Source organism: Hyperoodon ampullatus (assembly GCF_949752795.1).
Source record: "Hyperoodon ampullatus genome assembly, chromosome: 2".
NCBI lineage: Eukaryota > Metazoa > Chordata > Mammalia > Artiodactyla > Ziphiidae > Hyperoodon > Hyperoodon ampullatus.
The window spans coordinates 77,159,910-77,220,839 of record NC_136915.1 but is presented as its reverse complement, the minus strand read 5'-3'; the positions used below and the strand labels follow the sequence as shown (position 1 = coordinate 77,220,839).

The following is a 60,930-nucleotide window of genomic DNA, read 5'->3' as shown; positions in this document are numbered from 1 at the left end:
AACCTACCTAAGGAGGCAAAAGACCTGTACTCAGAAAACTATAAAACACTGATGAGAGAAATCAAAAATGACATAAACAGATGGAAAAATATACCATGTTCTTGGATTGGAAGAACCAACATTGTGAAAATGACTATACTACCCAAAGCAATCTACAGTTCAATGAAATCCTTATAAAATTACCAATGGCATTTTTCACAGAACTAGAACAAAAATTTTACAATTTGTATGGGAACACAAAAGACCCCGAATAGCCAAAGCAATCTTGAGAAAGAAAAACGGAGGCAGAGGAATCAGGCTCCTTGACTTCAAACTATACTACAAAGCTACAGTAATCAAGCCAGTATGGTACTGGCACAAAAACAGAAATATAGATCAATGGTACAGGATAGGAAGGCCCGAGGTAAACTCACACACCTATGGTCACCTAATCTATGACAAGGGAGGCAAGAATATACAATGGAGAAAAGACAGCCTCTTCGTTAAGTAGTCTTGGGAAAACTGTACAGCTACATGTAAAAGAATGAAATCAGAACACTCCCTAACACCATACACAAAAATAAACTCAAAATGGATTCAAGACCTAAATGTAAGGCCAGACACTATAAAACTCTTAGAGGAAAACATAGGAACAACACTCTTCGACATAAATCACAGCAAGATCTTTTTTGATACACATCCTAGAGTAATGGAAATAAAAACAAAAATAAACAAATGGGACCTAATGAAACTTCAAAGCTTTTGCACAACAAAGGAAACCATAAACAAGACTAAAAGACAGCCCTCAGAATGGGAGAAAATATTTGCAAATGAATCAACGGACAAAGGATTAATCTCCAAAATATATAAACAGCTGATGCAGCTCAATATTAAAGAAACAAACAACCCAATCCAAAAATGGGCAGAAGACGTAAGTAGACATTTCTCCAAAGAAGACATACAGATGGCCAAGAAGCACATGAAACACTGCTCAGCATCACTAATTATTAGAGAAATGCAAATCAAAACTACAATGAGGTATCACCTCACACCAGTTAGAATGGGCATCATCAGAAAATCTGCAAACAACAAATGCTGGAGAGGGTGTGGAGAAAAGGGAACCCTCTTGCACTATTGGTGGGAATGTAAATTGATACAGCCACTATGGAGAACAGTATGGAGGTTCCTTAAAAAACTAAAAATAGAATTACCATATGACCCAGCAATCCCACTACTGGGCATATACCCAGAGAAAACCATAATTCAAAAAGACACATGCACCCCAATGTTCATTGCAGCACTATTTACAATAGCCAGGTCATGGAAGCAACCTAAATACCCATTGACAGATGAATGGATAAAGAAGATGTGGTGCATGATTACAATGGAATATTACTCGGCCATAAAAAGGAGTGAAATTGAGTCATTTGTTGACATGTGGTTGGATCTAGAGACTGTCATACAGAGTGAAGTAAGTCAGAAAGAGAAAAACAAATATCGTATATTAACGCATGTATGTGGAGCCTAGAAAAATGGTACAGAGAACCGGTTTGCAGAGCAGAATTTGAGACAGAGATGTAGAGAACAAATGTATGGACACCAAGGGGGGAAAGCCGTGGGGGGATGGGGATGGTGGTGTGCTGAATGGTGCAATTTGGATTGACATGTATACACTGATGTGTATAAAATTGATGACTAATAAGAACCTGCTGTATGAGAAAATAAATAAAATTTAAAAATTAAAAAAATACTAATACTAAACTTTCTTTGGGTTATTTGTATGGAAATATGTTAATATAAATGTTTCAGACATTACATGAAATTCCTAAAAATCTTAAATGTTTTTAAATGTTTTGTCATTTACAGACAGTTCTGGGTGTACTCTGATGCTTTTGCAAAAATGTTCCTATAAAAGGGTTCATCTTCAAGGAATTCATGGAGAAGACCCTGACAAGTACAGGTTTCTAGTAACTGACTATACTGCTGAACTGAATGAATAAGCATTTTCAGAACTCTAATGGAAAACTGATGAATTCATAAAATTGCTAACAAAAGATAAAAATGAAAAAAAAATAATTGCATGGGACTGAGTGAACTGATGAGGATGATTATAATTTTTGTGACTTTCTGTTTGAATAAAAAAAAATAGAACTACCATATGACCCAGCAATCCCACTACTGGGCATATACCCTGAGAAAACCATAATTCAGAAAAGAGTCATGTACACCAATGTTCATTGCAGCACTATTTACAATAGCCAGGACATGGAAGCAACCTACGTGTCCATCGACAGATGAATGGATAAAGAATATGTGGCACATACATACAATGGAATATTACTCAGCCATAAAACGGAATGAAATGGTGTCATTTGCAGAGACTTTGATGGACCTAGAACTATCATACAGAGTGAGGTAAGTCAGAAAGAGAAAAACAAATACTATATATTAAATGCATATTTGTAGAATCTAGAACAATGGTATTGATGATCTTTTTGCAGAACAGAAATAGAGACTCAGACATAGAGAACAAACATATGGATACCAAGGGGGAAAGAGAGGGTTGGCATGAATTGGGAGATTGGAATTGACATACATACACTATTATGTATAAAATAGATAACTAATGAGAACTTGCTGTATAGCACAGGGAACTCTACTTGGTGCTCTGTGATGACCTAAATGGGAAGGAAATCCAAAAAAAGAGGGGATATATGTATACGTATGGTTGATTCACTTTGCTGTACAGCAGAAACTGACACAGCATTGTAAAGCAACTATACTCCAATTTAAAAACAGAGTTTTGAAAAGGCATATAATGTTTCAACTGCATGTTTAAGAACCTATTATTTGCTCTAGGAAGATGTTTTTGTTATTTGACCTAATCTAAAGGGATACCAATAATACTGATCCTCTATTAACTCACCTAACTCCTTATCTATCAGCAAACATCCTTGATTTCTACTTCACAAAGAAAGCAGAGGCTACTAGATGTGAACACCCTCAAACACTCTTTATACCTATAAATATATCTTTATCTGGACTGTCGCTTTCCTCAAGCCTCAGAGAACACTGATAATTACTTTTCTGAAGGCTGATCTCCATGCGTTTGTGCTATCCTCCAGTCTCCCCCAGTACCTTAATGATGCATTATTTGTCCTGTCTCTTTTATGTTTCTTACTCTCTACTGTCTTCCTGCTCCTCTCTACTCCCTCTCATCAGCATTTGAAAGTGACACAAATCTTTCTCATCCTAAAAAAGAAAACACAGTAACTTGAGTAGGAACAATTTGGTGTACTTAATCTTACTTGACCTCTTGATAATATTTGATGTTGCTATTAATTCATTCTTTTTTGAAATTGTCTCCTTTCTTGGTTTACATGACATACTCCTGTTTATATTTGCAAATATCTGGCTATTCCTTCTCAATCTGGTTCACAATGCCCCTTTCTTTATCCCTCACTTACATTTTGGTTTTTCTCAAGAGCTAGTTCTTGGCTCCTTATCTTTTCCCTCTGTGTGTTCAGCTGGTGATCTCACTCACACACATGGCTTCAGTTATTCTCTATATGCTGATGATGACCAACTTCACAGGTAGCCCAGACTTTTCAACAGCAACCATAGGTACAAGAAACAATGGAAAACTACTTTCAAAGTATTAAGAGAAAATTATTAAACCTAGTATTTAAAATTATCGCTTAAATATAAGGTGAAAAAAATAATGTCAGGACTACTAGGTCTCAGATCACCTGATACACACTGTAAAAATACTCTTGAAGGAAATTCTCCAGCAAGAAGCAAAATAAATAAAGTCAGTGAGAACTAAATGTGAGTAAATAATTTAGTAAAATTTCTTGTCTAAGCAAGCAATGAGCAACAACAACAGAAATCTATCAATTCATAGTTTAAATGCTAGGAAATACCAACATGAGGGAGGTTGGTATTGGGAGTCCAGAGAAACACAAGAGCCTGCTAAGGCATTTCTGTTGGAAGTAAAGGGGAGAGGGGACTATAAATATTGCTTTCCTATTACTGTAGGAAATAAATACATAAATAATAAATATAAAAATGGGTCTTAATTAGTTGAGATAACCACCAGAAGACTAAAATCATAATATGTGATTTTCAAGCCAGAAGAGTAAAATTCAGTTTATCTAATGGAAGTTAGTAAAGGAGGGGAAGAGAAGAAACAAAAACAATATGTAAAATAGAAAATATGAAGGAAGATGGTAGAAATAATTTCTAACAAATAAACCTATGTGAATTCATTAAACTCACTTTTGGTAAGACAGGGACTCTCTTAGATTTTGAAAAGATGTAATAATATGCTATTCATAGAGATACACTTAAAATGATAATGTTATAACCATTCCAAAATTATCTATGTGTAAAAGAAAATGTAAGAAAGGTAGGATATTTGTAACAGGTAATGAAAAAGACAAAATCAGTTGATCCTGAATGATTTTATTTTACATCATTATAACTTTGCGTGGTAGCTCACTAGCTCAGAGATTGCAATCTCTGTCCTAACAGAACCCCTTGTCTTTACCCTAATTCCTCCCAATATATTCTGCACTGATTTTTCTCAATAAAACATGATCTTGTCCTGCTGCAGCTTTTTTACTATCATTTCCCCATTGCCTGCAGGCTAAAGTCCAGGATCTTTAGCATTTTCTTCAAAACCTTCCTCTGAGGCTTAGCTACTTCCTCATTACCTTCCTAATCCTCAATTTCTTGCCCTCTCCTCTTCTGGCTTTGAATATACAGAAATGTATATTTTATTTTTTATGCTTTTATTTTATTCTTTATGCTCCCATAATTACATGATACCATATCACATCACATTAAATTACTTTGTCTCCCTGACTAAATTGTAAACCCCTGGGAGAGCAGGGACCATGAAGTTCCAGACTCCAGCAAGATGCCTGCCATACACTACAAGTTGTGCTCAATGAATAAATGAATCCGAGTCAACAAATATTATGTTCCAAGAGCTAGACAGTGTTAGACTCAGACCAATGGCAAGAAGAAAATTTAGGAATTAGGTTCTTTTATAAGCGTTACAATGAATGTTTCTTTTTCTTCAGCTCAAAAAAGATAATTAATTTCTGAAGTATTAATTATATTGTATGAATATTTTAAACAGCACTCTTTGGTTGCATGTGACAGAAAACCAACTCACATACGTTAGTTAAATATTTATTTATTTGTTTGTTTGTTTGAAGGATATTGCGCATAACTCACATAGCACTGCAAAGGTGAGGTAGCCCTAAGAGAACTCAGAACTAGCTCTACTGCAGATTATCCAGGAACCAATACAGAATCAGTTTTTCTGGCAACTTTGTATACCTAGATCAGATTCTGAAAATATCTAGAGGATGATTTCCTAAAGTCTGAGATGGTCCCAAGGCGAAAACACCCTGTTTGGCAGATGCATTAGGCTGCTATATAGGCTGTCTGGGGAGAACCAGTCTCAGCCAATCTGATATTCCTTGTTATTATTTGTATGGGTGTGTGGTAGCCTTGATTGTCTGGCATCAATCAGGAATTAATACTGTCATGGAACTTTCCAGATAACTGAAGCCTAACTCATTTAGTTTGAAAACTTAATTTTAACTCTTCATGCCTATCTTTCTAAAAGAGAATATATTAAATAGAATGTATTGAGGATAACTTGTGTAATGTAATGAGGCATGAGTGAATGCAGGTGGCAGGAGTCTTTATGAATGCCAGCCAGTGGGCACCAGCATCATATACTCCAATCTTTATCCAAAGGGAAACATTTTTATTAAGGCGCACAAATATTTTCACAGAAGGGAAGTGCCAGATTTAAATTTTTTTAGTAATCAATTCCAGATAAATTAATACAGTAATCAGTTATAGGGGAAGGGAGAGAAGAAAGCTCATATGCTTGTTGTCCTCCCTGAGTGTTTTTTGGGCTTGCTTCTCTGTGACATCTTCTATTTCATATTAGAATTCGTTTAATTGTACACTTGATATCATCATTCTGTAAATCAACTTTGAGCTCTTCTCTGGAGACCAATACAAGGTACTTGGAAATTTGCTAATCTCTGTAGAGGTGTGTGTATTGGCCCCTGAAGGCACTGCTGAGATGTTGTCCATATGCTGCAGAAATATATATTCTCCATTTTCCTCATTTCTGGCTCTTTTCTGCCTTCCCAGGGTCCATTCTTTGTTGCCATGTTTTTTTCTTTTGGCTGCCCTGTGTGCCATGTGGGATCTTAGTTCCCCGACCAGGAATTGAACCCACGTCCCCTGCAGTGGAAGTGTGAAGTCTTAACCACTGGATCAACAGGGAAGTCCCTTTGTTGCCATTTTGAGTTTCTGGCATCACCTTTCTTTTTTTGTTTCTTAACATGTTTTGGCATTTGTATTATGTAGATTTTTTTCTAATATGTAAAAATCTTTATTTCTGATTATAAATAAGTGTTTATTGTAAAAAGAAATTGGAAAACATTAAAGGTTTAAAGAAGGAAACTTTAATCACCTATTACTATATGTATATGTGTGTGTGTGTGTGTGTGTGTGTGTGTGTATAACCATGCTGTGTAGTCAATTTTTCAATTTTGTAAACATTTAAAAATGATAGGTATTATAAACATTCTACCACAAAACTGTTTTGGGGCGTCCCTGCTGTCGCAGTGGTTAAGAATCCTCCTGCCAATGCAGGGGACATGGGTTCCAGCCCCGGTCCAGGAAGATCCCACATGCCGCGAAGCAACTAAGCCCGTGTGCCACAATTACTGAGCCTGCGCTCTAGTGCCCATGAGCCACAACTACTGAAGCCTGCATGCCTAGAGCCCGTGCTCCGCAACAGAAGAAGTCACCACAGTGAGAAGCCCGTGCACCACAACGAAGACACAACACAGCCAAAAATAAATAAAAAAATAAAAATGTAAATATATATATATATATATATATATATAATTTTTAAAAAAACTGTTTTGGAATGAGAATGAAGATGGAGATGATGAGATAACTAATACTGACTTCTTGATTCTTCTGTTCCAGGCCCTCTTCTAACCACTCTTCTTATATTCATTCAGTTAATCTTCACATCAATCCTATGATGCCTTCATTTTATACTACAGGTAAAGTAGCTGTAGTACAGAGAGTAACTTGGCCAATGTTCCATAACTAGTGAGAGGATATGTATTTTTAAAGCCTTTTCTTATATGAAGAAATATTTCAGAAGCCCAAATGATTGATTAAATTTTCATCACACGAATACAACATAATTTACTATTATTGTTAGACATTGATATTATTTCCCATTTGGGTATCTTTCAGAGGATGCTGCTGTGAATAACTTGGTTGGCAATTTTATTTATTTCCTTATGATAGATACTGTTTGTAAACTGATGTGTTAAGGGGAGAAAATTTTTTTTGGCTCTTGACATTGCCAATTGCTTTCTAGAATGTCACTGCCCATTTATGAAATGGTATATGAGAGTTCATGAAATGGTATATGAGAGTATATACCTCATTACACTTTACAAATAATATACATATAAACACTATATATATATATTTTTTTATTTAGTAACAAGGATTTTATTGTTGTTGTTGTCATTGTTGTTGCCAGTCGACGGGGTTGCTCACAGCACTTCTCTACCCTCATTCTCAGATGAGGAAATTGAGTGAACCCTAGTGCTTACGATCTTCTGTTTGTTACCCTTGGTTACCTTTGTCATTGTTTATTATTCAGGACCACTGATTCACTACTACCAGGTATGCATATTTGATACCTGTTTCCACATAGATCCAATTCTATCCAGTAGTAAAACAGAGCAACAAAACTAACTAGACAACAAGGTCATGCTATGCTAGCAAATTTGATCCACATACTAACCAGCATTAAAACAAAAAACAAAACAAACAAGCAAGCTAGGCAATAAACTCTGTACTTTGGTAGCAAATTTGATTGACACTCAATTCCAAAGTTAATAGCCATGTTGAGAACAGTCCCTTCTAACAGTTTTGTGAGTCAGCAGGGTTTTCCCCTTATTTCCTGGTTCCTGGCCTTACTGTATGTATAGATAAGGAAGGTATATAGGACATTGAATTAAATATAAAATGTTTCCTGCATATGGAACGTTGGCTACATGATAAAAAAAATTAGGTCTAAAATGGGAGCCTTTAAAAATTATTTTCTGAAAAGTAAAAGGTAAGAAAAACTGGTTAATGTGGGATTTTAGTTATGTCTGATAAATGAAAATGCTATTAAAGTCCCCTGTACTATTATTCTAAAAATATTTATTGATTGCCTTGTCTGGATCACTTGGCTTAGTTCCACCTGCCTGCAAGTAGACCTCACTAATATAGTGGTGGATCTATATATTATAGAGAGATAGATGGTTCAAAGTAGCAAAACTTCCTGGGTTCACCACAGCTAACATCATACTCAATGGTGAAAAGTTGAAAGCATTTCCTCTAAGACCAAGAACAAGACAAGGATGCCCACTCTTGCCACTTTTATTCAACATAGTTTTGGAAGTTGTAGCCACAGCAATCAGAGAAGAAAAAGAAATAAAAGGAATCCAAATTGGAAAAGAAAAGTAAAACTGTCACTGTTTGCAGATGAAATGATGCTATATGTAGAAAACCCTAAAGACATTACCAGAAAACTACTAAAGCTCATCAGTGAATTTGGTAAAGTTTCTTGATACAAAATTAATATACAGAAATCTGTTGCATTTGTATACCCTAACAATGAAACATCAAAAAGAGAAATTCAGGAAACAACCCCATCTACCATTGCAGAACAGTATGGAGGTTCCTTAAAACACTGAAAATAGAGTTACCATATGATCCTGCAACCCCACTCCTGGGCATATATCTGGAGGAAAACATAATTCAAAAAGATATATGCACCTCCAATGTTCATAGCAACACTATTTACAATAGCCAAGACATGGAAGCCACCTGAATGTCCATAGAGAGATGAATGGATAAAGAAGTTGTGGTATATATGCGCAATGGAATATTACTCAGCCATAAAAAAGAATAAAATAATGCCATTTGGATGGACCTAGAGATTATCACATTAAGTGAAGTAAGTCAGAGAAAGACAAATATATGATATCACTTATAGGTGGAATCTAAAAAAGTGATATAAATGAACTTATTTACAAAACAGAAATAGACTCACAGACATAGAAAACAGATTTATGCATACCCAAGGGGATAGTGGGGATGGGGGGAAGATAAATTAGGAGTTTCAGATTAACATATACACACTAATATATAAAAAATAGATAAACAACAAGGACCAACTATATAGCACAGGGAGCTATATTCAATCTCTTGTAATAACCTATAGTGGAAAAGAATCTGAAAAAGAATAGATACATATTTTTATATATATATAAATATATATGTATTTAGTTATATATATTTCTGAATCACTTTGCTGTACACCCTCGAACTAACACAACATTGTAAATTAACTATACTTCAATAAAAAAGGTCACACGGTATTAAAGTAGTAAATGTGAATATGAATAAACTTTAGATTTTCCCTATTTTGTGGACAAAAAAAACACAGAAAAGAAACAACAACAACAGAAACCTTCCTGAGTTCAAAATTCTGACTCTATCACTAACCAGCTGTGTGACCTTACTAAATTTGTTGGCCCCTCTTTGCTTCAGCTTTCTCATTTGTAAAATGTAAATAATAATATTACCAACCTCAAAGGGGTTCTGTGAAATAAAAATAATATAGCAGAAATTCTCAGAGCAGTATCTGACACTTAGTAAGAGCTAAGTAAATGTTAGCTATTCTTATTATTAATATCAGATAATAATAAATATTATTGTTATTATTATTATTATATGTATTCTAATTATTACTGCAATGAAAAGTTGCTTGCAACTTCTCTCTTAATCAGGCTGTTTTTTGAATAGCACGAGTATAATTGCAGCTATGTTTCTAGAGCCAACCTGCCAAAGAATCAACTTGGAAATGCTTCTTGGCTATGGGAAAAAGAATACCTGAAAATGAGGCTTGTACACTACTGGCCCAGTTCATGTAGCTGGGCTTCTGTTCTCCAGATTGATCTCCAGATTTTGATTAACTCTGGTTTAAATACTGCTTAAGTCACTTACCAACTAAGATTGCAGGCAAATTACTTAACTCTGAGCCTTAGTTGCCCATCTGTACTGCCTTTCGATATGACATCCTTTCCCTTTAGAGGGCCCTGCTCTTGCCCTTTTCTGGCTGTGCCTTTCCTAGGGCTAGCTTCATGGGCATGAGACCTGTGTAGTCATATATGGCCCTGCACTCAGAAAAGTTCTATGCTTGATTTAATGCTCTGCTGTAGTTGTCTTAAAATTCTTAATTTTTGTCTTTGAACTTATGTTTTGTAAGTAGCATCTGATGGAACAGTGGATCATTCATTTAAGCAAAAGAGATACATGCAATATGTGTGTCCACAATTTCTTGCCACTCCATTTGTATATAGCATTCATGATGTCCATGAGCAAAAATTCAGGTGAGCTCACCAAGCGTTGGATTTCAGCAAGACTCAAAGCGAGTATAAGGTAAACACATTATGTCTATGACTAAGTAGATGGTGCCCTGACAGCCTGAAGAGGCTGTGCTTTCAGTTTAATCCAGAACTTTGAATGCAGAAAGAAGGCAGTGACATTCCAGGAAACACAAACAACCAAGAAACTGTAGCATATCCTTTCTTATTCATGTTATTTCCCTTTGTTAACCAACTACTTATATTGATAAATGATGACATAGAATGAAAGGGGAAAATAGAGCAACCCATAGTTCCTTTCCCTTTCAGTCCTTCCTTACTCACCAGTGAGCCAAAGGTAGAGAGCGTATGGCAAGCAAGATGTGAAATAAAAACACTTGAGTTAATTTTGTGCAGTGTTTTCACTATTTTGGCAAGAATGAAATACATATGTATGTATGAGTTATAAAATACAAATTGTGTATTCCACATACATGTTAAATGCTCTTATATGTGCATTTAGAACCAGCATTGCACAATATAAAGATGAATGGTAAAAGTCACATGAATACTTTACAATTGTAATTTTTACAACTTAGAACAGCTTTAAATAACGAATAAACTTACCATGACAAGCCAAGAAAGGTTATGGAAGAAAGGAAAAACTTTATATTTTAGTAGCTTTAATAGTAAAGTTTTACTGCTACTTAAACAAGGGGTCCTGCATTTCCATTTTGCACTTGGTCCTCCAAATTATGTAGCTCGTCCTTTCTGTGGAGTAAGGAGTCCACAGGGCCAAGAGATTGTGCCCATCCAGTGAGTAACCCCCTTCCCCCTCCCCTTCTAGAACACACTACACATGCCTGAAATCTGAAAATCCCTGAAAAATAACCGATCTTTCTTCCATGGTCTGCATGGGCCAGAACTAACTTGGGTGCCAGGATCAGTTTTCCCCAGGGCAGATTGCATCAAATGTGTGTGCATTTTCAGGCTTGAGAGAAGAACGAAGGACAGCTGGTGATGTGCTGTGTGGGTTGAGAGGGCCATACCCTTGTACGTGAGGTCCCTCAAGGTGAGGACTGGAGTTGGAGAGGGTAGGAAGAAAAAAGGGTTCTCTCCATGGCCCATCTGTTCCTGAGCTGCCATGTTCCAGCATGACATTGAGAGGGGTCTAAGAATTTTAAATTCGAATCTGGCCTTTCATGTCATAATGAAAGTGTATTTGTCAAGATAGGAGATAAACACATTTAATAGATTGTTAGCCTGATTTATATTTGCATATTTAGAGACTTGGTATGTGGATATCCATTTATACTTTTGCCTTAGGCTTCTCAAATATTGGGGAGGGGGTCTGGATGTAAATATGTAAAGCACTTAATGCCTGACATTTAGTAAAAACCCAGTAAATGGTGGCTATTATCATTATCAGATAATATAGCAAATAATGATGTTAATAATGTAGCATCATTCTCTTCTTGGAAAGGCCCTACTCACCTGTGCCTGCCCTTACAACTCTTCTTTACCACCCAGTAGGTGGAGTGATAGTGGTAGTGGTAGTATTCTGCTTTCCAACCCCTAGGTACTAAGGCCTTGCTCGAAATAGACTGGTTGCCTAGATCCTTAAAGTGCTGCCTCAGTTCCCACAGCCATGCCCTGTGAGTAGGATTAGCTGAGGCCCAGTGCCTACCTGAATCATGCATGAGCTTGTTATGCCCTCTGCAGTTTGAATTGCGCTGTCCATTCTGCAGCTCCTCATATGTTTTGTCTTTTTTCCTAATGAATTTGGAATTACTTTGAAATTTAGGAAAATATTTATCTCTGTGATAGTTAAGATAGGCTAAGAAGAACCACTTAACATTTCCCTTTTTGTACTGGATGCTGGGAACCAAGTAAAATAGATTTTTCTCAATTACTATAATTATGAATTGCTTAGGCTTTCTACTTCAATGATTTTCCTGTCCTCATTATTTAGTTCTTACCTGGATTGTCATCTTTGTTTCTGTGACATTTTATTATAAGCCTCCTTGAACACTGTTTTGTTGTTTAATCTTCTCTTTCTTTGTTTTAATGAATCATTCTAACAAACACGCTTTGGAAAGCATGTTATTTGGAAATATTTTGGCATTTCTTCAAAAGTCTAAAATGTAGAATTGTTTTGGGGCTGGTGGAATCCATTGACGTCATATGTCAGGTAGTTTTTTTTAGGCATAATTTTTATTTTTATTTTATTTTTTTTTTTTATTTTTTTTTTTTTTGCTGTATGCGGGCCTCTCACTGCTGTGGCTTCTCCCGTTGCGGAGCACAGGCTCCGGATGCGCAGTCTCAGCGGCCATGGCTCACGGGCCCAGCCTCTCCGCGGCATGTGGGATCCTCCCAGACCGGGGCACGAACCCGTGTCCTCTGCATCGGCAGGCGGACTCTCAACCACTGCGCCACCAGGGAAGCCCTAGGCATAATTTTTAAAAACATAGTGCTTATATTCTCTCTCTCTCTCTCATTCTTTTGCTGGTATTGATATCAACAGAATATCAATGAGTGAATGAAAAGAATTAGATCCCTAGAATCACCCCAGAGTGCATCTGGCAGTAGATTTTGCCCAACATGTAATATGTAGTAGTATTTGGAGAAACAGAGATTTGATTAAGGTCATTTTGCTTCTTTTCTTTTGCTTGGTTTTCCCTCTTTATTTTGTACTTATTGACAGACATCATGAAAGTGGAAGCATCACTTCCTCTGGCAGACACTACATGTGAATTAGCTACAAAACCATGGATTCTTAAAATAGATGCTTCCACTAAAATAGTGCCTACATACTGTGTATGTTAATTGTCTACTTGCTTGTTTACATGCTGACCAGCTATAAAATTCTTGAGAGCAAAAACCGTACCTGGCTTGCTTACCCATTTTATACTTGTCATCTAACAGAGTGCTTAGGATACAATGTAGGTACTTTAAAATATATGTTGAATGGATAAATGACAGTCTCAAGCACACAGACAATATGCTTAATGCAAAGCTAGGGATTTTCAGAGAAGGTGTGATGAGAAGATAATTCAATAAGGGAGTTGAAGGGGTTGTCAAGGGAGGACTTGAAGTGACACACCAAGATATTTAGGGGCTGAATAGAGAAGAAGATAATGGACTAGGTAAAAAGAGGCAATCAAAGGATGAGAGGTCATCATAAAATTATAAAGCCAGTTCCATGGGGTAGTAAGTAAACAACTCAGAGGATGTGTGACTAGACTAAGATATGAGATTTTAAGATTTCATAGGTAGAGCTGTTCTAGGTCATTACTATGTCTAGATTGTGTCCTTGGAAGTATTAGGTCAAACCATATGGAATTGCCAATATTCTCCCATTTTTTTTTATGATCTAGTCCAGTAGTTTGCTAACATTTAATGGAGATGGGGTGAAGATCAAGGAATTTTGAAGCTAATATATTGATTGACTTATTCATATAGACTCTGATACCAGGCAGAGTGATTTTAGGAGGTAAGGAGGAAAGAGTGTTGTAACTCAAGGGCCTGTCTTGGGTGAGATTGATAGATCACAGTGAAAACAAAGGATGAAGGATGGCATAGATCAATGATGAAGGATGGAGGCTTAAAAAATGATACAGTAGGAGTAATGGCCTAGTTTGGAAGTTGCAAAGGGGAGCTTGGAGAATACTTCTCTCAATCAACCCCTGATACTTGGGTATTGGGAGAAGGAGCAACCTCTTGTAGAGAAAAGGGAGTCCTCCAATAAGAGTTCAGGCTCAGTTAAGTAAAGGAGGCAGAGAAGACATTCACAGAGGAAGCAGGATAAAGCTGTGGTTCCAGAGGAGAAAGTCTAGGAAGGACACAGGCCTTTATTTGAAAATCCTAAGAGACCAATGCCTATAATATATTCATCACATTTACCCACCTACTTAATTCACCGATAAGAAACTAAAAAAAAAAAAAAAAAAACTAAGGTCATTGTAGGGTAATGATGGCATAAAGCAAGATTTTGGTTTATTTTTATCATGTATGACAATCCATATCCATTTTGCAACAAGCTGCTTTTTAATCCAGAACACATAGGAATGTTTTCCTCACTGTTCTCTATTTTGTCTTACCTACATGCTGACATTTACCTCTTTCCCTTGAAGTATCATCATACATTCCTATGCAGTTCCCCACTGTATCCCAAGGTGCATCCCATTAAATTCACCCAAATGGGAAATTACTGTCTCAACGAGTGACTTCTTAGAAATTTTCCAGGCTAAACTGATGGCAACCGTATTCTGTGGGGCTGAATTGGAGGCCTCCGACTCATTTGTCCACATGGGGCAGGTGAATGGCCCTCTAGTCAAGCATATGTCCTAGTTTCATTTCGTAACTTCAAGAGAAAGACTACAAGCTGATCCTCTGTCCATTTGGTTGACAAAGCACCTGGATGTGTCCTCAATAAACAATACTGAATTTTAGGATATCACTATCTTCCTTGCCTCAGAACTCTCTGCTGTTCTATTATAACAAACATACATAAGAAAAACTAGTCTTTCTTAGACTAAAGGACATACAATCCATTCATTTCAAATTTTGTCTTTGGAGCAAACTCAAGAGCTATTTGCTAGTTTTATATTGTTTGGGCCCCTGTATAATAGTCTTTACAATGCCAGAGTGTATTGTAACACCACAGTGAAGTGTAATTACACTGAAAGATGTGATCAGTGCTATATTAAACTTGTTGTGATTATTATATGGGTGTTCCTGAGGCTACTGTCCTTAACACCACAGTATCCTAATTTATTGAGGACCTGTAGATGAAACTTCACATGGGTCTCAACTAGAAAAAGCCATGCTCCTCCTGACCCTATGGTTTGTTTTTCACTTTAGACTCTGTAAATCTTTGATGTGTGACCTGCCGATAGCAATTGAACAGGACATTACATTTGGCCTTGGATATGCTGAAGCTTCCTCTAGTTTTTATTATATATTTACTTCACTCCATTTCTTTATTTTCTTAGTTTTTAAACACATTTATTGTATGTATCACTAAGGTGCCTCAAATCCTATTTTGAAATCTTTGAATCTTCCTTTAAGGAAAATCTATAAATAAAGAAATAAATTTGGAGTCTATGTAGAAACAGTCTTCTAGATATTTTGTATTCAGTCAGAGAGTCACCCACACTTTAAACTCATTATGCTAATGAACTGAGAACTTGAAACAACTTTCACAAGAGTACTTGCCCTTGGAGGCACTGGAATGTGTGATTAGTCCTTGATGGGAACTGCCGTACTGCTAAGTCTATATGTCCTTTTTCCTTTTTCTTCTCCTTCCCCTTTCATCTGTCATGACCATAGCCTCTTCCACTTTTATTTAGTCCTTCATGTACTCCTCAAAACCTCCCTCCTCCTGATACTTCTCAAGCATAACACTGATTTATCCTCAAATGTTCTTTATTACCTATAAGAAAAAGGCCAAATCTTGCTCATCTTTTTGTACTCAGGGTCTAGCATAAGCCTGGAATATAGTAGTCATCTAATGAACATTTACTGAATGAACCGAATTGCATTACATAAGGTAATGCATATAAGGCATTAGTAGAGCACTTGGCACAAAGTACAAAATAAATGTTTATTTCTCAATCACTTTCCTTCACACCTGGCCTGAACCTACTTTCCTACTTCATGTCCCACCACTGTGGCTTTAGGCATCATCAACTCTTGTAATTGCATGCATATTACATACATTTCTATGCCTATGGAGCCCTTACCATGCTGTTATTTCTTTCTACAATGCAATCTCTTTCTTAAATGCATCATCCTTGCCCAAATCTAGTGAAAAGAAAACATAATTCTGGTGATGTTGATCCAAATCTCCTCTATAACAAGCCATGCCTTTTATATTTAAATAGTTTGACCTGGTTGGGCCTTTCTGGCATCTTTCACATAGAATTACATGTTCTTTTATAACTGGCAAAGTTCCTTAAATCAAATTAAAACATACTTCCATTTATTGATGCAAGCACCCCTACTTTCTACTACTCAAAATCATTAATAAATGAGCAATAATTAAACTTTTGGATTTGACTAAGTAGTTTTTATACATATGTATCTGGTTGTTTAGCATTTTATTTCATTAAATTGCCTCATACAGGAAGTCTAAAATACATTTTATAAATTTTTATAATCAAAAAAAGATGGATGATTTGTTTATTTTGGGGAAAACTCAGCCCAAGGCTACTGATAGCTGTAATTCCCCTAGCCACTTCCACATAATTTTTAAAATGTGAATGCCAGGAATGGTGCTGTTGATATTAATATCAGGACAAGGAAGAGAAGGACTAGGTGTCTCTGGAGGAGTCTCTGGGGGAATAAACAAAGATACTTGTGCAATGTTAGAGATTTCTGACTTCAGGTTGACCTTATCAACAGCCTGTACAGCAATGAAGAGATCTGTGCCATTTGTAAAAGTGATGTTTTCTGGTTTAAACACAAAGACTTCCTCTGAGTTGGCCTCCTTTGGGATGAGGTCAGTGGTGTTCACTTGAAGTGAATCATTGAACTTGTCTCTGAGATCAAGAATATTTGTGCTTATTCCAATGATGTACTTGTGAGCTTAAAAAAGAAAGAGAGAAAAAGGATGTGACTTGTAATTCTCAAGCCTTAAAGAAGTTTTTAAAAATCTGTTAGAAACAATATCACCATCCCATAAAATACCAATAAATAAATGTAATTGATGGTCCATATTTATAAGCATTAGTATCTTCTTTTACATCCTTACTTTTATATCCCGACAGAGAGATAAATGTAAAACTGGATCAGGCTTGACTTAAATAAAGCTTAGGTCAGTATTTCTGGCCATAGCACCTGACTGAGAGAGGAGGTTAATTACTGCTTATTATTTTATTATTTGTGATTCTCAAACTTGACTGTACATACACATCATCCAGGGATCTTAAAATGCAGATTCTGTTTCAGTAGGTCTGGGGTGGGTCCCAAGGTTCCACATTTCTAACAAGCATTCATGTGATGCCCATGCTGCAGTCCACAGACCATACTTTGAGAGGAAAAATCTGGTAGAACCTGAGATTTCTTCCAAAGGACAGCTCTGCTCCATAGATATCTATGATCTTTTCCCCATTCTCTCCAGGAGTCATTACTAAAAATGAGGTTTATTAAAGCAGCAAGCAAGATTGGCAAGATTGCCAAGCAAACGGCTTGGCAAGATTTCAGAAAAAAACTGAGGATTGCCTGTTCCTGGTTGAAACATCTTACACCCCTTTGGGCCAGTTTTTCAGATTCTAAACTTCTCATGTTTAAAAATCTTAAGCTTTCATTTCAGAGGATGTTCAAGATCCCTCCACATGCATCACAACACGCCTGCCTGCCTCACGCCCTCTGCCCCTCTGCTTGGCTGCTAAACTCTTTTACAGGGCCCACACCGCATTCAGCTTACCTCTTCCATGATCATAATCATCCCCAGGAGCCGTCCAAGTCAGATTAATGAGACTGTACCCTTGGATTTTTGCCTTCAGGTCAGTGATTTTACAAGGTGGAAAGAGATCAGGTATGGGAGCGTTTGGAACATCGGAGGCCACAAATGAACCTCCTGAGGACGTTCTGCTGAAACACACTTGCTTGCCTTGAAGATCATCCTTATTAATTTCAGGTCTTGGTGGATTCCATTTTACTTGACCTGCATTTAAAAATTCCTCAGTGCAAGGTAAACAACACCATGAAATGGCTATACTTCCCTCTGTTTTTTATTGTATTACCCTCTTTCTACTCTTTCCTTCTTTCCTCCCACACACAAAACTTACTTTAACCATTTGTTGTAAAGCTCCCAAATCAGGTTGCATCAGATGGAAAAAAAGCAAAGAGAGAATCACAGTTCTTCTTTTTTTTTTTTTTTTTGGCTGCATTGGGTCTTCGTTGCTGTGCATGGGCTTTCTCTATTTGTGGTGAGCGGGGGCTACTCTTCATTCTGGCGCACGGGCTTCTCCTTGTGGTGGCTTCTCTTGTTGTGGAGTGTGGGCTCTAGGCACACGGGCTTCAGTAGCTGTGGCATGCAGGCTCAGTAGTTGTGGCTCACGGGTCTAGAGTGCAGGCTCAGTAGTTGTGACATACAGGCTTCATTGCTCTGTGGCATGTGGGATCTTCCCGGACCAGGGCTTGAACCCATGTCCCCTGCATTGGCAGGCGGATTCTCAACCACTGCGCCACCAGGGAAATCCCAGAATCACAGTTCTTTATCTCACATATATTTATTTCCTGGATATTTAGTGGAATAGCTTTCATAATTTATTTTTTGTAAATATACTTGTCCTGGAATGGTTTTTTTCCCCACCTTTTTGCTATCCTACTCCTAACCTGGCACAAGGTCAGTTTAAATACTACCTCTGCTTTAAACCTTCTCAGACTTCCTCAAGCAATATCTTCCACCTGGGGGTTTCATTGTCTTTCCTATTTATTTCTTAATCAATTATCTGGGCCTTCAAGAATTGCCTTGATTAATAATTCTGTGCATATTTCTCTTTTTTCTCCATGTTTGTGTTTTGTCTTTCTTATTAGATTGTAGTTTCTCACAAAATGTTTTATGTTAGGGGTTCTAAAATTGTGTGCTTTTGAAAGACTTGATTTTCTCAATGAATGCATGGAAATCTAGTTCATGTAGCAATCCCAATTTGCTTCACATTCTTGTTGAAAGGTTGTATAAAAGTCATCCTGAAATTCTAAAAATACCCTGGCCTGCTCAATCAGTGGAGTTCTCAGACTCTCTTTTCAATAAAAATATTCTGGAATACCTTAACATGGCATTACTCTGGTTTTACTTTCTCATAAACTCTTCTTCTTTAACCCTTATAATCTTTTGTCTGTACAGACAGATTGATCTTTATACCCATTAATCTGGTCTTGGGCAAAGATGAAACGAATACTTTAGCAGGTTCAAGATTAATTCAATTCACCAGTAGAGACTGTCTCTCTTGGTATCAAGGCTCATCAAGGTATAGGGGGAAGAGCATAGCTTCCCAGTGCCAAGTCAGGTGCTATCAGTATTAGTAATGTGGACCAATAACCTCTCTAGCCTGTTTCTCCATCTGTAAAATGGGATAATTAGGAGAATGAGCTATATTAATGTACGTGTAGCACTGAGCATAATGCTAGATACAGCAACTATACCAGTCTTCTCCTGACTTCTCTCCCTAACTCAACAAAAAGGGCAAGTGAGAATAAAATAAGCTGAAATATGTAAAAGAGCTTTGGAAGCAATGGTGTCTTTTAAAGCATTTTTTCCTATTATCACTTTTGCATGATGACACACCACATGTCCCAGAATCCTCCCTTTACTTATCACACACTCAAGTAAAGAGGACAGTGTGAAGCTTCTTAGAAGAGCTTCTCTTACTACACACCAGCACTAGGACAAGACCTGTCCAGGACAGAATGGAGATTGATGGAAAACAAGGCCTGGAACCTATCAGGACTCAGTCTTGGACCTGATTCCGGCTCTAGTCCAGGACAAGTGTTCATAACTAAGATTGGTGTGGGACCGTCTGTTCCTTGGAGCGTAATTTTTCCACTTGCTTACACGTGGGCTCAGTATGCTATCTGTTATTAGGTTCGTCTACTATTCTCCCTAGTCTGGATAGGAGAAGAGAGGAGGAAAAGGAGACAGTAGGCTTATGGTGATACTGATGCAGATAACAAGCCCCAAATTGTTATTTTTTGATTCTGTGGAAATGCCTATATCAGTAGAAAGAGCTTTATTATGAAATGTGTTAAGATTTATTTAAAATAATAACAAACATTTATTGAACACTTCTTATTTACCAGCAATAGCTTATTAGATGTATTTTCTTGTTTATTCCTCATAACCATCCCATGAGGTAGTTACCATTATTACCTATTTTACAAGTGAGGCAAATGAAGCACAAGAGATGACCTAAAATACTTTATTTGGTTGAAGCCTGGAATTTGAACCAGGGCGGTCAAAATCTACGTTCAGTCTAGTGGTTTTCAACTGGGGGCTATGTTATTACCTAGAGGACAGTGAATGATGTCTGGAGACATTTTTAATTGTCATGACTGTGGGGGCCACTTTTGGTATCTAGTGAATAGAGGCCGGAAATGCTGCTAAAAATCCTACAATGCACAGGACTGCCCTTCACAACAAAGAATTATGTGGCCAAAATGTCAATAGTTACCAAGGTTGAGAAACCCTGATTTAATTTTGTACCATTCTCTCCACAGGTTTAGTGGTTTTCACTTGATTCCAAGCCTTTTACTCAAGCCAAGGATGTTATTATAGATGACTTACCATTCTCGATCCAGCCAGGTATGTACATGGCTCCAGTCTGCTGGGTTATCCCCTTCTGAGTGGCTGTATTGACACCTCCCAGAGCCCACACTTTTACACTGTATCTACCATTTGTATCGTAAGCTGTAAAATACCTTGAATAGACACCATCATCCTTAGTAGCATCGGCACCTTGACAGGGAAATGAAGGAATTAATGAATATCCTAAAGGTAACTGGGCACTTGTATATTTCCAACTCATACGTGGATTAAATTTTTTTAAAGCAAAGATAATCCAGTGTTATCTCCAAGAGAGTTTAGGATTTGACTACGTTAAGGATGAGGTATACTTCTTTTCCGTGTGTGTGTGTGTGTGTGTAATTTCATATGTGTACATCTTGTCTTCCTGAATTGTTGTCTTTTTTTTGAATTCAGAGATCAATCATGTGCCTCTGTTACATCCAACATAGCACAAGGTAACTACTCAGTATGTATCTGTTGAACTGAATTCAATTACTATATGTTACTGGTGAGAAAAAAAAGTTATATGATTGTTTTTTTTAATTTATGGCTTTTCGCCAGAGTAGATTTAGGTGGGAAATTCATTTACAGAATTTGTTTTAATAAGGTTACTTGTTTCACAGTAGTCAAGTTCCTTCTAAAAATAAATGTAGAATTTTCTTTTTCTCTCCCTGTTTGACTTCTTAAATATAAAAATAATAGGTAGAATTTTCCCTTTGGGTGCAGGATAATATAGAATCTACATAGATATGGGGGTCACATATAACTATACTTTAATCCAACTCTGCTGCTTTTTAAATGTGAAAGCCTGTTTCTTCATCTGTAATGTAGGGATAATATCTCCAGAGTGTGTGGTGAAGATAAAAAATGAAGATCTATCTATCTATCTATCCATCTGTCTAATCTTCACACAAACTCCTAACACAAAATATCTATAATTTTCCTTCTTCATTTTTTGGGGGGTGTGGAATACCCACTGACAACTCCCTAGAGTCTGAGACTTCGGGACTTTACAAAAGCTAAAGGTAGTCCCTTCCTCATGTTTTCCAACAATTTGAAATATAGGAATTGTGGGGTGGCAGAAAGCTCCCCCAACCAGAATCCCAGTGCTGGACTTCCTGCTTCTAACTGTCCTCACCACAACATGCCCTCCTGCTGTTCCCTGCTTGCTTCTTGGAAAAGAAAGATATATTCTTCAGTTTCTTGGGTGGTTACCTGCTCCGTTGTCCAATAATTCCAAAGTAACTGTTTTTCCATTCACTGATTCTATCAGGGCTGTGACCTTGGCCCTGAGAATTGGCAAGGCTCCTTGGTGAATCTTTGCATAAACTACCATAGGGCTAGGGAATTTGCCTGTGTCTTTGTTCATTTTAGAGGTCACTGTAACTGGAGGCAAGGTACCACTTGATGCACGGGAGGTGACAGTCAAAGTCAGGGTTTGTGACCTTGCTTGTAGGCTGTATTTCCAAAAGCCGACCTAGGCAAAAATAAAATGGAGACATTTCCACTTAATAACTTTAAGTGACACAGACCTGACTTCAATGCCACCTATAGGAAGAGCCCGTCTAATACAAGTACATTACAAGTATATCTAAGAAGATTTTTGATACTCTCTTAGCCATGGGAAACTTTGGTATGTTTGGACTAACTACATGGTTCTATTGCCAAGAAAATCCTAGTTGGAAAAATGCGGTCTGAAAGTTGTGTCCTTACTATAGCCTTGGTTTCTCAAGAGCAGGATCAAATCGATAGATTCCTGAGGTAGAGGAAATAGTTTTCATGATGCCAAAGCCCTAGCTGCTGTGTAATTTGAAGGTTCTCCTTTTAGTACCTGGAGAAAATATCACCAACTTCCTTTTTCTTGACTTGCTGTCATACTGAGTGATTTCCACTGGATGGAGAGTTTTCCTTGTTCTCTCTTTCATTCAATACTGACTCTTTTTTTAGCACCCACCCTCATTTAAAAAGCTACAATTATTATGTAAAAATTTTATATTATCTTATCAAATTGTGAAAAGGAAAAAAAGATGAGTCCATACCTTGGCAATGCCTGGGATTTGGAGGTAGGCCATTTTGATGTGTGTGTCCACTAAAAAGCCATCTTGTTTCTTACCACTGGGATCCCAGAGAAGGATTTGGGGTGTGTCAGTTGTCCAGGTGATGAGAAACAAAGTGTCTTTCCCCACAGTACTGTCCACAATCACCGTGCCATTCAACCACTGACTGTTCTGGAGGGTTAATCCCCTGCTCTCAAGCTGTTAAGAAAAACAACCCTTTACTTTCTGGAGAATACAACTCCCATCACACAGTCTCTTCCATTCTGTCTCCAACTCTCAGTCATCCCATTAAAAAGCCTTCAGTGATGCCTGAGTCCTTGGTTTGATATTTAGGGCCTATTATGATCCAATTTTAAATTACTTTTCTAGCCTTAGCTTCCATAATATTGATTTCTATATCCAAACCAGACCACTTCCCCATATGATCCTCATGAATCCCTGACTCTCTGACTATCATACTCTCTGCTTTTCCTGGAAGTCTATACATTCATGTCCATTTGTCTAAGCCTTACCTACCCTTCAAAATTCAATTCAAAAGTCACTTTCTCCATGAAGCTTTCTCTGATGTCCATCTCACTGTGGAGAATAATCTCTCTCTCCTTTGATCTCCCATAAAATCTTGTTTCTATCAATCCTTTGATGTCCTCACATTTGTGTTTTGCTTTATACCTACTGGTGTACACAGCTCATCTCACTACTAGACTATAAACCCTTAAGGAGACTAACTAGGACTTATTTTCGCCCACATATGGATTGTTTGAATTGCAAATAACTAATTCGTGGGTCAATTATTACTGAAGTCCTTGTGAAGATAAATGAAATAAATCAATGGCCAAGGCTGATTCATGTTTGGGAGCCTCTGCTTGGGGTTTACACAAAAGTTTTCCAGGTTCCCTTCCTAAAAAGTAGCTATAATGATAATACGGAAACACTACCAAAACAATCTGAAAAATGCAAATAAAGAGAAAAATAAGTGTTTTACAGCTAATGATTACTTTCTGAATTACTTGACTCCCAGATATTTAGGATTTTTTTTTTTTTCGGTACGCGGGCCTTTCACTGTTGTGGCCTCTCTCGTTGCGGAGCACAGGCTCCGGACGCACAGGCTCAGCGGCCATGGCTCACGGGCCCAGCCGCTCGGCGGCATGTGGGATCCTCCCGGACCAGGGCACAAACCCGTGTCCCCTGCATCGGCAGGCGGACTCTCAACCACTGCGCCACCAGGGAAGCCCCCTTTACTTTTATTCACAATAAAAGTTACAACTTACACAAGTGTGGTGCTGATTGTTCATTCTCTCTAGTTTAAAGATTCATGTGAATAACTTTTACAACCATTAGAGAAGAGCATTAAAAAATATATTTGTCCTTTTTTTATTGTCCCAAGAGTTTTGAAAGAAAATTTAGTTTTCTTGAAATTTTAGAAGCAGAAGGGCCTGTAGAAGTTTTCTGATTCATCTCTGGCTGAGAAGCTGAAGCTCAGAGAAGTAAAGTTCTTTGCCCGTGGTCACAGTTAATGGCAGACCCATGAACAGGATCCAGGTGTCTGGACTGACAACATGGGCTTTTCACAGTACAAATCACTTTCCATCCATTATATGAAAATCTTGGCAAATATCAGGGATTTGAGGTAATGGAAAAATAGACTAAGTAGTCCCTGAACAGTTGTCCCAGAAAATTTATACTGAGATGATCTACTCTGAAGAAAATTCTGAGCCAATTATATTGCTATGGGTGCTTGTTAACAGATGTTAAAAAAGAAGTCCTGGACCCACTATATTTTATGTTGGTGGTTTCTAAGAGGAAGTCACTTAGTATTGTTTCCAAACAAGAAACACTAATTGCCTTGTTTAAATGAATAGTGTTGCATTTTAGGAATAATGTCTAATATCAGGCTGAAATGTCTATTTTAATTTTAATTCATTACTAGAAGAATGTAGAACTTAAAACTTTTAACCATTAAACTCCCCATCTTGGCTATGGTTATTTATAAACATGAAAAACCAAGGAGGAAGAACTCTGACCTGAATGGAACGCTGGGAGACAGCTCCGTTTCCTGATGAAAGGGCCCCAAAAGCATCCATGAGGCCATTGTTCTGAACCTCATCTGAAGCATATGTCTGTAAACCTCCTAAAATGCAATTACATTATCAGAAGTTATTTTCTAGAAAGCAAGTATTTGCAATGTTTTAGATATTGTTAAGATAACAAAATACATATTATACTGTTTTATTAAAGTACTAATAGATTAACATTAAATATGTGTCCAGATTAACTCAGAAGCTGATACTAACTTTTAATCCTGTTAAATAATAACTTCAGCAGCATAGTCATTTGGCCACTTCAGCTCTCTGCAAAACAGTCAAGAACCTCCGACAGACCAAAACTAGTAATATAAATCTCGTGTTTTAAAGGTCATGCACTTTCATGAGTCATTAAGCCTTACTGCAAGTGTATTGATTTATTCTTATTTTAGACATAATCTTAGCAAGCTTGACTTTCAAGTTTTCTCCTAAATCAGAAAAGATGTGTATGTTACAACAGTAAGAAATAACAACTGACAGAGGACAGTTATAGAAAAGTATTATGTGTAGTAAACAGGAGATGATATACAAGGCCATGTAGTCTTGAGCTATTTAGAATAGGTGTAACTGAGATAGTTGATATGAAAGCACTTTTAAACTGTTAATGACATCCAAAATCTAAGGAGAGTATTTTGGTCATCCTACTGGTATTTCACCCAGATCCCCTTATCTAGGCTACTGCATCTCTCACTAGCTGCTCTAAGTGTTAGATTAATGGCATATAGCTGCCTCCTATTCAAGAAAATTTCTTTACCTAATGGGGCCACCCTAGCTAAAGACATAACATGCCCCCTTACCCCTGCTCTGCCCTGACAGTCTATAACCACTGACTGATGGACACAGTGGTACAAAAGGTCAGCCTTCTCTTTCAATATTGTACCAAATCTGTGATGCAATTCCCGATCCAGAGCCCCCTGTGGCGCTAGGCTTCAGCTAGCCTCTAATTTCACATCTGTGCTTAGCTTCTTCCCCTGCCTGATCTTACTCCCTACTCTCCCTTTCTCCTGAGAGCTCTCCCTCTATAAATCACATGCACTTAAATCCTTTTCTCAGGCTCTGCTTCTAGGAAACCCAGCCTAAGACAGGTAGTATTAGGAGCAAACAGTCCTGTCATTTTATCTGGCTTAGATGGCAACTCAGCATAATAATTGATACCCATAATGCTGGCTCTAATTTTTAAAAAATTAAAAAAAATAAAAACCCACTCTGCTGAAGAAACCAGGTTCAGATGGGATATATTTTAACTGTATGTGTATGGAAGGTAGAAGCATAATATATGAATGTTTTACAAAGAAACTGCATTATATTCTATATTTTCAAAGTGACCTTCTGTTTGGTTCAGCAGGCCCTTTGCCCTTCCCCTGCTATTTCTTGTTCAAGCCCCAATTCAGGTGTCACCTTCCTGTACACTCCTTCTTCCCCAGATAAAGTCTAGGCTCCCTTCTTTGTACTCATTTTACCCTCTATTACTAATAGAGCACTTGTATCATAGGATTATATAGTTAGTGGCTTGTCGTCTGTGTCCCCTGGGTCTCTTGGCCAGCTGCCAACTGGAAGTGAGTGGTTCCTGGCTAACTGATTAGATTCTTACCAATCCTTATAAAGTGTCTGGGAAGAGAGTCCCAAGTTCTCCCTAGGGTGCTGTGCTGGTCCCATCTTCTCCAGACTGCCCTAATCCTAGAACCAAGGCTTTAAAATAAATGAGTGGAGTCAGTTCTAAAAGTCATTTGTGGTAAGTGCAGCTAGTTAGTCAATAAGATAAGCCCATCTCTCCCTATCCCACCCTTCCCCTACTCCCCAGTGCACTGGAGCTCACAGTCCAGTGGAAGAGAAAATACAGTAGGACTTAGCAGGTCATCCTTCACCTGTCATTTTAGACAGCTCCTCTAGTTCCTTTGCTGCAGACGGCCCTAGGGCGACTGTATGGATGATGACTCCACTTTGTTTCACCTCATTAAAGCATAAGCTTATAGTGTTGTCCTCCCCATCGGTCAGTAACACAATTTCAGATCCATCTGTTGCGTATTTCTTCCTAATCACCTAAGGACATAATTCAGGCATGAGATGTCATACTCAGGGTAGCCAAAGTGTTTGGGAAAACTGCAATTAAAGGGAATGAGAAGAGAAATTCCAGAGGGAATAAACAAAAGTGTCTAGGAATGGTCAAATATCTATCTGTCTTGCAATGATACAAGACCATGGAACTTGACATGGTCTTTTCTCTTGGTTAACCTGTTGCAGAGAAGGCTCAATAAGGTGGGATGCAGGGCAGTTCCAGGGATGGACAGCACTAAGCAGAAAAGAAGGTTTTTCTAGTTTCTTTCACATGATCTCTCCTTGACAGGCTTTCAGAGGTTCCCAGATGCCTTCAGAAACTACCCTCACTTAATGGGGATAATACTGAGGACTAATATATTACTATAATAATATTAGACTTGGGGCAGATTTTAGCTTGTGTGATATTCACCAGTCTTACCATAAGCTGTTTATGGCTGGCCTTGGTTCTGATTGGTCAGTCCCCAGATCACATGAGTTATTAAAAATTTTAATATCCCTCTGATTAAAGCAAAACATTTTGTTCCTATTAATCCCCAGTTCCTAGTTGTCCTATGACACCTATGTCCCAACTATTCCTGGGAGACACAGTTTATAGCTTTTTACATGGTATAGAGAGCATACGCCTTATGCCAATGTTGGATAAGATTATGATAAAAGGAAAATTAGATAAAATAATAATGTTTATGAAGAGGAAGGCAAGAGTTTACTCTTCCCTTAAAAAGAGTGGAAGGGAGACCCAGAAATAGAGGAAACAAGTAATCAAACCTAAGTAACTCCCCTCTCGGGACCAGACTCTCAGGAAGGGAAGGCTCTCTTAAGTAGGTTGAAAGGGAAGCTGAGATCAGAGGAGACTTCCACCCCACTTCTTTTGAGAGGGGGCTGCCCCACAAGGGAAGAGAGCAGAACTGTGATTGCTGCCGTGTGAAGAATTCTGGAGCCCAGGAGGCTGTCAACTGTGGCTGTAGCCTCAATCTGACCAAGCTGCAGGGCCTGAGAGGCCAGAGAAAGGGCTCAATTTGGATTCCCTTGTCCCATTCCCCATCGCTGCTATGTGTCATGGAAAACATGCAGAAATCTCCATGTATCCATACGGGAAATGGATGGCAGCTGACTTGAGAGTTGGCAGGCAAGAAGATAGTTTATCTTGCCATAGAGGCTGAGGGGTGTACAGCCTCCCAAGGATTGGATGCAGGACATGGGGGTGCTCAGGGATCTGCTCCAACAGTGAGAGCTAGAGTGTGGTGAGTCAGTTGGGGAAGACCAATGGGCCGTGATCAAGCTAAGAAAACAAGCAAAGCCCAATGGCCACAGCTCAACGGATACCCCTGCCAGACCTGACCAGGGTCCTGCCCCAGGGACTAGTGGGGAAATTGAGACAGTGCAGGATCCAAGGCCCTTTACCTTGTCACCCTGAAGTCACACACAAGCTCCTCCCACCCCATACCCGGGCTCTGTTGGACATGAGGAGCATCTAATTTCCAACTGTGTTCCTCACATACTCTCTCACACCATCGGAGTGGAAAATACAGAACCAGAAGTTCCCTCTTCACCACCAGGCCATCTGGCATTAGTCATTCCCCTCAGGTTTTGTATAGCAGGAGTTTAGTACGACATGTCAGTTTCCCTCCCTTACTTGCTTCTTTAATCAAAGCATGGGTGAATGGCAGAAGCAAGAGAACCCAAGTGCACACAGGCATCTGGAGAAGGGTTTTGCAGCTGACTGCATACACAATAAAAACCACTTTTAGGGAACTGACCTTCAAAGCGGAAAAAAAGGGCCAGAGGGACAGACTGCATAAGGGAATTGTTGAGTCTGCTGTCAACATGAAACAGTGTGAGCTGAAAACTAAATGTTCCTGCTGCTGCTTGGAAATCAGGAACAGCCCCATTGATGTGTTACGCCCCAAGCAGACAGACGGCAGACTTTCCCAAGACACTGCCTAGATTCTGAGACCTTAGACTAGCCAGCTTCCTTCAGCCTCTTATTCTTTATTTCATGGATCTAAATAGCCTCTAAATAAATATAGAATATTCTATTCTATATTTGGAGCATTTAAGCATCAGGTGTAATCAAAGAACTCAATTTAATTTTTTTTGAGAACCTCCTATAGAAAAGATATTGTGCCAGCAACTGGGAAGTTAAAAGGTAATTCCTATCTCTGAAGAAGTTTTGTTTGAGCAAAGAACATGACAGGAAATAAGACAGAAGAGTCAAAAGTCATAAGAGATGTTTAAAAAAATAGAAAAAAGTTCTTAGGATTCAGAAGGAGGAACTCTATACAGTTGAAACGATCAGGAAAGATGTCAATAAGTAGTAGTGTCTATGATGATGTGTGAAGAATGAGTGTGATTTGAGGTACAAAGGAGGGAGGAGAAATTACTCTAGATGGGGAGGTGGCCTGGCAAAGGTGTGGAAGCTGGCTGGCAAGGGCAGGGGATCTAATTTGCTTAAACATAGAATACCTGGGAGAGACTCCTGAGTACTTGAGCCTGGAAAGGTAGGTAGGGGCTATATTATAAAAGAACTTAAATATTAGAGAAATTTTACTTAGTTTTGTTGAAAATGGGGAGAGATTGATGTCTAAGTAGAGGGATGACATGATTGGATGATCAGATGGGATCTTTGGATACACCCCCAATACAATTAGAGTTACAGTTCCTAAGGCCTCCTATTTCAATAAATAAACCCTTTTTTCCCAAAAAGGAGGTCCTGTATACCCAGAAGTTTGGAATGTTAATCTACCTCAATATTTAACCATAACTCAGAGTTCACTTTTTTCTTCATAGAAGATAACCTCTTAGATCCCTGTGTACCTTTCTTCATAGCAGTCATTAGTGTATGATTATACACTTATTTATGTGACTATGTAGTTAATGAATCTCCCCCCACTAAGATTATAAGCTCCACGATAACAGGTGTAGTATGTTTGGCCCTCGTGGTATTCTTAATGCGTATCACAGTGCCCGGCATGTAGAAGTAACACCACGAATGTTTCAAATGCATGCAGAAAAGCATGAATACACAGATGCAGAAAAACACAAAAGCATGAATGAATTAGTTAACAATAGCTTTGGGGGCCTATGTTGTTGCATCATTTGAACCGTTGCTCTGCAATTGGTTGTCTAATTCAACTAGACACTAGGCATGCATGGAAACACTGGAAAGGGGAATTTCTTAGGAGACATAAATTGTAAACATTGGCAAACTATGATAGGGCAACTTGTCTCACAGTAAATGCTGATTGAATCCCAGAGCAGATGGACGTTCCTCCTGATGCCGCTGTGGGTAAGCTTCTGGTAAGTGTTTCTCTTTCAGTGGCACTGTTTATCTGTACAAGTTCACTTTTTACATAGGCAGCACTGTCAAATGTCACCATCCCAACCCAGGACCCTTGCTCAACCGTCTGCAGAAGGAAAAGTTTGCCTGCTTGATTCAGTCGTTTAAGGCGGTCACCAATCTGAATGGAGAAGCAGAAGAAAAGCAGTCAGGTTGGGTTTAGATGGGCAGACTAAAAACAGAACAAGCTAGAGGGAATTTGGAAATGGCTGCCTCAATGTAGAGTAAATGACAATAAGCTTACTCAAGGCATATCCTTCTATGGAGGAAAATTTCTCCTTTATATTTAGTAGTATCTTTGGATAGGATTATTTTGTATAAATAGCCCTAAAAGATAAAGCCGAATTTGGCTTTAGTTCAATCATTAGTTCAATACTCTAGTGATAGTTCTATAAACATACATACGGTCAGTGAAACATAAAAAATGTTAATTCTATATAATTCATCAGATCTTTGCTCACAAATTGAAGGCTAAATTAATTTGGCAAATGAGACACTTGATGTTGAATTTTTGTTGAATAAAGTTGAGGTGGTGGGCAATTCTGATGGAAATGTTTTTCCTGTAACTGTTCTGACCCTTGGGGTTGTGTTTATTCCCAGCCAGCTCCAAGTTGTGGTCCAGATCATATCATATACAAATGTGACACTACCATCCAGAAGCCAAGACTCAATGAACATACCGTCATGCTTCCAGACTTATCAAGGACTAAACACACAATTCTTTGTCCAATCTGCAACAATGAGAAGGTGGGCTTGGGTGGCTGTGTTGTCATAGGAGTGGTTTTCTTAAAGTCCTCCGAATCTTGGATCACTTCCCATGTGCTTCGGAGATTGCATTTTTCGTTTTGCTGGTTTGGGGCTTTTTTATTGTGGTTTTTTTCTGTACAGAATTCAACCACCTGAAATTGTCAATAAAATGATATAGATAACAGTAAACTACTTGTTAAAATCTTTAATAATTTGATTAAAATATTTTAAATGCAGATTTACATTTATGTGCCCCCCTGCCCAGACTGCCTTGTTACCCCATAACCTTGGCTCAATCCCACAATCACTGCAGAGCACTGCTGGGAAAATCATAGAGATAATTCAGAGTTTCTATCTCAAAACAAGTCTTTGACCTCAGTGGACTTTTAGTGCTCCTCAGCAATCATCTATTTACCTGCTCTTGGCTTCCCTCCTACTTCTCAAATTTGCCATTTTAAGCAATTGCCACTATCTTTAAGCCACCTACATCTCAACATTTCTCTCCTGGTACCATTTTCTCTCTCCATCCTTTTACTTCCTGCTCACTTCCTTACTTCCCACTGACTTACAAACACCTTGCGTTCCAACTTTCAACACTCAACATTCCAGCTCTCTCCGAAATCCACTTGGATGTCCCATAGGATCCTTAAACTTCAGGTTTTCATAATTGAACTCATCACCTTTCCTCTGACTCTGCTCCTCCCCATCACCAAGTATTTCATAACTTGGTGTCACCACTATCTATTCAGTCACATAAATAGGAAACTGAGAGTTTTCCTACCTTCTTCCGTCTATGAAATAATAAGATCAATACATTTCTCTCTCTCTCTCTCCAGTTCATCATCTTTTCTCCTTTACCAATGGAATCTCCATCATTCAAGCCCTAATGGTCCCTCCCTCAGATTATCTGACTTTTCCATCTTGCTCCCTCTTTAATTGGTCCACTCCACAGCTGCCAGGTACATATTCCTTCTTATTCCTGTACTTAAGATCCTTCTGTGGCTCATCATTGCTCACACACTACAATCCAGACTACTTCACATAGCTAATAGCAATCTCCATGATTTGGATTTTCACTTTACTCGCAATCTTTGCTCTGGCTGTGCATTCCAAGTCTCTAATTTCCCCCACTGTAGCCTATACGTGCTCAAACTTGCCAGACTGTTTTATATCTCTGTGTCTTTGCTCATGATTCCCACTTTGTCAAGGAGCTCTTCCTCTGTCTTCTGCATTGTGAACTCTACCTTCATGTTTCAGCCAAAAGGTTATTTTCAAAATGTTTTCCCATTTCATACCCTTCCCCTAAAGAATTTCCACTCAACCTTGTGGCCTCACAGACCCTATAAGAAATTTCAATAAGGCTCCTTTAACATTGTAGTGTACTTATTGGGATGAAAATCCATCTATGACAGAACCCTGACTCATTAAATTTGCTTCCTCAAAACTTAGCCCTATGTCTGATAGACAAAAAAAGCTCAATATGTTTGTTGTTGTTTTAGTAACCTTTACCAATCTGTATGTCAGTGTTTCTTTAAATCTACAAAATGGCAGTAGTTGTTATGCAAGAATTATATGAGAACGTATGCAATAAGGACAATACTAACACAGCCAATAAATGATAGTGTCTTCCCCTTTCTTAAGTTTATATCCCTAGCATTTGGGAGATTTAAAAAAGAGGCACAGTATACAAAGAAGGTATAACCTAGCTCCTCCTCTCGGTGATTTTACAGTATTATCATTCAATTAAAAATTCTAAATATCGGGCTTCCCTGGTGGCGCAGTGGTTGAGAGTCTGCCTGCCGATGCTAGGGGACACGGGTTCGTGCCCCGGTCCAGGAAGATCCCACATGCCGTGGAGCGGCTGGGCCCGTGAGCCATGGCCGCTGAGCCTGCGCGTCCGGAGCCTGTGCTCCGCAACGAGAGAGGCCACAACAGTGAAAGGCCCGCGTACCGAAAAAAAAAAAAAAAATCCTAAATATCTGGGAGTCAAGTAATTCAGAAAGTAATCATTAGCTGTAAAACACTTATTTTTCTCTTTATTTGCATTTTTCAGATTGTTTTGGTAGTGTTTCCGTATTATCATTATAGCTACTTTTTAGGAAGGGAACCTGGAAAACTTTTGTGTAAACCCCAAGCAGAGGCTCCCAAACATGACTGTGCATGAAATTAAACTGGTTAATTTAAAACAATCTCAGAGAGACCTTCAAGATGGCAGAGGATTAAGACGCAGAGATCAACTTCCTCCCCACAGATACATCAGAAATACATCTACATGTGGAACAACTCCTACAGAACACCTACTGAACGCTGGCAGAAGACCTCAGCCTTCCCAAAAGGCAAGAAACTCCTCACGTACCTGGGTAGGGCAACACAAACAAACAAACAAACAAAACCCCAGAGATAACAGAATAGGGACAGGATCTACACCTCTGGGAGGGAGCTGTGAAGGAGGAAAAGTTTCCACACACCAGGAAGCCCCCTAGAGGGCGGAGACTGTGGGTGGCGGAGGGGGGAAGCTTTGGAGCTACGGAGGAGAGCGCAGCAACAGGGGTGTGGAGGGCAAAGTGGAGAGATTCCCGCACAGAGGATCGGTGCCGACCAGCACTCACCAGCCCGAGTGGCTTGTCTGCTCACCCACCGGGGCAGGTGAGGGCTGGGAGCTGAGGCTCCAGCTTCAGCTAACCAGGAAGGAGTCCAGGAACAACTTTGGACCTGCCTAAGATGCAAGAGACCATTGTTTCAGGGTGTGCGAGGAGAGGGGATTTGGAGCACTGCCTAAACGAGCTCCAGAGACGGGCACAAGCCACGGCTATCAGCGCGGACCCCAGAGACAAGCATGAAACGCTAAGGCTGCTGCTACAGACATCAAGAAGCCTGTGTGCAAGCACAGGTCAGTATCCACACCTCCCCTCCCAGGAGGCTGTGCAGCCTACCACTGCCAGGGTCCCATGATCTAGGGACAACTTCCCCAGAAGAACACATGGCGTGCCTCAAGCTGTTGCAACATCATGCTGGCCTCTGCCGCCGCAGGCTCGTGCTGCATTCTGTACCCTTCCCCCCACCCCCGGCCTGAGTGAGCCAGAGCCCCCTAATCAGCCACTACTTTAACCATCTCCTGTCTGGGCGAAGAACAGATGCCCTCCAGCGACCTACACACAGAGGCAGGGCCTAAACCAAAGCTGAAGCCCAGGAGCTGTGAGAACGAAGAAGAGAAAGGGAAAATTCTCCCAACAGCCTCAGGAGCAGTGGATTAAATCTCCACAATCAACTTGATGTACCCTGCATCTCTGGAATACCGGAATAGGCAATAAATCATTCCAAAATTGATGCAGTGGATTTTGGGAGCAACTGTAGACTTAGGGTTTGCTTCTGCATCTAATTTGTTTCTGGTTTTATGTTTATCTTAGTTTAGTATTTATAGTTTATTATCATTGGTAGATTTGTTTGATTTGGTTGCTCTCTTCCTTTTTTAATATATAGATATATATTTTTTTCTTTTTCTCTTCTGAGTGTGTATGTGTATGCTTCTGTGATTTTGTCTGTATAGCTTTGCTTTTACCATTTGTTCTAGGGTTCTCTCTGTCTGTTTTTTGTTTGTTTGTTTGTTTTTGTATAGTTTTTAGCACTTGTTGTCATTGGCGGATTTGTTTTTGGTTTCGTGGCTCTCTTCTTTCTTTCATTCTTTTTTTATATTTTTAAATTTCTTTATTTTTCATAATTAAAAAAATTTTTTTATTTTAATAACTTCATTTTACTTATTTCTTTTTCTCTCTTTCTTTCTTTCTTTCTTCTCCCTTTTCTTCTGAGCCATGTGGCTCACAGGAGCTAGATGCTCTGGCTGGGTGTCAGACATGTGTCTGTGAGGTGGCAGAGCCGAGTTCAGAACATTTGCCCACCAGAAACCTCCTGGCTCCATGTAACATCAAACAGCGAAAGCTCTCCCAGAGATCTCCATCTCAACGCTAAGACCCAGCTCCACTCAACGACCAGCAAACTACAGTGCTGGACACCCTATGCCAAACAACTAGCAAGACAGGAACACAACCCCACCCATTAGCAGAGAGGCCGCGTAAAATCATAATAAGGTCACAGACACCACAAAACACACCACAGGATGTGATCCTGCCCACCAGCAGCACAAGATCCAGCCTCATCCACCAGAACACAGGCACTAGTCCCCTCCACCAGGAAGCCTACACAATCCACTGAACAAACCTTAGCCACTGGAGGCAAACACCAAAAACACCAGGAACTACGAACCTGCAGACTGAAAAAGGAGAACCCAAACACAGTAAGTTAAGCAAAATGAGAAGACAGAAAAACACACAGCAGATGAAGGAGCAAGGTAAAAATTCACCAGACCAAACAAATGAAGAGGAAATAGGCAGTCTACCTGAAAAAGAATTCAGGGTAATGATAGTAAAGGGGATCCAAAATCTTGGAAATAGAATGGAGAAAATACAAGAAACATTTAACAAGGACCTAGAAGAACTAAACAGCAAACAAACAATGATGAACAACACAATAAATGAAATTAAAAATTCTCTAGAAGGAATCAATAGAAGAATAACTGAGGCAGAGGAACAGATAAGTGACCTGGAAGATAAAATAGAGTAAAGAAAGAACAGAGCAGAAAAAAGAAAAAAGAATGAAAAGAATTGAGGACAGTCTCAGAGACCTCTGGCACAACATTAAACACAACAACATTCGAATTATAGGGGCCTCAGAAGAATAAGAAGAAAAGAAAGGGACTGAGAAAATATTTGAAGAGATTATAGTTGAAAACTTCCCTAATATGGGAAAGGAAATACTCAATCAAGTCCAGGAAATGTAGAAAGTCCCATACAGGATAAATCCAAGGAGAAATGCACCAAGACACATATTAATCAAACTACAAAAAATTAAATACAAAGAAAACATATTAAAAGTAGCAAGGGAAAAACAACAAATAAAATACAAGGGAATCCCCATAAGGTTAACAGTTGATCTTTAGCAGAAACTCTGCAAGCGAGAAAGGAGTGGCAGGACCTATTTAAAGTGATGAAACGGAAAATCCTACAACCAAGATTACTCTACCCAGCAAGGATCTATTCAGATTAGATGGAGAAATTTAATCTTTACAGACAAGCAAAAGCTAAGAGAATTCAGCACCACCAAGCCAGCTCCAAAACAAATGCTAAAGGAACTTCTCTAGGCAGGAAAACAAGAGAAGAAAAAGACCAACAAAAACAATTAAGAAAATGGTAATAGGAACACACGTACTGATAATTACCTTGAATGTAAATGGATTAAATGTTCCAACCAAAAGACATAGACTGGCTGAATGGATACAAAAACAAGACCTGCATATATGCTGTCTACAAGAGACCCACTTCAGACGTAGGGACACATACAGACTGAAACTGAGGGGATGGAAAAAGATATTACATGCAAATGGAAAAAAAGAAAGCTGGAATAGCAATTCTCATATCAGACAACACAGACCTTAAAATTAAGACTATCACAAGAGACAAAGAAAGACACTACATAATGATCAAGGGATCAATCCAAGGAGAAGATATAACAATTGTAAATATTTATGCACCCAAAATAGGAGCACCTCAATACATAAGGCAAATGCTAACAGCCATAAAAGGGAAATTGACAGTAACACAATCATAGTAGGGGACTGTAGTACACCACTTTCACCAATGGACAGATCATCCGAAATGAAAATAAATAAGGAAACACAATCTTCAAATGATACATTAAACAAGGTGGACTTAATTGATATTTATAAGATATACCATCCAAAAACAACAGAATACACTTTCTTCTCTTGTGCTCATGGAATATTTTGCAGGGTAGATCATATTTTGGGTCACAAACCTTGGAAAATTTAAGAATATTAAAATCATATCAAGTATCTTTTCCAACCACAACGCTATGAGACTAGATATCGATTGCAGGAAAAAATCTGTAAAAAATGCAAACACAAAGAGACTAAACAATACACTACTAAATAACCAAGAGATCACTGAGGAAATCAAACAGGGAATCAAAAAATACTTAGAAACAAGTGACAATGAAAACACGACAACCCAAAACCTGTGGGACGCAGCAAAAGCAGTTCTAAGAGGGAAGTTTATAGCAATACACTCCTACGTCAAGAAACAAGAAACATCTCAAATAAACAACCTAAACTTACAACTAAAGCAATTAGAGAAAGGACAACAAAAAAACCCCAAAGTTAGCAGAAGGAAAGAAATCATAAAGATCATGTCAGAAATAAATAAAAAAGAAATGAAGTAAACAATGGCAAAGATCAATAAAACTATAAGCTTGTTCTTTGAGAAGATAAACAAAATTGATAAACCATTAGCCAGACTCATCAAGAAAAAAAAGGGAGAAGACTCAAATTAATAGAATTAGAAATGAAAAAGGAAAAGTAACAACTGACACTGAAGAAATACGAAGGATCATGAGAGATTACTACAAGCAAATATATGCCAATAAAATGGACAACCGGTAAGAAATGGACAAATTCTTAGAAAAGCACAACCTTCTGAGACTGAACCAGGAAGAAATAGAAATATAAACAGTCCAATCACAAGCACTGAAATTGAGACTGTGATTAAAATCTTCCAACAAACAAAAGCCCAGGAGCAGATGGCTTCACAGGCGAATTCTATAAAACATTTAGAGAAGAGCTAACACGTATCCTTCTCAAACTCTTCTAAAATATAGCAGAGGAAGGAACACTCCCAAACTCATTCTACGAGGCCACCATCACCCTGATACCAAAACCAGACAATGATGTCACAAAAGAAGAAAACTACAGACCAATATCACTGATGAACATAGGTGCAAAAACCCTCAACAAAATACTAGCAAACAGAATCCAACAGCACATTAAAAGGATCATACACCATGATCAAGTGGGGTTTATCCCAGGAATGCAAGGATTCTTCAATATATGCAAATCAATCAATGTGATAAACCATATTACCAAATGGAAGGAGAAAAACCATCTGTTCATCTCAATAGATGCAGAAAAAGCTTTTGACAAAATTCAATACCCATTTATGGCAAAAACCCTCCAGAAAGTAGGCATAGAGGGAACTTACCTCAACATAATAAAGGCCATATATGATAAACCCACAGCCAACATCGGTCTCAATGGTGAAAACCTGAAACCATTTCCTCTAAGATCAGGAACAAGACAAGGTGTCCACTCTCACCACTATTATTCAACATAGTTTTGGAAGTTTTAGCCCCGGCAATCAGAGAAGAAAAGGAAATAAAAGGAATCCAAATCAGAAAAGGAGAAGTAAAGCTCTCTCTGTTTGCAGATGACATGATACTATACATAGAGAACCCTAAAGATGCTACCAGAAAACTACTAGTGCTAATCAATGTATTTGGTAAAGTAGCAGGATACAAAACTAATGCACAGAAATCTCTTGCATTTCTATACACTAATGATGAAAAATCTGAAAGAGAAATTAAAAAAACACTCCCATTTACCATTGCAACAGAAAGAATAAAATACCTAGGAATAAACCTTCCTAAGGAGACAAAAGACCTGTATGCAGAAAACTATAAGACACTGATGAAGGAAGTTAAAATGATACAAACAGATGGAGAGATATACCATGTTCTTGGATTGGAAGAATCAACATTGTGAAAATGACTCTACTACACAAAGCAATCTACAGATTCAGTGCAATCCCTATAAAATTACCAATGGAATTTTTCACAGAATTAGAACAAAAAATTTTACAATTTGTATGGAAATACAAAAGACCCTGAATAGCCAAAGCAATCTTGAGAAAGAAAAACGGAGCTGGAGGAATCAGGCTCCCGGACTTCAGACTGTATTACAAAGCTACAGTAATCATGACACTATGGTACTGGCACAAAAACAGAAATATAGATCAATGGAACAGGATAGAAAGCCCAGAGATAAACCCCCACCCACATGGTCACCTTATTTTTGATAAAGGAGGCAAGAAAATACAATGGAGAAAAGACAGCCTCTTCAATAAGTGGTGACGGAAAAACTGGACAGCTACATGTAAAAGAATGAAATTAGAACACTCCCTGACACCATACACAAAAATAAACTCAAAATGGATTAAAGACCTAAATGTAAGGCCAGACACTATAAAACTCTTAGAGGAAAACATAGAAAGAACACTCTTTGACATAAATCACAGCAAGATCCTTACCCACCTCCTATAGAAATGGAAATAAAAGCAAAAATAAACAAATGGGACCTAATGAAACTTCAAAGCTTTTGCACAGCAAAAGAAACCATAAACAAGATGAAAAGGCAGCCCTCAGAATGGGAGAAAATATTTGCAAACGATGCAACTGACAAAGGATTAATCTCCAAAATTTACAAGCAGCTCATGCAGCTCAAAATCAAAAAATGAAAAAATCCAATCCAAAAATGGGCAGAAGACTTAAACAGACATTTCTCCAAAGAAGATATACAGATTTCCAACAAACACATGAAAGAACGCTCAACATCACTAATTATTAGAGAAATGCAAATCAAAACTACAATGAGGTATCACCTCACACCAGTCAGAATGGCCATCATCAAGAAGTCTACAAATAATACATGCTAGAGAGGGTGTGGAGAAAAGGGAACCCTCTTGCACTGTTGGTGGGAATGTAAATTGATACAGCCACTATGAAAAACAGTATGGAGGTTCCTTTAAAAACTAAAAATTGAACTACCACACGACCCAGCATTCCCACTACTGGGCACATGCCCAGAGAAAACCATAATTCAAAAAGAGTCATGTACCACAATGTTCACTGCAGCTCTATTTACAATAACCAGGACATGGAAGCAACCTAATTGTCCATCGACAGATGAATGGATAAAGAAGATGTGGCACATATATACAATGGAATATTACTCAGCCATAAAAAGAACCGAAATTGAGTTATTTGTACTGAGGTGGATGGATCTAGAGTCTGTCATACAGAGTGAAGTAAATCAGAAGGAGAAAAACAAATACCGTATGCTAACACATATATATGGAATAAAAAAAATTGTTCTTAAGAACCTAGGGGCAGGACAGGAATAAAGACACAGATGTAAAGAATGGACTTGAGGACACGGGGAGGGGGAAGGGTAAGCTGGGACGAAGTGGGAGAGTGGCATGGACATATATATACTACCAAATCTAAAATAAATAGCTATGTGAAGCAGCCACATAGCACAGGGAGATCAGCTAGGTGCTTTGTGACCACCTAGAGGGGTGGGATAGGGAGGGTGGGAGGGAGATGTAAGAGGGTGGAGATATGGGGATATATGTATATGTATAGTTGATTCACTTTTCACTTTGTTATAAAGCAGAAACTAACACACCACTGTAAAGCAATTATACTCCAATAAAGATGTTAAAAAAAAATCTGGTTCCCCTCTCGGAAGCTTCTGAATTATCCTGGAAATAGACTGCAAAGCCAGACTGAAGGATGGACCTAGAGAACCACGATGTATCACATTTTTTAAAATTATGCTATAGTGTTATAGACAGAGTCTTGCAAGTTACTTCGCTCTTACTCTGAAAGGAAAACATAATTTTATGAAAGAGACTGGAAGATAAGAGGCGCTCCCTACTAAAGCATATTAACTGATTCATTTATCTTAGTTTGTGCAAATTTGCTGATGTATATGTTTGACATTAATAAAGGTAATTTGTCAAGTTTATTTTATGACCAGTTGGTCATTTAAAAAATCATTGAGGGCTTCCCTGGTGGCACAGTGGTTGAGAGTCCGCCTGCCGATTCAAGGGACACGGGTTCGTGCCCCAGTCCAGGAGTATCCCACGTGCCACAGTGCAGCTGGGCCTGTGAGCCATGGCCACTGGGCCTGTGTGTCCGGAGCCTGTGCTTCGCAACGGGAGGGACCACAACAGTGAGAGGCCCGCATACCGCAAAAAAAAAAAAAAAAAATCATTGAGAAATTCAGTCTCCATCTTACAATGGTTCAACTTATGATTTTTTTTGACTTTATTGTGGTGCAAAAGCAGTGCACATTCAATAGAAACCATACCTCGAATTTTGAATTTTGATCTTTTCCTGGGCTAGTGGTACGCAGTATGATACTCTCTGATGATGCTGGCTATCGGCAACGAGCCGAACATAGCTTCTAGTCAACCACAGGATCATGAGGGTAAATAACCAATATCCTCACAACCATTCTGTTTTTCACTTCTGTACAGTATTTAATAAATTACATGACATATTGCACACTTTATTATGCAATAGACTCTGTGTTAGATGATTTTACCCAATTAAAAACTAATGTAAGTGTTCTGAGCACGTGTAAGGCAGGCTAGGCTAAGCTATGATGTTTCGTCGGTGAGGTATAGTAAATGCATTTTCAACTTGAGATATTTTCAACTTACAATGGGCGGGAGGAAGATCTGTATTTTAAAACTACTTAAAGCTATTAAAACTATGTACAAACTCCCGAAAGGCACCAACACTCTTAAAAAGATAGAAAATTTTAGTTAACAACCAAAAGCAAATATGCAGGCCGAAAAGAGATCTCTGAAAGTTAAATTAAAGGCTACTGATCATGTTGTTATTACTAATAAAAAGAAGTGCCTGGGGCTCCCCTGGTGGCGCAGTGGTTGAGAGTTTGCCTGCCGATGCAGGGGACACGGGTTCGTGCCCGGGTCCGGGAAGATCCCACATGCCGCGGAGCAGCTGGGCCCGTGGGCCATTGCCGCTGAGCCTGCGCGTCCGGAGCCTGTGCTCCGCAACGGGAGAGGCCACAACAGTAAGAGGCCCGCGTACCGAAAAAAAAAAAAAGAAGTGCCTGTTCCCCCTGGATAAATTTCTTGTTTAACTAATTCTTGTGCTTGTCTGCCTTTAAGGATATTTGAAGTAGTTCTAAGCCCTTAAACTAAAAGCTAGTGGGAGGCAGATGATGGAGGAGCAAAAAATGGACCTAAGGAAGGGGCCTGAGGAAGATAGGACTTTATCCCTGATTTTGTTCTCCCGGCTTGTCCCACAGAGATCAGCTGCTCACTGATGACTTCCTAACATTTGATCTTTTCTTGCAGCATCTGGGATAAAAACCTCACTAAATTCATAAGTGTCAAGAAAAAAAGAAAAACAAAAGGAACAAGGCACTTACAGAACGAATACTTTGTGAATACATTATGGAAGCCTTCTCAGTCTGAACTTCATCAGGTATGAACTCACATCCTTTTTCGTACAGTCCTGTTACTCTGTCGGATTTGCATAATTGGGTGACACAGCTTCCTCCTTGACACTTCTGTAGTACATTTCTACCAGTAATAGTTGCCGGACATCTGAAAATATATTAAGGTTAGATGTTTAGGTGTAGGTGATATAATTTAGAAGTGTTGGACTCTGTGGTCAGGTTCTACAGATGGCTTTGTGTACTATTTCCTTTCATAATTCAAGAAATAAATACATCCCCTTAAATAGCAAAATTATTAAATTCTCATTAGAGTAATTTCTGTTTGCCAGAAAGTATCTGAGGGGTTCCCCAAATGATATCAGAATGTGTTTCTATGCAGCAGAAAAACTAAGGCTGGCTTACAGCTACTGTTAAGAATTAATAAGGACCAAAGTCCTAAGGCATTTCCTAATCTAGTCCCCTTGTCCCTGGAAAATCAGGAGCCCTCTTTTGTTTATCTTAAAAATTTTGCTGACATTTTTTGTTTGTTTGTTTCGATCTAACTAGTTTACGTCATACAGTTTTTGCATAGTTCTTGTGTGTTCATAGGTATATTAGATTTTTCTTTACACGCTTGTGACTTTTGTCACTATTATAAACGGAGTACTTTTCACCCACATCTTATTTTATGAGTATATAAATAATATATGAACACTATAGGAAATTTGGAAAATAGCAAAAAAGTATAAAGAAGAAAAAAAAATCATGTCCCACTGTCAGAGATAAACTACTGTTAGCATATTGAAGCATTTCTTTCTCTATGTATAAGCATAACATTCTATGTATAGCTTTGCTTCTTGACCTTAAAAAACTTAGTATTTTAGTACATTTAAATTGTATTGTTATAATTCATAATATTCTTTCAAAATGTGATTTTAATAATTTCATATTTTGATACTACAACATGAATTAAGCCTAATTTACTTCATTTTGTTCCCCCCCCCAAATTTTTCAGTGCTAAAAATAAAACTTCCATGAATAAATAAAATGTCACATAAAATTTTGACTCTGTTTCCAAGTTTGCTGCATGACTGACTCCCAGAATAAATGCTCAGACCCAGAAGTTTGAACATTTTAAAACCTGTTGATAAGCTCATTCTATCATTTCCTTTAAAATGGATTGTTAAACATGAAATTACTGGAGCAAGAAATAGAAAAAATTTTTAGAGATTTGATATGTGTCACCAAATTTCTTTCCAGAAAAGTTATGCTGGTTTATTCCTCTAATAACCATCTACGGGAGCACTCATCCCTCTGACAGTCACTTACTAGGTAATAAACGATTCTCATCTTTGTCAAATTTGCACCCCTTTGATTACTAGTAAGTCTGAACAGTTTTACATTTTTACTGGACATTTTTATTTCTTCCTTTGTAAATTATTCTTCTCCTGCGTCTATTTTTCTGTTAAGGTGTTATTGTTTTCCTACTACTGGTTTTCAAAAGTTCTTTATGTGTTATAATACTAAGTTTTTAAAAGCCTGTTTTTTTTTTAATTTTTGCAAATATGCTTTTCTGTTTCTTATTTTTTAATTTAGCTTATGTTTGACTTACATGCAACAAAATTTTTAATTTATATGTAGCCAAATTTATTATTATTTTAGCTATGTCTTTTTCCAATTCTTGAATGTATAGAAAGACCTTCACCATATAGAAGTTTGATATGTATTAATGTTCTTCTAGTTTTCATTACGGTTTTATTTTTTATATTTAATGAGTCTATCCAATTGAAAGAGAGTCTGTTAATTTTTTCCCCCCACATAGTTAAAAATTGTCATGACATCTTAAGAAATATTGCCTTTCCTTGTAGATTTATAATTCTAGCTGTATTAAATAGTAAATTATTGTGTAAGTGTCTGTCAGTTCACATTGTTTTAATTAACATAGGTTTATTGTATATTTAAAATTCAATGAGAAAAATTTCCTTTATACCTATTCTTTTTCAAAAACGTTCTCAGGTACTATCTACTGAATAAACTCTGGGACTTTAAAATGAGGTAAAAATAGAAGTACTTTTGATTAGAGTTTTATAAAACCTATATATTAATTGGGGTTGGATTTACATATTCCATGAATTGAAAATCTCTCGTTTAATCTTGATTTTCATTTAAATCCTTTAGAAGGATTTTATGCTATGGTTTTCTTTAAATATAACTTTCACATTTCTTAGCGTTTTCTTCAAATATCTCTGGTTGCCTTATTGACTTCCCTTATCAATTTTAATTTCTATTTTTTCCCTTAGGCTTTCTAAGTGGGCCACATATCATCTGCCTAGAAGCAATTTTCTCTCTCCCTTCTAGTAGCCCCCCCGTCTTTTAACCTCCCCAACATGTTATTGCATTGGCTACAACTTTCTAAATAAGATTAGATAACTGCTAACAGTGCCCACTCTTATCTTAATCCTGGGAATGTCTAGTGATTCCCTATTAAATATGAGGTAGGCAGTTGGCTTTCATTTGATGTTCTGCATCATATTAAGGAAGCCTTCTATTGTGGGCAGTACTGTCATTTTTGCAATTGTTTCTAGGCCTTAAAAGTAATTTAAAAATTTGGTAGATAAACAATAAATGCTATTTGTATGTTATAATAAGATTTATTGTTAAGAGGACATGTCAGTTTTGCAAATGTTATCTGTGGAAGGATGAACATGCTGTATATGTAGATATTTCTGGAATATACCTAGGAAGGAATAGGTACTAGTCAGCTTTTCTCTCAAGGGGATATACAGTGTCTGTCTGGAAGCTTAGCAAGAAGTGGGAAAGGCAGATGTCAGGGCTGAATGGTATTCGTGGGCTGAGATTTGAGAGGTCCATCCAACATATGATCATGTCAGGGGAGTGGCCCTGGGGAGTGGTCTCTGGGGTGCGGAGGGAACAAGCTAATCAGATAGGCTGTGTACCGCTCTGGGAGGCACTTAGTGTCTTTTTATACCTAAAGTGACATAAGAGTGAGGGAAAATGTCATGGTAGTGGACCAAGCTGACAGAATTTGAATGTAATAAAGAAAGGGGAAAATGGAGAGCAGTAATGTTACTGTGGGAGGAAGGGGAAGCCAAGGCTGAGCTCTGAGCCCAGTGCAGCTTCCCTTGGAAACTGTGGTGAATAAAGACAGTAACCAAACCAAAGCTGAGTGTGTCTCCTTAAACAGCCATCAGGGGAGTAGAACTGGAAGCAAAAGTGAAGAGGCATGTTGTGTCAGCTCTAGTCTTTAAAAAGAGGTGGTTGTTTTTAACTGAGGCATAAATGTTCAAGCTTATCAAATTCCTTTTCAGATTCTGTTGGAATAATCATTTAATTTTCTTCTTTTACTTGATATACTATATTAATTACTTACCTAATATCATAGCATTTTCAGACTTCTGGAAGACATCCTTCTTGGCCTTAGTGTGTTTGTTATTCCCTTAATTATGCCAGGTGTAACTTACTTTCCTTTTATTTAAAACCTTTTTAGAAAGCTGTATCTATAGAATTCTTTTTCATGCCATCTGTCAGGTTTTAGTATCTGAATTATGCTAGCTCTCTAAAATAAATTGGGAAGTTCCCTTTTATGTTTGTACTAAAGCAGTTTGTTCCCTGAAACTTTTGATTGCAAGAACTCACCCGTAAAATCACAGCAGCAGAGGTACTTTCTAAGTGTTCAGTTTGCTTCCTATTGACACCATACAAGGTTTTATTCAAATTGGGAGAAGTTTTCTGTTTTGTTTTAATATTTGGACTGTCTTCCAGCTAAATTCCACAGTCTCTGCCAGGCCCATTCAAACTGACATAGTTCACACAGATAGTATTCTACCCTCAAGGCACTGAAGCTTTGTTTTTGTCACTGATTATGATACAGGAAGATGGACATACTGAACGTAGCACCTGTGGATTTCTTCTAGTTGTACACACACACACACAAAGAGGCAAATGATTTGTAGCTGCAGAGTAGAGAATTCAACTAATTAAGACACTTGTAAAGTGAACAAAAGTAGTAGTTCTATGGGAATCTGAAAAAGACTGCACTAAGAGTGAGAGGAAGAAAATAAGACAAAAGACTGACATTTTTAAAGTAATCAATTCAAGACAAAATTGTTTGCAATTTAAAATAGTTTGTGAAAAGTTAATCAAAATATACATACATTACTGGTTTTTTTCTTTTATTGGATAAGTAGAATTTCTGGTCATTATCATACTCATCAAATACTCCCCATCGTAGATGAGCCCATTCATGGACAAATACCCTTCCTGTGAAAAAGTATTTTAAACACCTGATTACAATAAGAATGGTAAAATTACCCTCTTAAACTAAGAGAAAGTAATTCTTCTGAATGTTATTACGCTTTTCTATGTTTTTTTTAATTAAAGTTTTGATTTCCTTAGAAGGAACAATCTGATACGACAATTGCACATTTCTATAAAATATGACTATTTATTTTGGATTATCAAGTGTCAATTAGGCACCTAGTAAGTGCAAGGCAGCTATTCATACAATGATAAAACAATTGCCCTGTCCTCACATAGCTCATGGTCTAGCAGATGACACACATCATTTTAGATAACTATAATCCTTAGGGGTGCAAGTGTAATGATGGAGGTCAGCACAGACTGACCTATAGGGCAGCCAGGGCAGCATCCCCAATAGGTCCTTCTCCCTAATGACTCATATGTGGACAAACCTCAAGCCCTGCCTACTCCACATCTGCCTCTTTTTTCTTTGACCTATTCTCATCTTTCCAGTCTCATTGCCAGTTACTTCTGAAGTACTGCAACACTCACTCAACTGGCCTCCATGTCTCCAGTCTTCAATGACTCCGCTATGGTGCTCAGGGTTAAGTCCAATTTTTCAGTATGCGTACAAGGTCCCTGATGATTCAGGCCCTATTCCTCTCTGCAGCCATATTTCTTGCTCTTCTCCACCCACTTCCAAAACTCCATAATGACAATGAATTCTTGAACTCCTTTTACTTTCTAGAACCACATCATGCTCTTGCTCATCTCTGGTCATTTTTACATAATTTTCCTCGACTTGGAATACTCTTTCCCTATCTCTGATTGAATAACTCCTATTCTTCTTTCAAACTTAGGCTTATATCCACCTAGAAGCCTTCTCTGACATCCTCAAACTAGTCCAGGTACCCCTCCTTATCACTTTCATTATATTCCATTATGGCGTTTATCGTGTTATATTGTCATTGCTTCTTACTTGCCAGTCTCTCACTACAGACTCTTGTCTCCATGAGAACAGGTACCATGACTTCTTCACTGTCATGTCTTTGCACATACTGTCTAGAACTTAATAGATACTTAGTATTTGTTAAATTTGGATGAATGTTAGTGACTTATGTACAGCTCAGTTTTTCTGGAATGTAAATTCCCAGGTAGGCTGACTTTGGAAGGTGAAGTGAGGAGGTGCATGTTAAGTAACCCTAGTATCTCACATTAAGGATTTTAGATTGTTCTCAGTGCTAGGGAACAACTTATGGCCTCTTAAAGGTAAGGGAAGATTGTGAAGTAGCAGGCGTGGAGTCATAGTACAGAAAGGAGAGAGTATAAAGGAATGACATTGTATATGGTGACCTTGATGGCTGGAGTGGGCCCAAGAGTGGGTTGGAGCAGCTAAGTAAATCAGTTCAATACATATTTATTGAGCTATACATTGGCAATTTTCTGTTTGTGTTATGGAGGTGTAAAAGAACAACAAAGAGGTGTTTTTGTTGGACACTTCTTTCTGATAAGGTCTGTAAAAGTGCTCTAGGGTATTTAGGGGTGGGGCATGCAGGCACCAAGCGCTATTTTGTTTGCTTGTTTGTTTTCTCTGCCTTGCCTATTTAAATGAAGAAAATCAAATTTGTTCTAATCTTTTCAAAATGGTAAAGAAACCTCGTACAAGTTATTAGTTAACCTAATAGTTAATACTGATCACACTTGATTATACTTGGAAAGTATACATATTATATATATGCCATTGCTGGTTTCTTTTAATCTTTTCTCCAAGGATTGCTCTATTTGGTTCATATGTGAATGCTAAATGATATTTTGTGAAGGAAAATTTGATTTTTTCTTTAGTCACATATGTTTGAGAGCTGAACAGCGAGGATATTCTGTCTGATACTCAAAATGAGGTCCAAGGTCAGGCAGTATCAGCATCACCTAGGAGCTTGTTAAAATGCAGATTCTTGAGTCCTACCCCACACCTACTGAGTCAGAATCATTTTAACAATCCGTTTATAGTATGAACACACATTGAAGTCTGAAAACGTTATGCATCTCTGCCATCTGGTAGCCACTACCTGAATTGCAGGCAGGAGGTTTAATTTGTTCAGGTGTCTCCCCACAGAGCAGTAGAAACCCAACATTACATATTAAACTATTTTAGAGTTATTATCTGATACTAATCTGAAAATTAAAAATATTATATTTACACATATATATATATGAAGAATATGAAGAAAATAAATTTCTAACTGAGAAATGCACTATTTGGCATCTGTTTTACATGAAAGAAACATACTATAATAGTCCATTTTATGTTCTTACTCAGAAAGATAATGCTATTGTTGATCCATTTGCAACATAAAATTATTAAATTATGAGAAATATAGCAGAATATTTCATTTCTACCCATACCTTGTGATCCATATTGAAGCAACTTTTTTCCTGCTAGGAACCCAGGAGTCAGATAAATTTTATTACCCTTTTCTCCACAGCCTCCCATATGCTCAGTATAGGGTCCATCGTTACCTGTTGGGTTAGGTTCAGCAACCAGAACATCAGCCTGAAATTTAAGAAAAAGTTTTCGTCATTACAAAATTTCAGCAAATGAATTGACCTTACTTCACACCAGCATATTCTGAAACAATTTTATTTGATTCTAGAATATTTTGATGAAAAAAATCTGAGTCACAAAAGAAAACCAAATTTGAAAAAAGAACTTGATATTCTCACATTTTTGTAGGTCTCAAGTTTGGGTTTCACATAGTCAGGTTTTGTGCTCCAATTTTGAGGAATCAAAATGGCAACATTTTTGAAATAGAATCTTTTTTCTGTAGCTTCAAACAGATATGGAGATGCCTCGGTCACCATATCCTGGTCGGGGGAGGGGGAAACATAAACAAGAGCATTTAATGACAGAAAAAAAGATGAAATTACCAATTATTCAAATTTACATCTGTATCTCACATTTCCTAAAACTAGCTATTTATCAAGCTTGGAAGAGGAGGTTATTTTGTTAATAATAATAGCTAGCCTTTTTTGAGAGTTTTTACCACATGCTGTATGTCACAGTGTAATGGTTGACAGTGAAGACTCCAGAAGCAGACACTAATCCCAGCTGCACCACTTATGGTGGGACATCAGAAATTTCCTTGAGGGAGTTCCCTGGCAGTCCAGTGGTTAGGACTCGGTGCTTTCACTGCTGGGCCCTGGGTTCGGTCCCCGGTTGTGGAACTAGAATCTCACAAGCCTCGTGGTGTGGCCAAAAAAAAAGAAAGAAAAGAAATTTCCTTGATCCCTCCTGAGCCTCAGTTTCCTCATTTATAAAATGGAAAATATTACAGTGACCAGCTCATAAGGTTGTTGTGAGGATCAAATGAAGTCAAGAAAGCATTTGAAACCATGTTTACTTAGCACAAGTGCTTATCAAATATTAGCTCTTAGTTTCATTTTATATGATCCTTTGAGGATCAGTGAACCTTTAAGGGAGAAACTGAGAACTAGAGAGTATTAGTCTCAATATCTCTCACCAAGTAGTTAGTGGAGAGAAACTCAAATTAAAATGAATACAACTTCAACACCTGCTGACTCCTGTAATAATTTGGGGGCTAACTAAATGTTATGATAGTACTTGTTTTTAGTATAGCACTAAGTGTTAGATATAGGGAAGTGGCATAGGTAGATAATCTCTTTTCACATTATGCCTAAATTTATTTCTCTGAAACAAAAGAGCTGTAGCATTAAATTATAAATGCCTCTGCAGATTCCCTGAGATGCATCATGACAAGATAGTATTGATAGAAAGGGTATTACAAGATATTTATTATAGAAAGGGAAATTGAGTCTATTAGGGCTGGAAATCATTGAGAAACACAAAAGTGGGTGTAGACAAAGGGAAGAAGACACCTGAAGACTGAGCTCCAGGAGCCCCAGTATTCAGAATTGGGAAGAGGAAGAGCCAGCAAAGGAAACTGAGAAGGAGCAGCTGGTGCACGGGAAGGAAATCAGAAGGCATAGGGTGAGAGTGTTTCAGGAAGGAGAGAGTGATCATCCAAGTTGAATGCTGCTGAGCAATCAAGGAAGATGAGGACTCAGAAATGAGCAATGAATTTGGCAACCTGAGTAAACCATTTTGTGGAATGGAGACAACAGCTCCATATGAGTGAATTCAAGAGGGTGGGAGATGAGGAAGCAGAGGTAGTGAAAACAGACAGCGGGTCAAGAAGTTTTTCTGCAAATTAAAAGGGAATTGAGAAATGAAGCAGTAGATGAAGGAAGACTACAGGGCAAGGGAGTTTGTTTTTTTTAATGGTAACTATTATATGTATATGCTAATGGAAAAATAACCCTGATAATGCAAGAGAAAAAAGGGATCATTGCTGGAGGAAAGTGCTTGCTGGAATAGACCAGAGTGACTAGGCTCTGATGTCTAGGAGGTTGGCCTTAGGAGCAGAAACAGTTCATCACTGTATGGGGAAATAGTACTTGGGTACTGATGCAGGGGTGAATCCTGCTCTGTTACTTGCTAATGGGTTAAACTTGCGGAATTTATTTTGTCTCTCTGAGCTTCAGTTTCCAACCTTTCACATGGTGATAATAATGGTTGCCTTGCTAGTTTTATAAAAGCTCTCCAAATGATTTGAATTTCCTTCCAAAAAAAAGCCAGATTTTAAATAATTGCTAGGAGAATTTAACATTTTATAATTTTTTTAATAAAAATACTGAGCCAATATCACCAGAAAGTTGAAAAGTAGGTATAAAACTTCCTATGTTAGAGTATTATATTACAATTTGACTTGTGAAATGTAAATTTTCAGTGTCTCCTAGGAAGACGACTAAGCAGCATGAAATGTCTTCTATGTTTTAACAGAAACATTAATAATGAATCTTTGCTTTGGCATCTGTTCCATATTTTGAGAAAGTGACCTCATATCCAAAAAGACACTTAAGCTTTTGGGGTTTGAAGAATGTTGGGGATGAAGTTTATAGGATGGGCTGGTAATTCCTTAAGGATAGGGATAGTATATTGTTCACCACTGGATTCCTGGTACCTGACAATGTAAATGCTCTGTAAATATTTGTTGGATTAAGGAACAAATGAATGAGTGAAGAGGTTATAATGAGGGGTAAACTGTCCAGGAGCGCCAAGACCAAAGATGACTCGGCTCCCATACATTGAGGAGGCCCCAAACGACTCCTGTTGTTTATCTTTCTTGTGTGGTGTGTGTGTGTGTGAGAGAGAGAGAGAGAGAGAAAGCACTTCTCCCTGATTCTCACTCCCTCATCTTATGACCTGTGCTCCCACTGCTTATGCAATACTGATGAGAGTGTAGTCTCCCTGGATGGAACTGCTGCAGTGCCACCCGCCGGTATTGTAGGTGGAGAGACACTCGGACTGCCCTGCTGAAGCAAGTACAATATTTAAGAGCTGACTTAGAGGCTTCTGCTCACACAAGGACACCAGGGGAGAGTCTCCCCAGAAAGCAGAGACTGAGGGATGACCAGGAAAGTGGCAAAACCCACAGTGAGGTCCCTCGACTGCAGGTCTGGAACATCAAATAGGGACTCGCTTTTATTAACTACTCAGTTAGGGACTCTGAGCACAGTATTGCCCTTAAAAGTGCTCCTGTGACAAAGAAACATGGAAACCAACCTCTCTCATACCCAACTCACTTAGGACTCATACCAAAAAACCAATTTGATAATTGTAGGGAGAAGTATATTTCTCAGGAGGAACCCCCCAAAGAGAGTGAGATGAAAGTCCTTTTGCTTTTGCTCTAAAGCACCATATAAATACAAATTACCATTGTCCTTAGAGATGCTAATGTGCTCCTTCCCACATGTCCCTGAGCACAACTGACTGTCCAGCCAGAGACAGAAACATACTGGTCACATTTTCCTCCAACACTTTCCTAGTCTCTTGATCCAAGTGGCTATTTCATTTTTTTCTGATGCCATTCCTAAGTTTAGAAGCAAAGACTCACCCAAGTTTTCTGATTGTTAAGAAATTTCAGAAGGCATGAATTTCCCTTTCACTGATGGCAGTAATATCTGATGGTCTTCTGGTTTAAGCAGGTGAACTTCCTCTCCCCCTCAACTGCTGTACTTCTCCAGCCCCAAACTCCTCTTGGTGGTAGAGATGGTTCTCTCCCCAAACTCCATCTTTCTGGGTTTGCTCCTGTTCAGAGCAAGGAACCTTTCGAGGAGACCCTTCAGGCCCTTGCACTATTAACTTCTGAGCTCACACTCAGGAAATTTGCCCAGAAACAAGTCTCAGTCCCTTTGGCTTGGTGAGGAATGATGAGCCCTTTCTATCTGGGATTAAAAGTAGACCTGGGGACTGATGACTTGCCTACCATTTATTGAGCTCTTACTGTGTGCCAGGCACTCTGCATGCATTTTTAAAGTTTTTCTAAGTTTTTGAGATTATTTTAGACTTAATAGATTACATGCAAAAGATGTACAGAGTTCCCATATACCTTTCACCTAGCTTCCCTTTTATGCATGCATTGTTAATCCTCACAAAGCCCTGTGAGGAAGATACTTATGATTATCCCCATTTTATAGACCAGTACTTCTGTTCATTATGCAGTACCACCTCTGGGCGTGCTACAGCCGCTTTCCAGGGTGGTCTTTTATAAGACATTTCCCTCTTATTCTTTGCTGTTTGTTGTTGTACAAAACCTCTCTAATCCCTCTATCTTACAACAGTTAGATGCCTCTGCCTGGAGAGGAAGAGTCCTCTTCCCTAATTTTTCCTTCCCCTACAGAAAAAGCAACAAGTGAAGTGATGCTGCTCAGCAGCCCCGAGAGGACACTTTGCATTGGGGTTGGGAAAATGCAGTGTTTCCTCACACTGTAAGGGTCAGGCTTGTTCTTAAGTTAGAGATTTGCATCTTGGACTCCTATATTAGAATTGCAGAGAAGCAGGTTACAATTAGGAGGATAAAAGGAGACTCTGATATGAGCCAGTGGTAAAATCAGGCAAAGGAATTACCCTCTGTGCATCTCACAATATCTGCCAAATGTAGTTGGCTCTGCCTTGGTTGCAGAACTAAATAATTTCAATGAGATCATTTATTAAGTGCCAACAATATATCAAGCTCTGAATTATGTGCATTGCATTTATTGTCTCATCTCTCAGAGGAATCATAATGGTTGTGTTATTATTTCCATTTTATAGCTGAAGAAATGAAGACACAGGTATAAAAAAAAACTTGCCAGTGTCACGCAGCTGGAATTAGAGAACTCACGTTTCCTCTATCACATTATGCTTAATTTTTCAAAAAAGCATGGTTAATTACCATTTAGGACTTACCTTTATTTGTTGAATGAGTGTTTCATCTTCTGGCACATTAGGGTCAACTGCAATGACAATGCCTTCATAGCCATTATTATTCAGCTGAATGAGTGAATCACTCAGGACCCCTTCCAGAAGGTGAAGGACCAAGATGAAAACTGAATTCTTAAATGACCCCATTGCTGTACATCTCCCTTTGAGTTCTCTCTTTGGAAAATGTTAGTTATGGAGGCATCTTTCCTTACCCCAATATATATGGATATATAAACGCCCATTTTTCCAAGTTATCAGAGGTGGTTTATCACAGGACTTTAACCCCTTGACCCCAAATTGTTTCACTATTGGATTTGTCACCACTATGAGGAATGGTAAATATAGCTATCATTATGATAACTATAATTTCATCTCAAATTTTGTGTACTCTTAAATATTTTATTTTGAAAGGTATATTAGCCTTGCCTTCAACTTTGCCATTTCCTGGGAGCAAGGGTGGGGAGCCACATGTGGTTCCCTGGAAGGACTCACAGCTGACAAGCAGCTTTGCCATTGAAAGATGTTTACTTCTTACAAATGTTTGTCCAGCCAGGGACAATGACCCACCCAACTCCACCCTCTAACCCCTGCCTGCCCAGTGGAGGCCTGACTGTTCTGCGTATTCAGTATGCATTCATTAAGTATAAACGGTATATCCAGTTATCCCTCATGGTTGTCTTTATTTTTATCGTCTTCGATCTTTATGTAACCTCAGCACCTCTCGTTACTCCCTTAGACAATCTACTTGCACCGAAACATTAGCAAACCACATTAGATATTATTGAATATTCTATAATGAAAAAATAAAATTTATATCTCACTGTGCAAGGGAAACTCCCTCAAGTTTCCTCATCAAACCTCTATTTCACTATTCCATAGCTTCTACTGCCCAGTAAAATTCAAATTAGCATTCAATTATTTTACTGAAATTAAATGTCTCTCGAAACATGAATAGTGGACTGCCAGCTACTGAATAGATTCTTTTAAGTTTGCCAAATCTCAGATGAAAACTCAAATTGGCCTACCAATTCAAATTGGTCCTATATTCAAATTAGTTGAAATATCCCTTCATCCCATAACTTCATTTGATCTTCACACAGCGGTAAGCATCAATTTCATCTTGTCTGTCTTTGACACTCGCTCATAAAAATTAAGTTGGTACTTGTTGCTAATAATCAGTACTTATTGCTTAAGTATGTAATCTTTAATCAATCAAAAGTGAAGCGTTGGAATAGAGTGGAAGTACTCAACGATAAAATAGTTGTCCAGATAATCTAAATATACTTTTATATAAAAATAATTTATTCAATTCTTATTGAATAAATATATGCATTTATTATACATATGTCATAAAAATTTTTACATTTTAAAATATCTCATACCCCACACCCCACTATATGTGTCTCTCCTGGGTTCCCTAGAAAAGAGAGCCTAAGACAAACTTATGTGAAAATGATTTGCAAGCTTAATCCCAGAACAGTGAGAGTCAGAAAAAGGGGAAATGATTCAGGAAAGCCTGGGAAGCAATGAAAGGTGCTTACTAAGCTGGCTCTGGAATAGTAAACAGACCCAGCAGGCCACCCTGCAGGTGCACCTGTCCTGCTTTCTGGGGTGTCTCCTAATGGGCTATAGGAGGAAGGAAAAGTGTTTGGCCCCTTCTCATCTCCTACAGGTGATCTCCTGCAGGTGATCACCCTTCTGGCTGTGTCACCCAGCCCATTCAGCAGCTTCTTAGAAAGAAAATCCTATGCCCTGTGGTGTATAAAGAGCCAAAGATTCCAGGTGGTGCCTGTTGACCTCTGGCAGTAGAACCACTTGGGCCTACAAGGAGTAGGTAGTGACTGAGGAGGAGCAAGTGCCCATTGGGTCAGGTGGACAGGTGGGGCCAAACAACCCCGAGGAGCTTCAATAAGATGAGTCCAATACAATCTACTTCTTGAACTGCTCAGATCCACTCACGTCCTTTCATTCTATCTAGCTCCAATATTATAAGTTAAGACTGGAATTGGGGGCAGGGGCACAAGCTGTCTCACTTTTTCCCTGAGAGAGGGTACAAGCCCTCTCATAGAATCATTCATAGAATCTCCTTCGAAGTGCTGGCCAATTGCAATCTCCTAAAATACCCAAAGCGACAGAGTTATTGAAATAAATCACAGTGCCTGCTGCTATAGCTGGTCTCAAGGCCATTATAGATACCTTCTTCCTTCATCACCAATTTCCCTCATTTTTAGCCAGCATTTTGACTGATCTGTGTTTGTTTGGGTTTTTTTTGCCTGTTGGTATAACCCAACCTTTCCTTACTAAGGGGTCTGAGCCTTTAGTTGCCTTGCCCTTGCTGGGCTGTGGCTGGTGCATGTGCCTATGACAGAGGTCACTGGTATGACAGATCAAGATTAGGTGCCTCCTCATATTTTGTGTGGCCTTCCCTGCTGGCTGGGCCTTGGCTGCTCCCTCAATGGAGAGTCCTTGCTGCTGCCTCGGTTGCCTCATCTCCTAACACCACTGGCTCTTTGCTTCCCCAGGGAGAGGGCGGAGTTTAGCATGGCCTCCACTGGACAGGGTGTGGTGGCAGCCCCACTCTCTCTGGTGCCCAAGTTCAACCTAAACAGATTCACAGAGGCTTTGGCTCACATAAAGCATCACCCCATGGCACCTGGGATCCGACTTTGTCAGAGGCAGTGCAGATGGGCCAAATGACACAAACCAGAGGTGCAGGGAGTTAGCACCCTGAGAGACAAACTTTCACCAAAGTTTGTATTTCCAACATCCCAGAAGTCTTTGTTGTGTTCCCTTCTAGTCAAAAACCTCCAAATGGTAATTGCGATACTGAACTCCATCGCCACGCTGATTAATTTTACCTGTTTGTGTACTTTATATAAACAGAAATATAAGTATGCCCTCTTGTGTTTGGCTACTTTCATGTAACATTTTCTGCATGAAATTCAGCCATGTTGTTGTGTGTAGCAGTAATATGTTCTTTTTCCATTGTATTTCTTTGTAAAAATATACCACAATTTACTTACTGCTTTTGATGAACATTTGGATTATTTCCTGTTTGGGGCTATTTTAAATAACACTGCCATAGACATGAGCATTGACTTCAGTTGGGTACATACCAAGAGTGGAATTGCTGGGTCACAGGGTATATGTATGTCTAGCCATAGTCGATCGGCCAAATACTTTTCAAAATTGTTGTATTGACCCACATTTCTACCAGTACAGGTACTGCTGCTCTTTACAATTTTATCCACTCTGCATGGGGTATAATCATATAGTACTGTGATTTTAATTTGCATTTTCCCTGATGACCAATTTTGTTATACACCTTTTCATATAATTACTGGTCATTTGGATATCCTCTGTTATGAAGTGCCTGTCCAAGTCTTTTTGCCCAATTTTTAATCAGGTTAGTATTTTCCTTGTTGATCTAGAGGAATTCTTTATATGTTCTGGGTATTGAGTTCTTTATTGGATGTATGTATTGCAAATATCTTTTCCCAGTAGGTGGCTTGCCTTAATGGGTCTCTTGGATGAACAGAGGTTCTTAACTTTAATGGAATTCAATTTAATTTTTTATTTTATGGGTAACGTTTTTGGGGTCATATTTAAGACAGCTTTCCCAAGTTCGTGAAGATGTTATACAATATTCTATTCTAGAGCTTTATTGTGTTATCTTTCACAATTAGGTTTGTGATCTATCTCAAATTATTTTTGTGTGTACAGTGTGAGGTAAAATTCAAGATTTTTCTTTTGTTTTCCTCTCTGGATAGCAATACAAGCAGATCATTTATTGAAAGGACCATCATTTCCCCCCACTGAATTACAGTTGTGCTTTTGTTGTGAATGAGGTGACTGCAAGTGTGCAGGTCTGTTTCTGGACTCTATTCTGTCCTATTGGTCTATATGACCAGGCTTACCTCAATACCATATTGTCTTAGTTACTGCTGGTTTGTAAGTCTTGATGTCTGGTAGTGTAAACACTCCAGATTTGTTTTTCTTCAAGATTATTTTGGCTATTTTTAGTCCTTTGCATTTAAATATAAAATTTAGGATCAGCTTGGAAATTCTACCAGAAAAAAACTCCTGGATTTGACCAGATTGCATTAAATTTATACACTCATTGTAATACATTAGCTAAATGACACACCCATCAGTGCCATGACAGTTCTGAGGCCAACCATAAAAGGCCAAAAAGTGAGCGGTGGCCCAGCTCCTGGAAATCTCCACCCCTTCTCCAAAATAGTTGGAATAATCCTCCACTCATTAGCCTATGAAATCACCCAGCCCGTAAAAACTAACCACCTCATATTTCGGGGCCTCTTGCCTTCTGAGATAGCCCACACTCTGTCGGTAGAGTGTATTTATTTCTCCCAAGGTCATTCTTGCCTTTTTGAGATGGACTGCATTCTATGGAATGTGTATATCTCTAAGTAAGTCCATTTCTTACCTAAAAAAAAAAATTTATACATCAGTTTGGAAAGAATTGACCTCCTTATAATTGACCTCTTTATATATTGAGTCTTTCAATCCATGAACCTGGCATATCTCTTCATTTTAAGTTTATTTACTTGATCTCAACCATGTTTTATAGTTTTAAGGGTAAAAGGCTTTTGCACCTTTCATTAAATTTATTTCCATGGTTTTTAAAAGTTTGGGGGTGCTATTATAAATGGTATTTTTATAAAATTTCATTTTCTGATTGTTTATTGCTAGCATATAGAAATATATTAGATTTGTATGTATTGACCTTTCATCCATGGATCTTGCTAAATTCATTTATTTCAGGTAGTTTGTAGATTCTTTTGGATTTTGTGTTTATAATTATGTCATCTGTGAATAATAACATGTTTACTTCTTCCTTTCCAATCTTATATCTTTTATTTTGTTTCCTTCTCTTATTACACTAGCTAGGACCCCCCAGTACAATGTTGAATACAGGTGGAAAGAATGGGTATCTTTTTTCTTGTTCCCAATTCCAAGTGAAAAAGCATCCTATATTTGGCCATTAAGTATGATATTATCTAGAGATATTTTGTAGATATCTTTATCAGACTAAGAAAGTCTCTTTGTATTCCTAGTTTGCTAAGAGTTTTCTTTTTTAAAAATCATAAATAGGTTTTGAATTTTATCAAGTGCTTTTTATGCACCTCTTGAGATTATCATGTGATTCTTTTCTTTATTCTGTTAATATGGGGAATTACATTGATTGAGTTTTCAATGTTAAATCCCCCTTACATTCCTAGAATAAATTCTTGAATTTATTTATTTATGGGCTATATAAAAAGAAGTGTGTTGCTTAATTTCCAGACACTTGGGGAGTCTCTAGTTAATCTATTATAGATTTCTAGTTTAATTGCACTAGAGTCAGAAAGCATACTCTGAGATTTAAATCATTTGAAATTGGTTGAGTCTTATTTTTTGCCTCAGCTTATGGTCTATTTTGGTAAAACGTTCCATGTGCTTTCAAGGAAAATATTTACTCTGTAGTTGTTGGGTTACAGTGTTTTATATATATTAGGCCAAGTTAGTTAATCATGTTATTCAAATTGTCTCTTTTCTTACCAATTTCTTGGCTGCTTGTTCTTTTAGTTGCTGAGAGAGTTGTATTAAAATCTCCAATTATATTTGTGAATTTGTCTATTTCTTTTTCTTTTATTCAGTTCTATCAACTTCTGCTTTATATATTTTAAAGCTATGTTCTTGGTGCAGGCAAATTTAGGATTGTTATATAATTATCATCACAAAATGTCTTTTCTATCTCTAATAATACCTCTTGCATCAAATCTACTTTCATTGATATTAGCTATGGTATACTGGTATTTTGAATATTGAAAAATTAAAAAAAAAACAAATATAACACAGGTAGCACAATGCCTCACACATGGAATTTATTCAGTAAAGTATCTTACCTTTACACTTCTTCTTCACTCCCACTTACCCAAACCTTAGCCTTGAAGGGAAAAATTGGAGAGGAGCCAACAAGATGGAGAAAGCCAGGGCTTTGCATTAGATGGCATCAAGTAAGAATGACCAAGGTATATTTGTAGGATATTGATGTTTAAGAGGTAGTTTTAAGCTCTCTGCCATGTAATACTTCAATATGACTCCGGTTTCCACCCCCTAGTTCATTACCTCCTTTAGTAATGGTAATAAGGCCATAAGGAAACAGGTAGTCATACATTTCTGATATTACATATACAAAGAACAACTCACACAGGTGCATAAGAGTATATGTACAAGGGTAATATAATTTGTCCCTCAAAGCATACTTTATAATAGCAGGAAGTAGAACTACCCAAATGTCCATTAATAAAGGAATAAATAAGCTTATTTGTTTAACATCTATTTTGTTTATCACTTCTTACTTAAACAACTGTAGTTTTAATAATAGCATGTATTACTTTTGTAATTGAAATAAATTTATACATAAAACTAAAATATTGAACTAAAGACTATCATTTGGAAATCCTAACATGTCAGCATTGGAGTGGTAGTTCTGTCTTTTCTACTCTTAATTTCTAATCTAGTTTTTCTTTACTCTTCCATTTCACACTCTTCTTTTTCTTTTGTCTTCTTCATGCTCTTGCTTCTTTTTTCCTATACTGGTGTGATGTAAGGTTATACCACTTTTTTAAATGTTCCTTTTGGATGTTTACTAATTTATATTGCTTCCATTTCACAAGCCAAGGATATCTTTCTATGGAAAGCAATTGCCCACTGTACTGAATAGCTTCCTCCTTCTTGTGCCCTCGAGACAAGTGTTTCCAGAAAGCAGTTTTTCGGTAAGACTTAGCAGCATGTAGCTTAGAGGGAGTGGGGAATAAAATTGGCCACCATCTGGGTCACTCTCCACCCATCCAGGGTATCATCTTGCTGATAAGAGCTGTGTAGTCTAAGTGCAGGAGGGATTTATGGAAGGATACATTTCTTTTGACCTTTGGGGACCAGCTCTAATTACCTCCATGCATATGAGCTTCTGTTTCTGTGCCTTTGAGTACTTGTCTCTCTATCATCATGTACTCTATAATTGTATCCCTAACTTTCATATCTTATTTTGTCTCTCTCTTTGTGCCTGAGCTGTGCTTTTTCTACTTCCTATGGTAAATGCAAACTAAATCAGATTCTCATTTCTTCACAGCCCACTATTTATCTCACTT

General features: G+C 38.1%; 1 protein-coding gene across 1 annotated transcript; it reads right to left on the bottom strand.

Annotated features, from left to right (window-relative positions):
* Positions 1 to 16,665: 16,665 nt before the first annotated feature.
* CLCA1 (chloride channel accessory 1) lies at positions 16,666 to 53,920 on the bottom strand (the record flags this gene model as incomplete). Its single annotated transcript, XM_079697443.1, has 14 exons — positions 16,666 to 17,054; positions 17,896 to 18,135; positions 20,758 to 20,928; positions 21,973 to 22,234; positions 22,797 to 23,012; positions 24,836 to 24,942; positions 26,761 to 26,935; positions 30,184 to 30,411; positions 30,971 to 31,189; positions 42,184 to 42,361; positions 46,368 to 46,473; positions 48,856 to 49,003; positions 49,174 to 49,314; positions 53,759 to 53,920. 14 exons carry the CDS (start codon positions 53,918 to 53,920, stop codon positions 16,666 to 16,668), a joined length of 2,742 nt encoding a protein of 913 aa, XP_079553569.1.
* Positions 53,921 to 60,930: the final 7,010 nt, after the last annotated feature.